Below are 66,454 nucleotides of genomic sequence, written 5' to 3'. Positions count from 1 at the left end.
TTCAAGACAGAGGATTTTTGGTAACACTTTCTATGAACTGTCAGTGTTATTAAGTGTTATTAATGCTTGTACATGGTATAAGCCTCTATGATGTCTTATAGCAAGGTTTTTGGTAACATTTTCTTTTTAGAGCCTGACCGATATACACTGCTCAAAAAAATAAAGGGAACACTTAAACAACACAATGTAACTCCAAGTCAATCACACTTCTGTGAAATCAAACTGTCCACTTAGGAAGCAACAATGATTGACAATAAATTTCACATGCTGTTGTGCAAATGGAATAGACAAAAGGTGGAAATTATAGGCAATTAGCAAGACACCCCCCAAAACAGGAGTGATTCTGCAGGTGGTGACCACAGACCACTTCTCAGTTCCTATGCTTCCTGGCTGATGTTTTGGTCACTTTTGAATGCTGGCGGTGCTCTCACTCTAGTGGTAGCATGAGACGGAGTCTACAACCCACACAAGTGGCTCAGGTAGTGCAGTTCTTCCACGATGGCACATCAATGCGAACTGTGGCAAAAAGGTTTGCTGTGTCTGTCAGCGTAGTGTCCAGAGCATGGAGGCCCTACCAGGAGACAGGCCAGTACATCAGGAGACGTGGAGGAGGCCGTAGGAGGGCAACAACCCAGCAGCAGGACTGGTACCTCCACCTTAGTGCAAGGAGGTGCACTGCCAGCGCCCTGCAAAATGACCTCCAGCAGGCCACAAATGTGCATATGTCAGCATATGGTCTCACAAGGGGTCTGAGGATCTCATCTCGGTACCTAATGGCAGTCAGGCTACCTCTGGCGAGCACAGGGAGGGCTGTGCGGCCCCACAAAGAAATGCCACCCCACACCATGACTGACCCATCGCCAAACCGGTCATGCTGGAGGATGTTGTAGGCAGCAGAACGTTCTCCACGGCGTCTCCAGACTCTGTCACGTCTGTCACATGTGCTCATGTGCTCAGTGTGAACCTGCTTTCATCTGTGAAGAGCACAGGGCGCCAGTGGCGAATTTGCCAATCTTGGTGTTCTCTGGCAAATGCCAAACGTCCTGCACGGTGTTGGGCTGTAAGCACAACCCCCAACTGTGGACGTTGGGCCCTCATACCACCCTCATGGAGTCTGTTTCTGACCGTTTGAGCAGACACATGCACATTTGTGGCCTGCTGGAGGTCATTTTGCAGGGCGCTGGCAGTGCACCTCCTTGCACTAAGGCGGAGGTACCGGTCCTGCTGCTGGGTTGTTGCCCTCCTACGGCCTCCTCCACGTCTCCTGATGTACTGGCCTGTCTCCTGGTAGGGCCTCCATGCTCTGGACACTACGCTGACAGACACAGCAAACCTTTTTGCCACAGTTCGCATTGATGTGCCATCCTGGATGAACTGCACTACCCGAGCCACTTGTGTGGGTTGTAGACTCCGTCTCATGCTACCACTAGAGTGAGAGCACCGCCAGCATTCAAAAGTGACCAAAACATCAGCCAGGAAGCATAGGAACTGAGAAGTGGTCTGTGGTCACCACCTGCAGAATCACTCCTGTTTTGGGGGGTGTCTTGCTAATTGCCTATAATTTCCACCTTTTGTCTATTCCATTTGCACAACAGCATGTGAAATTTATTGTCAATCAGTGTTGCTTCCTAAGTGGACAGTTTGATTTCACAGAAGTGTGATTGACTTGGAGTTACATTGTGTTATTTAAGTGTTCCCTTTATTTTTTTGAGCAGTGTATATAGTTTCATCTATATTAATCGGCCAATATTGGCCTTTTACCGATATATTGATATCGGCCGATAATTCTACCGATAACCGATATTCAATAAATGGGATGGAAAAAAGTGAATCTCATGCTTATCTGAACACTATTCTCGTATCTGAACACCATTCTCGTTGTCATTATTGTCACAATGTAAGAAATCAACATTTGAAGACATTTCTTGAACAATTACTCTTTTGGATGGAAATTTAAGAGAACTTAGTGTGGAAAAAATTTACTTTTTAATTTCCCTGCTGTAAAACACAAAATCTGCAAATATGTCGGTATCGGTAAGTTTTCTTTTTTTACCCATTTTCTAATTGGTAGTTACAATCTTGTCCCATTGCTGCAACTCCCCTACGGACTCTGGAGAAGTGAAGGTAGAGAGCCATGTGTCCTCCGAAACACGACCACGCCACTGCTCACTGCCGCACCAGTGTGTCAGAGGAAGCACCGTCCAACTGACGACCGTGTCAGCGTGCATGCGCCTGGGCCCACCATAGGAGTCACTAGAGCGCGATGGGACAAGGACATCCCGTTCGGGCCAAACCCTCCCCTAACCCGGACGACGCTGGGCCAATTGTGCGCCCCCTCATGGGTCTCCCGGTCGCGGCCAGCTGCCACACAGCCTGGAATCATACCAGGACCTGTAGTGACACAGCTGTGCTGTGCCACTCGGGAGGCGGTATCGGTAAGTTTTGTCCCACAAAAAATATGAATCGTTATCAGACCCCAAAGAAAACATATAGGTTGGTCTCTACTTTCTATGAACCACCGGTGTTATTAAGTGTTAGTAGTACTTGTATAGGATATACGCCTATAGCATGTCTTATAGTAAGTCTTACAATTCCTTATAGAGTGCTAGAATCACTTTAAGAAAATTGATAACACAGATGGTTCACGTTCAATTAAGAACCCTCCATTAAAATCTTTCAGAATCGCAGAAATGTTGGTCAATCAAGTTGGATGTTGTATATACAGGAACTTCCTTAATGCATGGGGAAATGAAGAAGAAGAAGAAACGGTGTTCAATTGGTTGTTAGTGTTAATGGTCATATGTCATATGTCATACAATCACTCAACAAGACCTTCTCCTAGGCTTCATGAATTCCCATGGGATCAGTGCAATTTTTCCTCTAGGGTGAGAGTCAGGATAATTAACTCCTCAACGTAGGTCTTCCTGCGCATGCACGTGGATGGAGCTTGGGCTGTAGGCCACTGATATATTTACGGCGGGAGAGAAAGGCGGAAACACCCTTTGTGGCGCTTATGCGTACATGTGTTGTGTTGGGGTTTACTGCATGTGTGCATATTATGTCCATATATTTCTAAAGCATTTCCCTGCTGGCGTTGGGTAGCATTTAGTTGACTTCACTATAAGTATATACAGTATATTTATGTATGTTTCTTTGTCTTTGTCCTGCATGTCACTGTGTGTCTGTCTGTCTAGCACCACCTGTTCTTAACTTGCCCAGTGAAACGATAGCTAAATTGGCTGCCATCTGGCACAACTTCTATTCCAGGAGTGCTGGGCGCTTCACTGTTGCGTGTGTATGAGGGAGTTGAGGGGGGACCCTAAAGATCTCTGAGCTTCTGTCCCCCGGCGGCTAATTTCTCTAAAAAGCAGACTGTCTGAGATGAGGCTCAGGACAGGGAGGCTCAGCGTGATGCTTGGCTGATCTCGCCCTCTTTCTCTCTCCTCTCACCCTCTCCTGTCCGGGGCGATGCTCCAGTTGCACTTTTTCCAGGAGCAGCAGCGTTGCCGACCTCCTAAGAACTGGGCTTGGGGAAGGAGGGAGGAAGCTGTGGTAGCCCACACAAACAGTTTGAAAACAGGTGAAAGACAACAGTTAGAGAATCATACAGTACCACTTATGTACCATATCAAGCTAGAAGGACGTTTCACTAATTTGCACCTGACTAACAGTTGGCGATAATGAAAATCTAGTATCTTACTGGACTTACAAGGTTGTGTCTCACAGAGACAAAAGATGTACACTGGAGATTAGCCTCTTTATCTGCTTTGGTAAAACATTTATATGGAATTTATCACAACTGAACTTGTTATACGGTAAAGTTTAGGGGACTATGGGCTTGGGGTACACCTGCCCCCAGCCCAGACGTTCCCAAACACCCACTGAAGGCAATTAACGTGTAACTCTTAAATGAATCCCATTCATTATCCATCTAACCCCTAACCTCCTCCAAACTAGCCCCCACCTCACCAACCTAACCCGTGCCCGCGTTCACCCCCCACATCGTCTCAACTCTAACCATACAGGACCTCCAGAAGGGCCACAGCAGGGAGGCCAGTTCATCCACGGGTCACCCCCCTCCCATTTACAAAATGATAAGCACTTATACACACTCAATGAGACACACACTGTTGCGTAAAGCACACTAAACACTCCCAAATACAGAACAGCACACACATACCAAAATACACCCACAGACACAGATAACACTTTAGCTGAACTAGAGGCAGCATGTCAGCGCAGTTGACATGAATGTGGGATGACTTGGAAAACGGGCCATTCTCTCCTCTTTCATCTCTCCCTTTGTGTTTTATCAATTTATCAGATCACTTTACCAGTGTGGTGGCCGCCTGTCAACGCGCCAGCATAACAACATGCACTGAGTGTACAAAACATTAGGAATAACTGCTCTTTCCATGACACAGACTGACCAGGTGAGTCCAGGGGTAAACTATAATCCCTTCATGTCACTTGTTCAGTCCACTTCAAATCAGTGTAGATGAAGTGGAGGAGACGGGTTAAAGAAGGATCTTTAAGTCTTGAGACATGGATTGTGTATGTGTGCCATTCACAGGGTGCCTTTGAAAAGGGCATGGTAGTAGGTGCCAGGCGCATCTGTTTGAGTGCGTCAAGAACTGCGACGCTGCTGGGTTTTTCACACTCAACAGTTTCCTGTGCGTATCAAGAACGGTCCACCACCCAAAGGACACCCAGCCAACTTGACACGACTGTGGGGTGCAACTTAATATTATGAAGGTGTTCCTAATGTTTTGTAAAACTCACTGTAGTCTTAAGATACACTTTTCTAACACGCTTCATGAGTCAATAGCGATGGAATAAACAACCCAAGGAATCTTTTAGTCTGCATGGGGAGTTATGTCATGTTTAAATCACGTCAAAAATCATAAAAACCTTCACAAGAGTTTCAGGTGAATTTATTTGCTTGTTGATACACTTTATAACACTTGACCTAATTCAGCAGATGACATTAGATGAGCAGTACTCGTAACATGGCAAAGGGATTTATTCGTTGCTACAATAAACAATTAGGTAGGTCCTAATAATGTGTCGGTGGTTCTCTGTAAGAATGAAAGTGAAGTGAGCTACTGACGACATTAGAGGTTACGACTGTCAAATTTTGGGGGGGATGGTGATGGGCTTGGTAACATGTCGGTATTGTACTTAAGAAACCAAATGGGCTATCGTCATAAGTCTAAGTAAGCTTGTTCACTGCACAAACCAGTCATGAGTACATTAGTAAACGGATAAATGGGCAAACGAGAACCCTGTCCAAAATATACCCCTCTTCAATGTTTTCTCGTGTTCCCCTACTTCCCTCAATCCCTATCCCTCTACTTCTTTTTTTCCAGAAAAACTTCAAAAAGTATTCAGAACCCTTGACTTTTCCCACATTTTGTTACATTACAGCCTTATTATAAAATGTATTAAATCATTTCCCCCCCTCATCAATCTACACACAATACCCCATAATGACAAGGCAAAAACAGGTTTCTAGAAATATTTGCAAATTGCAAATAAAAACTGAAATATCACATTTACAAAAATATTCAGACCCTTTATTCAGTACTTTGTTGAAGCACCTTTGGCAGGATTTCCAGCCTCGAATATTTTTGGGTATGACTCTTCAAGCTTGGCATACCTGTATTTGGGGAGTTTTTCCCATTATTCTCTGCAGATCCTCTCAAGCTCTGTCAGGTTGGATGGGGAGCGTCGCTGCACAGCTATTTTCAGGTCTCTCCAGAGATGTTTTTGTTTGGGTTCAAATCCGGAATCTGGCTGGGCCACTCAAGGACATTCAGAGACTTGTCCCGAAGCCACTCTTGCGTTGTCTTGGCTGTGTGCTTGGGATCATTGTCCTGTTGGAAGGTGAACCTTCACCCCAGTCTGAGGTCCTGAGTGCTCTGGAACAGGTTTTCATCAAGGATCTCCCTGTACTTTGCTCTGTTCATCTTTCTCCTCCCAGTCCTTGCCACTGAAAAACATCCCCACAGCATGATGCTGCCACCTCCATGCTTCACCATTGGGATGGTGCCAGATTTCATCCAGACGTGACGCTTGGCATTCAGGCCAAAGAGTTCAATCTTGGTTTTATCAGACCAGAGAATCTTGTTTCTCATTGTTTCTCTCTAACTGACTTGCCTACTTAAATTAAAAAAAGAAAAGATCTGTGCCTCGACACAATCCTGTCTCGGAGCTCTGTGGACAATTCCTTCAACCTCATGGCTTGTTTTTTTTTCTGACATGCACTTTCAACTGTGGGACCTTATATAGACATGTCCAATCAATTGAATTTACTACAGGTGGACTCCAATCAATTGTAGAAACATCTCAAGGATGATCAATGGAAACAGGATGCACCTGAGCTCAATTTCGAGTCTCAGGGTCTGAATACTCAGGTATTTCTGTTTTATTTTGCAAACATTTCTAAAAACCTGTTTTCGCTTTGTCATTATGGGGTAATTTTGTCATTTTGTGTAGATTGATGAGGAACTTTTCTTATTTCATCCATTTTAGAATAAGGCTGTAACGTAACAAAATGTGGAAAAAGTGAAGGAATCTGAATACTTTCCGAATGCACTGTACGTGTGTAAAGCGCGCACCTGACACTGGCCATGCAACCTCCGTTGTTCACTGGAAGCAAACGGAGGAGGTGAGACCGGGAACAGATCGAAGGCCGGGGACCTGTAAGACATAGGTAAACATAGGTATACCTTGGATGCAAAAGCTGAATTAGGATGTAACCACCAACGGATCAGAACCTGGGGTAGAGACGTCAATCCCTACATGACACGTCAAGATGGCTGCCATATCAACTTTAATGTTGAAAAGGAAAGCCCTGCTCAAAAAACTCTTGTATGAACATCAAAATGTCCACCAAAGAGCTCTGAAAAGAAGAAACTCCTTTAATCTGACACCAAATCTCGAACGTGCGCCAGTTATCTGAAAACAACCGTCTCGTAGAGGGAGCATACGCCGACTGTATAGTTGTAATCACGTTCGAGGGTAAACCCCTAGCCGTCAAATTCAACCTTTCAGGGGCCAAACCCACAGATCCATATCTGTGGTCGTTGGTGCCAAATTCTCCCGTGCGCCTGCGACAATAGATCCCGACAACACAGAATCCTCCACGGGTCCCTCCCAACAGACGGATGATCTCTGGGAACCAAGGTTGTCTGTGTTAACGGGGAGCCCCCAGAATCGACAAAGGACCCTCCTGACAGACCCTCTCCAGGGTGTCCTGAATCAGGTCCACCGGAGAAAACGCATAATGCAGGGTCCGAGGGCACTGATACGCCAAAGCATACATTCCCAAAGGAGCTCCCAGATCCCTTTTTGAGAAGAACAGTTGGCACTGCGCGTTTTCTTGAGATCTGTTAAGATCGACATCGGCCCTGCCGAACCGGTCCCATATATGGGCAACCACCGAAGGATGCAGTTTCTACTCCACAGAGATAGGACACCCCCCTGGAAAGTAGAGCAGTACCTACGTTGAGCGATCCGGGATGATACGGGGGAGAAGACAGCCAATCCATCCTCAGGTGATTTGCCACCCTATGACATAGCTCCATCAAAGGTGCATCCATCAAAGGTGCAAGGTGCACTGAAAGGGAACCACAGTGGACATAGAGTGTGCAACAGTTCAACACCTCAGGCGTAAATGTCCGTTGGCTATTCATAGCCTAAGCATTTGAGACACACCTCTCAATGATTGAAAGATGCCGCTCTGTGATTGTGAAGTCATACACCAAGTAATTGACCATTTAAGGAAGAAAAAGCGAGAGCTCACTCAGACTTCCTTAGGAGTGTCTCTACCAACCAAGGATGACATAAGACCAGTGTCAGCCAAAAATAACTAGCCGTAAACTTCACACCTGGAGGTAACACACTGTCAAAGAGGAAGGAGAGAGATGTGTAGCTTCACAAATAACTTCTTTATTTATTGTTATTTTATTTAACTAGGCAAGTCAGTTAAGAACAAATTCTTATTTACAATGACGGCCTACCCAAACCAAACCCTAACAAATTGTGCACCGCCCTATGGGACTCCCAATCATAGCCGGTTGTGATACAGCCTGGAATCAAACCAGGGTCTGTAGTGACACCTCTAGCACTGAGATGCAGTGCCTTAGCCCGCTGCGCCACTCGGGAGCCCTCACAAACCTTTCCACTGGTGATTATCTGCTTAGTAGTCAACGCTAATATCTTTGGCTCAGAAATGCTAGATTTGAAGCCATATTACAACTAAATCAAATCAAATGTATTTTTATAGCCCTTCTTACATCAGCTGATATCTCAAAGTGCTGTACAGAAACCCAGCCTAAAACCCCAAACAGCAAGCAATGCAGGTGTAGAAGCACAGTGGCTAGGAAAAACTCCCTAGAAAGGCCAAAACCTAAGAAGAAACCTCGAGAGGAACCAGGCTATGAGGGGTGGCCAGTCCTCTTCTGGCTGTGCAGGGTGGAGATTATAACAGAACATGGCCAAGATGTTAAAATGTTCATAAATGACCAGCATGGTCAAATAATAATAATCACAGTAGTTGTCGAGGGTGCAACAAGTCAGAACCTCAGGAGTAAATGTCAGTTGGCTTTTCATAGCCGATCATTGAGAGTATCTCTACCGCTCCCGCTGTCTCTAGAGAGTTGAAAACAGCAGGTCTGGGACAGGTAGCACGTCCGGTGAACAGGTCAGGGTTCCATAGCCGCAGGCAGAACAGTTGAAACTGGAGCAGCAGCACGGCCAGTGGACTGGGGACAACAAGGAGTCATCATGCCAGGTAGTCCTGAGGCATGGTCCTAGGGCTCAGGTCCTCCGAGAGAGAGAAAGAAAGAGAGAAAGAGAGAATTAGAGAGAGCATACTTAAAATTCACACAGGACACCGGATAAGACAGGAGAAGTACTCCAGATATAACAGACTGACTCTAGCCCCCCGACACATAAACTACTGCAGCATAAATACTGGAGGCTGAGACAGGAGGGGTCAGGAGACACTGTGGCCCCATCCGATGATACCCCCGGACAGGGCCAAACAGGCAGGACAGGACAAGCCCACCCACTTTGCCAAAGCACAGCCCCCACACCACTAGAGGGATATCTTCAACCACCAACTTACCATCCTGAGACAAGGCCGAGTATAGCCCACAAAGATCTCTGCCACGGCACAACCCAAGGGGGGCTGCCAACCCAGACCGGAAGATCACGTCAATGACTCAACCCACTCAAGTGACGCACCCCTCCTAGGGACGGCATGGAAGAGCACCAGTAAGCCAGTGACTCAGCCCCTGTAATAGGGTTAGAGGCAGAGAATCCCAGTGGAGAGACGGGAACCGGCCAGGCAGAGACTCAGAGACAACTAAGAGTGGTACTCTATAAAATCCTCATGTAGAAATTGACAATGTGCAGATGTGTTGCCTTTAGAGATCAGATAAAGTCAGCCATGGGAGTATTGAATGTGTTTACATCTGGTTAGGTCTATTGTTGCTTTTCAGGGAGATTGACAGACACATGACATACATTAGATGTCCATTATTATTACGACAGAAGGTATTATTCCACACCTTACTGGTACGGTATTTCTGTTTTTTTCTTCAATCAGTTTTTCTGCTTAAAATCCATTTTTGTTTTTACTACCAAGAGCATGATTTGAATGGTATGTCTCACCTCCTTTTCACGTCATCTCACTCATTATTACCAGTAAATACACAGCTGAAATCATTCCTAAAATTTTATCACCACACAAAAAATATTCCCATATTATTATCAATTTCTATTCCTTTCAAATAACTAAATCAATCGAAACACCACTAAAATGTGTTTATATGCTACTCATTTGATCTAAAGTACGCCGGTCCAATTTTCATGTATTATGAATCAGTTGTAATTGACGGGATGAGGAGTTGTCATGTTTGTTTTCCATCCCCACGGCACGTGTAAGGCCTAGAGGGGCAGTTAAAGACTAGCAGGATTAAGACAATTAGGGGGATGATTTGCTGTCCGAAAGAGGAGAAGAAGCAGATTAAATATTGAGAATTAGGTCAAAGTGACGATGATGGCTAGAAGAAGGAGGGAGGAGAAGGAGGGGGTGGGGAGGATTGGGGTCAGAGAAACCAATTGCGTTAGCACTGGACTGGAGAATGCCAAGAAATAAGTGGTGAGGGGGAGAGAGAGAGAGGAGGGACTAAGAGAGATGTTGTGTTACTTAGTGATGTGTGAAGTCAGGTAACCTCATCACCTGTACTTCCCCTGTTTTGCTCCCTGGGCGTGTCTGTCTGGGGGTTGTCCGCTGCCCAGACACGACTGAATCAGCATAGGGTGTTCTATTTGTTTGTCCTCCTCTTTTCCTCCTCCTCCTCTCGTTCTTTTTTCAATTTCTCCACCAGCCTAATTAGCAGACACTTTTATTGATCTATGGGATTTGGGCTGAAATCCTCCCTGTCTAACAGACGGATCTGTGGTAAAGTTGTTCTGAGGGTCTTTGGTGGTCACCCCAGTCGACGAGCCCACATGTTAACCCCTAGCCCATGCAAACAGTGGAACACCCCTCGGGGATGTTCTGGAGTTGGGCCACACGTGGGTGGCATGTGGATAAAGCCTGTGTTTTCTAATTAGTGCGGGGTTTGGGTTTGTTCTAATACCACCCATAAGCTACAACTGTCATGGTGGCAAATCTTACCAAAAATCCAACAATGGGGACCTATAGTAAAATAAACAAGACAGCATGTCCCAACTTCTAAAAAATGCTTTTGACACATAAAGACAGTAGCTAGCATGAGCTAGCATGTGCTGTCCCAAGCTAACACAAATCAAATAGTTTTGTCACATAGATTTTTTTTTCTTCCTGCAGTCAATGACCAAAAGCGCCCTCTTTGGCCTCATGGGTGAAACGTTATTAATATTTTTTATGATTTCATACTTAATAACGTTGTTTTTTTGTTTTTTTCCCCCAGCATTTTTCCCCTTGCGCCTGTCTTTTTCTATAGTTCCATTTTTCTAGTTTTCCTGGTTTTGACCATTCTGCCTACCTGCCGTTCTGTACCTTGTCACACCGCCCTGGATTATTGACCTCAGCCTGCTCTGAGACTGCCTGCCGTTCTGTACCTTTTGACTCTGATCTAGATTACTGACCTCTGCCTGCCCTTGACCTGTCATTTTGCCTGCCCCTGTTCTAGTAATAAACTTGTGTTACTTCGACACTGCTTCTGGGTCTTCCCTGAAATGTGATAGCAGTAAAAGGTGAAGGAGCTTGTTTTAGCATGTGCATGCTCCAGCTAACAAAAACAGAATAAACATAGTAAAAATAATGAAAGGTGGCTAGACTGAACATGCTAATTCCAGTAAACTAAAATTGAATGGTGCACATAAAAGTTAGATAGCTAGTTACCGTGTGCTTGCCAAAGCTACCAAAAATCTAGGCCTAATGGTTTTGAATTCTGGAAGTTAGCTAACTTGTGTCAGTAGTGTAAGCTAGCCAGTAAACAAAAACGGTTACATTAGCCAGCATGAGCTAGCCGCAGTCTGAGGGCACAGACACCAAGCAACACCTCCTGCCACTACTTCCTCTGTACTGAGAAATGGTTAGAAAGTTGAGAGAATTTACATCTCTGATACATTCATAGCCTTTAGCTCAGTCTCTTTGAAAATAACCCACTTAAAAGCCAGTTTACACCACTCTTAGAAGTATCCCACAAGGCAGCTGTACAGTGTGCTGGTAGACGTTCCTGAATCTAAACAGTAGATATGAATTATCTACATGTATGAGTTTAGCCTAGAAGCCACGCCATCGCAATGTTAGAGACGGTGTTAGTGTTAGTGGATTAACTTGTGCCATGCTGTCTCCAACTACTGTAACTGAGCTCAGACAAAGCGATTTTAGCTATGCTACCACATGGATAGCATTTAGCTGTAGATTGCCAAGATGAATGATACTTAGATCCCAATACCAATACTATCACAGACCATTGTTGTATTACTTGTATTGCTTGTAATGTCATTAGGCAATGCTAGCACCGGTGCGTGGTCTTACGAATGTAGACTAGACGATGACTCTGCAGATAGGAGTACTGTATAGCTACCTAGTTAAATAAACGTACAATTAAAACATGTAAAATCTCATATTGAATTTATGACCACAATGATAATCAAAATAGTCAATATAATATGTCATCACATATTATCTCTTGTCAGTCCCCCATACGCTACACTGAGAGTAGAGTATGACTGATCACAATGCTTCCTTCACAGTGTGTGTGTTTGTGTCTGTGTGTGTGTGTTTGAGTTTTGCAATTCACTGACGGTGTAACGAGTGGACGCAGCATATATGCTCTGAGCTCTTTCTTTCCCTCTCTCGTTGTCTATTCGTGTCTTTTTCAGTGCCATAACATGGTCTCCACATCATCCCTTAACTTGGCAGTGAACCGAGAGCCAGTACCGTTTCAGGAGCCACTACATCCTCTCCCTCTCAGGCTGTCTCGTGGCTTCTCTATAATCTGACTGGCTAATCCCGGTACAAATTGGCAGGCTACCTGACTGTATGTGTTAGCCCATTAGCCCTTATGCTAATGGTCTAACACAGATGGGCGGGGAGGACCACTGTCTCAACGGCCTGTCTGGCTTTCATAACCACGCAACTGTCTGTGGCCTGGTCCACTTTCCTCCCCACGAAACCCAGCCTCACCACACCTTAGTTACAGCAGGCCAGTTAGGGCTGCATGCATGCTGACTGATCGATCAGTCAGTTTGCTAACAGAGTTACAGTATGGTGGTGAGGTAATGTATAGGGGATGTTGCTGTCCTACGTGCTAAGTCCGAACTTCCTGTCATTGTCGTCATTGTCCCTGTTGTTTTCATTATCATCCTTCTCAATACTCTGATTCACTGTGCTCGTCTTCATCTCCCCTGATGCAATCTACAATTGCCTTCAACAGTTCATACTCATCATCATCATCACGCTCATCGTCCTCTTTTTTGGGGTCAAACTTTGTTTGCTTGTCTGGCAAAGATAAGTGTACTTTAAATGTACTGTATTTTCTGTAAATCCTTGCCATCTACATTTATGAATGGGCATTACTGATACAAAAACATGTATGTTCCACTATTTCGAGCTTCATTTGTCTTGGGCTGTGGATCCCAAATGGCACCCCTTTAGAAAAAAGGTTCCAAAAGGGTTCTTTGGCTGTCCCCATGAGAGAACCCTTTTTGGTCCCAGGTAGAACCCATTTGAGTTGCATGTAGAACCCTCTGTGGAAAGGGAACCCGAAAGTGTTCGACCTGGAACCAAAAAGGGTTCTTTAAAGGGTTCACCTTTTTTTGTAAGAGTGTATTCCCTACATAGTGCACTAGCCTACTTTTGACCGGAGAACTATGGGCCTGGTCAAAAGTAATGCACTGTAGGGTTCCATTTGGGACACCATCTTGCTTTTCACTGCAACACTAATTAGACCAAAATGAACCATCTGTATGACTGCATGCCTCTCATCCCTGACCCCTTCCTCCCTCCTTCTCCAAGTCGTTTTCACAGCTTTATGGATTGGACAGACTGAACGTCCGAAACTCAAAACCTGTTTCAGGTCCCTCCATTCCTTAGGGCCAGTCCATGATGCACAAAGGATGCGCCACATTACAACAAATGTCTGCCTACACAAAACCCTCTTACTCCTCAGCTAATTAATCTATGAAACCACAATAGAGGAATAGCAGTAAATTGTGAAGGCTCATAGCCTCTCACCAAGCGTAAAAAGACTTTGTGTCAAATATACACTCGTAGAGCTAAAATAATGCTACACCAGAAGTTTGACCGTTTACATTATCTTGTCTGCTTTTTTATGCTTCACAAACAATGTTTCTATTTGACACAATCGTATTGCTGGCATGCAACATCGACCTCAAGCCTTATACATATGAAAAACTGTAGTGAGGTGCGTACTGGCGGCAGAGAAGTGAGGCACAGGAGAGCGAAAACTGATTTACAACGGTGTCTTTAATATCCATAAACCACCTTCAACAGAACAATACAATAAATGGGTCAAACAAAACCCGGTAATACCAGCATACCGTGCACAAGACCTACAAGAAACAATTACGGACAAGGACATGGGGGGGAACAGAGGGTTAAATACACAACATGTCATTGATGGAATTGGAACCAGGTGTGAAGGAAGACAAGACCAAACCAATGGAAAATGAAAAGTGGATCAGCGATGGCTGGAAGGTCGGTGACTTCGACCGCCGAACGCCGCCCGAACAAGGAGAGGGACCAGCTTCGGCGGAAGTTGTGACAAAAACAAACAGATCAATAGTAGTCTACTATTGAAAATAAGTATTGGCAGCAGCTGTTTTTGAACAGTGAAGCAATAACAGTCTGCTTGACAGGCTAATTTCTCAACAACAAAAAACGTCTTCATGTTTTCCCAGTGTTGAGAGGACCACCCAGGGTTGTTGTGTGTATTGTGTGTGGTCTCTGGCCTGCCTCTGTAGTTTCTCCACACAACCTGAGGAGAGACTATATGTCTGTCTGCCAGAGTCAAGGGGGTCCAAAACACCTGCTCCGTTAGGTAACAGGTGAATACCTGAAGGCCATAGAGGAGGACAAGAGGGGGGGGGGGGGGGGGGGGGGAGAAAGAGACAGGATAGAAAATATGGAGAGGATGAAGGCAGGACACTGGGATGTGAAAGAACGAGTGGTATAGTAGTTTTGATGGGGCACTGTCAGAAATCCTTCCATCTCCTTGAAGTTAAAAAACAAGAGCGATGCACTCTCTCTCAAGGCCATAAACAGTAATCATTAACCTCATAAATGGAATTACTGTAGGTGTTATCACACTACTTCAATAGAAAGCACAGTAAATGGCAGATATGAGTCACCTCAGAAAAGTAATCTGCGTCGGAAATGTAATCATGTAAAAGAAAAAAATCGTGAGCTTATCACCTGTGTGTTTGTGTCATTTGGCAGTGAAACTGTGGAGGATTGTTGACATTAGTTATTTTTATAAGCAGGTTGTGTTTAGTCGTAAGGACAGTCTAGGAAAATGGGGAGTTTCCTATTGGAGTGTCAATCAGGAATAAGGTTGATTGGTGACATCATTTCCTTTTGGGTATGACTTGCTGAATTTCTAATAGTCAGATGAATTTGTATCAGAACCTGTTCTCTTTAATCACGACACAGCTACTGTATCAATAACAACACTATGGTCTATGAAAGGATGTCCTGTATCACACTGTATTACTGTTTTATTATGTATATTTTTGTTATAGAAATGTGCAAAAATGTTTTCGCTTTGTCTTTATCAGGTATTGTGTGTAGATTGATGAGGGGGGAAAAAATCCTTGAATCAATTTTAGAATAAGGAAAAAGTCAAGTGGTCTGAAAACTTTTCGAATGCACTGTATATATACCAATAATTTAACATGACAACGTAGCCATTCAGCAGACACTCCCATCCAGAGCGACCCACAGCTAGTGCGTTCATCTTAAGATGGCCAGGCGTGAAAACCACATATCACTTTCGTATCCCAACCATGTATCACTTGCCTCGTTAAATAAATGTTCGATTAAATAAAAAAAATGGAAATCACATATACATAATACAATATGCTGTAGTTCCTGAAAGGTAGGAGACAGACAGGGTGGAGAGACCTCAGAGAATGATGGGCCTGTGTGTTTAGGCTTGAGGTGAGGACGGATAGCCAACCCCTGAGGACACAGACAGGTGAGTGAAGCTGTCAGGACACTGGGGGAGACACAACACCACAGGAAGCAGGTAGTGTTGCTAACGCAGATCTGTCCACACCACCTCTACTGTGTTGCGCAACAGGATCCTGGAAACAGAACAGCTTTCACATGTGTGTGTGTGTAAGTGAGTGAGTGAGTGAGTGAGTGAGTGAGTGAGTGAGTGAGTGATTGAGTGAGTGAGTGAGTGAGTGACAGAGAGAGAGACAGAGAGAGACAGAGAGAGACAGAGAGAGACAGAGAGAGAGCACGAGAGAGAGAGAGAACGTGAGAGAGAGAGAGAGAGAGAAAACGTGAGAGAGAGACCGAGAGACAGAGAGGGAATCGTGTTTGTTCATGAATGCTTGTTACCCAGGAATAGGCTACATAACTTTGTGAAGAAAACTTCTGTGAGGACGGTTTGCCTTACCTTAATGTCTTTGTTGTTTCTTGACATTTCTTTTTGCCCAATACAAACCTCTGCTGAAATTCTGGAAATGTACAGGTCAACTCCACCAGCTGGCATTCAATTGAACTACCTCAATGGTGTGTGCAGGTGTTTTTGTTGTTGTTGGGTTATGTTTGTGAGCGTACGCAAGTGTGTGTGTGTCGGGTAGGACATCTGCTTTGTGCATGACACAAGTCATTTTTCCAACAATTGTTTACAGAGAGATTATTTCACTCATAATTCACTGTATCACAATTTCAGTGGGTCAGAAGATTACATACACTAAGTTGACTGTGCCTTGAAACAGCTTGGAAAATTTCAGAAAATTATGTCATGGCTTTAGAAGCTTCTGATAGGCTAATTGACATCATTTGAGTCAATTGGAGGTGTACCTGTGGATGTATTTCAAGGCCTACCTTCAAACTCATTGCCTCTTTGCTTGACATCATGGAAAAATCAAAAGAAATCAGCCAAGACCTCAGAAAAAAAATTGTAGACCTCCACAAGTCAGGTTCATCCTTGAGAGCAACTTCCAAACGCCTGAAGGTACCACGTTCATCTGTACAAACAATAGTACACAAGTATAAACACCATGGGACCACGTAGCCGTCATACCGCTCAGGAAGGAGACGCGTTCTGTCTCCTATTGATGAACGTACTTTGGTGCGAAAAGTGCAAATCAATCCCAGAACAACAGCAAAGGACCTTGTGAAGATGCTGGAGGAAACAGGTACAAAAGTATCTATTTCCACAGTAAAACGAGTCCTATATCAACCTGAAAGGCCACTCAGCAAGGAAGAAGCCACTGCTCCAGAACTACGGTTTACAACTGCACATGGGGACAAAGATCGTACTTTTTGGAGAAATATCCTCTGGTCTGATAAAACAAAATATATCTATTTGGCTATAATGACCATAATTTTGTTTGGAGGAAAAAGGAGGAGGCTTGCAAGCCGAAGAACACCATCCCAACCGTGAAACATGGGGGTGGCAGCATCATGTTGTGGGGGTGCTTTGCTGCAGGTGGGACTGGTGCACTTCACAAAATAGATGGCATCATGAGGGAGGACAATTATGTGGATATATTGAAGCAACATCTCAAGACATCAGTCAGGAAGTTAAAGCTTGGTCGCAAATGGGTCTTCCAAATGGACAATGACCTCAAGCATACTTCCAAAGTTGTGGCAAAATGGCTTAAGGACAACAAAGTCAAGGTATTGGAGTGGCCATCACAAAGCCCTGACCTCAATACTATAGAAAATTTGTGGGCAGAACTGAAAAGCGTGTGCGAGCAAGGAAACCTACAAACCTAACTCAGTTACACCAGCTCTGTCAAGAGGAATGGGCCAAAATTCACCCAACTTATTGTGGGAAGCTTGTGGAAGGCTACCTGAAACGTTTGACCCAAGTTAAACAATTTAAAGGCAATGCTGCCAAATACTAAGTGAGTGTATGTAAACTTCTAACCCACTGGGAATGTGATGAAAGAAATAAATGCTGAAATAAATAATTCTCTCTACTATTATTCTGACATCTCACATTCTTAAAATAAAGTGGTGATCCTAACTGACCTAAGACAGGGATTAAATGTCAGGAATTGTGAAAAACAGAGTCTAAATGTATTTGGCTGAGGTGTATGTAAACTTCCGACTTCAACTGTGCTGTATATTACAGTCATCCACTAACACCAAACAAAACCTCCTTTGTTCAGCGTTTTTCGTCATGAATCTTGTTCTTGAGGCAGCTCTGTAGTGGTCACTTGCTGGCACAGCCAAAAGGCATAACATTTGATTTTAAACCTAAACCTAACTCTAACCTTAACCCCAACCTTAACCACACTGCTAAACCTCATGCCTAACCTTAAATTACAATATAGACAATTTTGACTTTAGAGCTGGCCTAAGGGGAAATTGTTCAGCTCTGCCTCCAGGACAAGACTCATGACAATAAACGTCAACCTGCTGTTCACTACCTTAAACACACAAGTGTAAAGGGATAAAGAACATGTACATAAAGATATATGAATGAGTGATGGTACAGAACGGCATAGGCAAGATGCAAGAGATGGTATCGAGTACAGTATATACATATGAGATGAGTAATGTGGGGTATGTAAACATTATATTAAGTGGCATTGTTTAAAGTGGCTAGTGATACATTTTTTACATAAATTTCCATTATTAAATTGGCTGGAGTTGAGTCAGTATGTTGGCAGCAGCCACTCAATGTTAGTGGTGGCTGTTTAACAGTCTGATGGCCTTGAGATATAAGTTATTTTTCAGTCTCTCAGTCCCTGCTTTGATGCACCTGTACTGACCTTGGCCTTGTGGATGGTAGCGGGGTGAACAGGCAGTGGATCGGGTGGTTGTTGTCCTTGATGATTTTTATGGCCTTCCTGTGACATCGGGTGGTGTAGGTGTCCTGGAGGGCAGGTAGTTTATCTACCTTTCAACGTTAATACTCAAAACAGGGCGTAGTTTTTTCTGCACTTAAAATACCCCCACACCTCAGACAAATAAACAAATACACAGAGAGAAAATGAGACTATGACGTAGATTTCCAGTAGAGGTGATGTGCCAGGGTTGCGCAACTAAAAGTCTGTTATGAAATGGTGTGAAGAAGTAATGTATTCCAACAAAAAAAAAAAGTGTGGGCATCGCCGCAAAACGTAGCAAACTTTTAAATAAATAATAGCACCGTATTCATTGACAGTGCCTTGCTCTGACCTGTCTGAATGGTGATTACATCACATCCTGTTGGGGAGCAGGACAGACCTCAGTGAGACAGACCCATGTCACAGATAAAACAATGACTTATGTTGCGTTTTGAACCAGGGAACTCTGAAATTTGCTAAATGTTGTAGTTATACACGTGCCGCGCTCAACCGGTTTACGAGTAGGATATTTCTGAGTTTCCTAGTTCCGACTGGTACTTGAACGCGGCATTAGTTATAACAAACCTTTGCCCATGTCAGTTTGTGAAGCCCGGTAGTCACTAGTTAACACAGCCACAACGTCCTAAACCCCGCCTATTTCTACAATTTATCTTCCTAAAATCCCATTTTAAACCTAACCCTGATCCAAACCACAGTGCTAACCTTATGCCTATACTTAAATTAAGACCAAAAAACAAATGTTTGTTTTCATTATTTTTTTTTTTTTTACGATAAGAGACCATTTTGACTTTGTGGCTGTCCTAACTAGTGAAACCGTCAAACACGAGAGGGGAACATGATTTCACTTTCACTTCGGGCATCCTGTCACTGAGTCATGCAGCGTGTGGAGTAGTGGTACGGACAGACAGGCGGACAAACAAAGAACGTAAAACAGACGGACGGCTTTGAAGAGACATAAGAACACATTTAAACACTCTGCCATGGCATTTAAGTACCCGGCAGCTCGGAGAGATGAGAGTAAGGTCGGTGTCAAATTCCAACAGCACTTTCAACTTCCAACCTCTCTCGCCCATTCTTAAAGTGGTAGGCGCCGCGCACAAGAAGGAAGAGATTGCAGGATGAGAGAGCAAAAAAGAGCAGGCCTTCACTGTGTGCAAAACCAGTGTGGCTGAGCTGAGTAACCCTGAAAAAATGTGCAATTATGGCGTTTATCTTTATACAGCCTTTATACAGCAGAAATGTCATAAGATTAAAGCTAGAATCCTTAATTAAAACAATAACAAAGAGGACGCCCCGCCTTTGTTTTGGTAAAAAGCGGAGTGATGGGCCTGGAGAAATGTAACCACTACAATTCATAGACCGGTATGGATGCAGACTGACCATCCATGACAAAACAAGTATTGTTTCAACTATGTTTTGAGGCTATACAGTGTTTGTTTATATGTACATTGTTTACTAACATTGGAGTAAAATAATCTTGTATTTGGGGTTTTGATGGGGTACAGTTGAACTAAGCGTCATGACTTATATTCTTCAAGAACCAATGGGTATACACATATATATATATATATATTTTAATGTAGTAACTAAAGATTCTAGCTTCAAGGTAATAAAATAACCTGTGAGATACTGTTCCCGCTGCAGATTCTAACAAAGGCGTGTAGTTCTGAGGAACTGTTGCGGTAATTTTGTCTTTAGCCAGAGAGATGAACAATATGCTATAGGCCATAAATCAGTCAGTTGTGTTATTGTTACAATATCGTTTTGAATTGGAATCAATTGGAAATTGCCACATCATACCCCATTAAGTGTAATATAAGATGATTTACTGACATTCTATGGGACTCTGCTGTCAAATGGACAGGGGCGGTAGTGACTCATCCTTTTCAAACATTGTGTGCAATGTAAGTCTGTTTTTTTGTGTGTATTGTAATACTTAAGTGTCGTTTTTAATCCTGTAGGTGGATGACTACCATGGGGTTAAGATATATGACCCTTATGCCTGGTTGGAAGATCCTAACAGTGATGAAACAAAGGTGATTGTGATGGAAAATACACAATAACAAGTGATGAATTGCAACATTATAGTTCTAACCTGTTCCTGAACTCTGACGTGTGTGTGCGTGTGCATGTGTTTGCCCAGGCCTTTGTGGAGGAGCAGAATAAGCTGACCATGCCATTCCTGGAGCAGTGTGCGGTCAGGCCTCAGTTTCACCAGCGGCTAACTGAGCTCTATGACTACCCCAAATACAGCTGCCCCTACAAGAGAGGAAACAGGTAGGAACTAAAATAAGGCTGCCCCTATAAGCGAGGAAACAGGTAGGAACTAAAATACAGCTGCCCCTACAAGCGAGGAAATAGGTTAGGAACTAAACTACAGCTGCCCCTGTAAGAGCGGAAACATGCTAACTAAAATACAGCTGCCCTTACAAGAACAGGTTAGGAATCAGTTGATGAGCTGAATCAACAGATTGTGCTGGGCTGGAGCAAAAGCCTGCGTACTGTTGTTTCTGTTTCCCAAGAAAATTCACAAAATTGAGGGCAAAAGAGGTAACTACTTAATAACTGCAGGTACGTACTGCCATTATTATAATAGGACATATGTCACATACAGGTTATTACACTGGTTGGGTTGGTATACACTGTATAAAGAGTACATATGTGTGTCTGATGCTGTCCATGATGTAACCGGTGTTACTGTGTGCTGGTTTCCTCTGTAGGTATTTCTACTTCCATAACCAGGGCCTGCAGAACCAGGATGCTCTCTATGTGCAGGACTCTCTGGATGGACCAGCCACAGTCTTCTTTGACCCTAACACACTGTCTGAGGATGGGACTGTAGCCTTGAAGAGTGAGCTCCTGGTTACTGTAATACACACATGTCAAGCCATGTACATTCTTCCTTTGTTATTAGATTTGATTGCTGTGACAAATGGGGAGTACATTGCTAAAACACAAAAACATCACTGATAGGACTACATTATACACTTGAATATCACACATAATGTCATGTCTATTTTTCCTCTCTTCCTCTATCCTTGCCTCTCGTCTTCCCCTTCCTCTCTCCTTCCAGTGGGGCGCCTATCGGAGGAGTGTGAGTACTTTGCGTACGGCCTGAGCTCCAGCGGCTCCGACTGGGTGACGGTGCACTTCCTGAAGGCTGATGACCTCATGAAGCTGCCTGATGTCCTGGACAGGGTGAAGTTCAGCTGCCTGGCCTGGACTCACGATGCACGCGGGGTGTTTTATAACTGCTACCCCCGGCAGGACGGCAAGGCTGATGGTGAGACACACACAGGCACACAAACATACACAAACATGTGTATTTTATCTACTTTATACAGCACAAAATAGTGTTCAAGTGCACAGACACATTGAAAAACACACACACACCTATTGTACAAGCACGTACGCACACAAGCGAAGATACATGCACAGTGCACATGGGTGGAGGGCAGAAATACTCGGTATTCAGTTGGTATTCATGTCATAAGAAGGATATCCCCTCAACCACTCTCACAAATTTGGAAAAACAAACATTCTTTCCCATTGACCGTCATTGTAAAAAAAAAACGAATTTGTAGTTGATTTTGTGATATATAGAAATATCAAAACATGCCAAAAAGCTGCCGTGTTGTTCAATGTACATGTAACCAGGTCAAAAATCCCAACCTACGGTTCGCAATACTCCCACATAGGGAAATAGAGCCTGCGAGAAGAGCCCTGTGGCTTCAGACTATTCGGTATGGGAGAGTGGGAAATTGTAGTGACCCGGTGTCCAAGTAGGCTACATGTAGCTAATGTACAGTGCCTTTGGAAAGTATTCAGACCGCTTTACCTTTTTCCACATTTTGTTACGTTACAGCCTTATTCTAAAATGGATTAAATCGTTTTTTTCTCTCATCAATCATAATGACAAAGCAAAAACAGGTTTTTGGAAATTTTTGCAAATTAATTAAAAACAAAAAACAGAAATAACTTATTTACATAAGTATTCAGAATCTTTGCTATGAGACTCGAAATTGAGCTCAGGTGCAAACTGTTTCCATTGATCAACCTTTTTAAAAATTATTTTTTTATTTAACCTTTATTTAAATAGGCAAGTCAGTTAAGAACAAATTCTTATTTACAATGACGGGCTAGGAACAGTGGGTTAACTGCTTTGTTCAGGGGCAGAACGACAGATTTTTACCTTGTCAGCTCGGGGATTCGATCTCGCACCCTTTTGGTTACTGGCCCAACGCTCTAACCACTAGGCTACCTGCCGCCCCTTGAGATGTTTATACAATTTTATTTGGAGTCCACCTGTGGTAAATTCAATTGATTGGACATTATTTGGAAAGGCACACACTTGTCTATATAAGGTCCCACAGTTGACAGTGCATGTCAGAGCAAAAACCAAGCCATGAGCTCGAAGGAATTGTCCGTAGAGCTCCGAGACAGGATTGTGTCTAGGCACAGATCTGGGGAAGGGTACCAAAACATTTCTGCAGCATTGAAGGTCCCCAAGAACACAGTGGCCTCCATCATTCTTAAAATGGAATAAGTTTGAAACCACTAAAACGCTTCCTTGAGCTGGCCGCCCCGGCCAAACTGAGCAATCGGGCAAGAAGGGCCATGGTCAGGGAGGTGACCAAGAACCCGATGGTCACTCTGACAGAGCTCTGGAGTTTCTCTGTGGAGATGGGATTAGGCCGTTATGGTAGAGTGACCAGACGGAAGCCACTCCTCAGTAAAATGCACATGACAGCCCGCTATGAGTTTGCCAAAAGGCACCATCTGGAGGAAACCTGGCACCATCCCTACGGTGAAGCATGGTGGTGGTAGCATCATGCTGTGGGATGTTTTTCAGCAACTGGGAGACTAGTCAGGATCGAGGCAAAGATCAACAGAGCAATGTACAGTGAGATCCTTGATGAAAACCTGCTCCAGAGGCGCTCAGGACCTCAGACTAGGGCAAAGGTTCACCTTCCATCAGGACAACAACCCTAAGCACACAGCCAAGACAACGCAGGAGTGGCTTCGGGACAAGTCTCTGAATGTCCTTGAGTGGTCCAGCCAGTGTTCGGACTTGAAACAGATCAAACATCTCTGGAGAGACCTGGAAATAGCTGTGCAGTGACGCTCCCCATCCAACCTGACAGAGCTTGAGAGGATCTACAGAGAACAATGGGAGAAACTCCCCAAATACAGGTGTGCCAAGCTTGTAGCGTCATACCCAAGAAGACTCAAGGCAGTAATCGCTGTCAAAGGTGCTTCAACAAAGTACTGAGTAAAGGGTCTGAATACTTATGCAAATGTAATATTTTAGTTTTTTGTTCAAATGGATAAAAACAGTTATCTTTTTCATTATGAGGTATTGTGTGTAGACTGAGAGAAAAAAAACTATTTAATCAATTTTAGAATAGGGCTGTAACGTAACAAAATGTGGGAAAAGTCAAGGGGTCTGAATACTTTCTGAAGGCACCGCATGTGTGGAAAACCTTTAATCACACATACGACATTTACAGTTATTCGTTTAGTATAGTCTGTTTTTTAACTCCACTCACTACTTGTAGCTTTATAGTCTGTTTATTTGTGTTGTTGGTCTTCGCTAGCTTAATGTTCTGGTTGGTAGCTAGATAGCACTCACTGACGTGGCTAACGTTAGTTAGCGCCATCATGAAAAGGGGCATGAGGGAAGCCGTACAATAGTATGTTTTTCTGAGGTGAGAACGCTTGGGAGCAGGCAATGTTGAAAAACTGGCAGTTTTGTAATTGACTGTCAAGTTTTTGCTGTGAGCCATTGGGGTTTCCCCACAGACGGGCGTGGCCAAAACATTGTATTTAATACCGACTGGGAGAATAGAAAACGAGAAAGAGGAAGTGTAGACAATCTTCTAAATGATGATGTCTCGTAACACATTTTCTCCCCCATGCCTAGAACGTAAAATAACGCTGTTACCAAATATCTCTCTCAGTGTGTTTCCACCAATCATCAATCACCCCTGATCAGTGTTACCTTAACCCAACGTAGCAGGCGTAAAATAAATGCCTGAGCAGAGTTCCCACTAGGGCTGTTAAAGTGAGCGTATTCCCGCCACACCGGCGGTCACGAGTCATGACGGCAGTTAAATGCCACGTGGCCGTTTAGCCACGGTAATTAGGCTTCTCCAAGCTCTGATGCTGTTGATGGTCATTAGTAGCCTACCAAACTTGCTAACTGCCTGGTACTCAGCACTCTATTGTCCCTCTAATCCAGGCCTGGGCAACTCCAGTCCTCGGGGGCTTGATTGGTGTCACACAGCTGATTTAAACTAATTGCATTTCAACTGAAATTCATGGTTAGTTGATTATTGGAGTCGGGTGTGTTAGCTGGGGCAAAAGCATGACACCAATCTGGCCCCAAGGACTGGAGTTGCCCAGGCCTGTTCTTATTTCTCTGACATCAATGCAAATGTAATTGAACATGTTCATGAGCTCATGTTACGCAACATGGCTGGCATGAAAATTAACCATGTATTTTTTTTCCCATGCCCCTGTTTTTCCCATGCCCCTGACAGGGGCATGATAATGTTCCATTCTAAATCAAAGTTTATATCACACATATATTATTTAGTATATGTAAAGATAACATTAAATGAAGAATAGTCTGATGGGTGACAATATTAGCCTAACACTTGTGAATGATGTATTATCACTTGTGAATGATGCACAGCTTGTGCATTAAGGCATTGTGCAGCTTTTTCAAATCATAGTCGCACACCGTATGTATCCTAGCCCATAGGCCTAAAGGTTTTGATAAGGTTTGTATCACAACTAAAGTGACCAAATAACTTCTTAAAGTTAAGCACATTAATCCACTTTATAACCAGTGTAGAGCCTAACTGGCATACATAGGCTGTGCAAGAGTTTCAAGTTTGGGGAAGATAATTTTCACCATAGAAATGCACCATTACATGCATAATCGCATTTTGCCGTCACTTTCGAGAATAGTGTTTTCCCGCTAATTGATTGCATTTTGGAACATTTGCGCTTATAGCTTACTGCCGTGTGCGCATTGCTGCTCTTATAATGTGAAAAAAATGACCTAATAGTTTATCAACATTTTAAGCTAAACGATCAACCTCATTGCTTTAAAAAAAATATATGTATGCGAGTGGTTGTGTTCATTTGGGATCTACATCTGACAGAGCCATGTGAGTGAGAGGTGCGGCAGCCAGAGCACGGCAGCCAGGAGAAGGGAATTATAATTAGCCTATTATATTCAGCCCAAGGGCACAACGGCTACTTTGTCCACAAAAGGTATGGATTTTTTATGGGGCATTATGGTCAGACAAGAGGGATGCCGCTGGGAAATTAGAGGCCTGGTGAGAATATTATCAAGTGCTTGTCAAAGTGTGAATGAGAGACTGATGAAGTGTGAATGAGAGACTGATGAAGTGTGAATGAGAGACTGATGAAGTGTGAATGAGAGACTGAAGAAGTGTGCATGAGAGACTGATGAAGTGTGCATGAGAGACTGATGAAGTGTGAATGAGAGACTGATGAAGTGTGCATGAGAGACTGATGAAGTGTGCATGAGAGACTGATGAAGTGTGAATGAGAGACTGATGATGTGTGAATGAGAGACTGATTATGTGTGAATGAGAGACTGATGATGTGTGAATGAGAGACTGATGAGGTGTGAATGAGAGCCTGAAGAAGTGTGCATGAGAGACTGAAGAAGTGTGCATGAGAGACTGAAGAAGTGTGCATGAGAGACTGAAGAAGTGTGCATGAGAGACTGATGAAGTGTGAATGAGAGACTGATGAAGTGTGCATGAGAGACTGAAGAAGTGTGAATGAGAGACTGATTATGTGTGAATGAGAGACTGATGAAGTGTGAATGAGAGACTGATGAGGTGTGAATGAGAGACTGAAGAAGTGTGCATGAGAGACTGAAGAAGTGTGAATGAGAGACTGATGAAGTGTGCATGAGAGACTGATGAAGTGTGAATGAGAGACTGATGAAGTGTGCATGAGAGACTGAAGAAGTGTGAATGAGAGACTGATTATGTGTGAATGAGAGACTGATGAGGTGTGCATGAGAGACTGAAGAAGTGTGCATGAGAGACTGAAGAAGTGTGAATGAGAGACTGATGAAGTGTGAATGAGAGACTGATGAAGTGTGCATGAGAGACTGAAGAAGTGTGCATGAGAGACTGAAGAAGTGTGCATGAGAGACTGAAGAAGTGTGCATGAGAGACTGATGAAGTGTGAATGAGAGACTGATGATGTGTGAATGAGAGACTGATGAAGTGTGAATGAGAGACTGATGAAGTGTGCGCAGCTTGCGACTTTTTTCAAATCATCAGAGTCCCATCATGCAGCCTTAGAATGTATTAAACATCAAAACACATATCCCAACGTTTGTACCACAACGAAAGTTACATAAATAACTCTAAATCAAGCATATAGGAGGACCAGTTTCATTCTTAACCGCTCAACACGGAATAGCTGCATGTGCGCACTTCCTTTGAAATTATTTTGGGAAAATGTCCTGTCTATTTTATGAAGCTATATTCAATTGTATTCTTCATACTATAAAACAATAAATAAAAAAATGCCACGGAATTCGAAGCAAATCTTGTCTGCTAAATGAACTAGTGTAGCCCACAGCCATATGGCATAAGCCATATCAGGGCCTAACATAAGAACAACTTAGAGTATGCTATTCTGTTCTTCTGAAATAGACTACATTTTTCTTCATATGATATAATTAACATCCAATCACATTAACCGTTACTCTCTCGCGGGAATTCCACTAACGGTCCGTATGTAGCCAAACGTAGCTGCTGCTCATTCCGTTTGCTCAAAAATTGATAAATGGTTAAAAAAAAGTAAGGCCCTTGTCCATAAAGACACATACCAGCTCTACTGGTAGTACTGCTACTACCAGCAGTACTACACCTGCACCTGTCGACGACAGAAGTTGTTCTGCTTCCACAAGTACATCCAATGCTAGCATCAGTAATTCTACATCTGTTGTTAGCACAGCTAGCATGGACACTGACAGTTGTGTCTGAAGAAGTGTTGTGTCTGATGCAGCCGAAGAGCTACTGCCCCTTTACCCAGAAAAGCACCGAACAACAGATAGGGACGTTGGACCATCGAAGAGGCGCAAATATGATGAGAACTACATTTATTTGGGGTTCACTTATATTGGGAGTAGTGCCTTTCCTCAGCCACAGTGTGTTTTATGTGCAGAAGTACTATCTCACAACTCGATGAAACCTTCACTCTTGTGCAGACATTTAGAAACAAAACATGACCATTTGAAAAATAAGCCACAGGAGTTTTTTGAGCGAGAATTAAGACGACTTTCGAGTAGTAAGAAAAAAAGTTAATAAGAAGGGTCTAGAAGCGTCTTATATGGTGAGCTACTGAGTGGCTAGGACAGGCAAGCCCCATACTATTGTGGAGGACTTCATTCTTCCTGCTGCCGTGGATATGGCTGGGACAATGCTGGGGGAAAAGGCCCCAAAAAACTATACAGACAATGACTTCATCAAACAACACTGTTTCACGACACATCAGTGACATGGCATACAAGCCTGTGAATTGTATGCGTTACAGCTGGATGAGTCAACAGACAGGGCGGGCCTGGCACAGCTCCTGGTACATGTCCATTATGTTTATGGGGGGTCAATTAAGGAAGACGTCCTCTTCTGCAAACCACTGGAAACCAGGACAACAGGAGAGGATATTTTTAAAGTATTGGATAGCTTTGTGACATCGAATGAACTTTGGTGGTCAAGATCTGTTGGTATCTGTACTGATGGCGCAAAAGCCATGACAGGGAGACATAGTGGAGTGGTAACGCACGTGCAAGCAGTTGCTCCCAACGCCACTTGGGTACACTGCAGCATCCACCGAGAGGCTCTTGCTGCCAAGGGAATGCCTGACAGCTTGAAAGACGTTTTGGACACTACAGTGAAAATGGTTAACTTTGTTAATGTAAGGCCCCTGAACTATTGTGTATTTTCTGCACTATGCAACAATATGGGCAGCGACCATGTAACGCTTTTACAACATTCAGAATTGCGCTGGTTATCAAGGGGCAAAGTATTGACACGTTTTTTTTTTAAATTGAGAGACGAGCTTAAAGTTTTTTTACCATAATTTTCACTTGTCTGACCTCTTGCATGATGACGAGTTTCTCACATGACTGACCTATCTGTGTGATGTTTTTTCTCGCCTGAATGATCTGAATCTAGGATTACAGGGACTCTCCGCAACTATATTCAATGTGCGGGACAGAATTGAGGCAATGATTATGAAGTTGGAGCTCCTCTGTCTGTATTAACAAGGACAACACACAGGTCTTTCCATCATTGTATGATTTCTTTTGTGCAAATAAACTCAAGCTTACGGACAATGTCAAATGTGATATAGCGAAGCACCTCAGTGAGATGGAAGCACAATTACGCAGGTACTTTCTCGAAACGGGTGACACAACTGGATTCGTTATCCCTTTCATGCCCTGCCTTCAGTTCACTTAACGATATCTGAGCAAGAGAGCCTCATCCAAATTGCAACAAGCGGTTCTGTGAAAATGTTATTTAATCAGAAGCCACTGCCAGATTTCTGGATTGGGCTGCGCTCAGAGTATCCTGCCTTGGCAAATCGCGCTGTTAAGACACTGATGCCCTTTGCAACCACGTACCTATTTGAGAGTGGATTCTCGGACCTCACAAGCATGAAAACTAAATACAGGCACAGACTGTGTGTGGAAAATGATTTAAGACTAAGACTCTCTCCAATACAAACCAACATTGCAGAGTTATGTGCATCCTTTCAGACACACCCGTCTCTTTAACCTGTGGTTAGTTATTCACCATTTTTGATGAACAAATAAGGTCTTATATGTAAGATGGTTAAATAAAGAGCAAAATGATTGATTATTATTATATTATTATTTGTGCCCTGGTCCTGTAAGAGCTCTTTGTCACTTCCCACGAGCCGGGTTGTGACAAAAACTCACTGTCATTCTTATGTTTATTAAATGTATTGTATAGTGTGTTTGGCAGGCTTACAATGATGGCAAAAAACAACATTTGAGAGTGCGCTGACCCTGGTGCTAGAGGGGGTACGGCACTGGAAGTTTGAAGGGGTACGGGACTATAAACATTTTGGGAACCACTGGTGTAGGCTGTATTAAATTGATTTATTATACTTAAAAAAAAATAATAATAATAATTTCATGGTATCCAATTGGTAGTAGTTACAGTCTTGTCTCATCGCTGAAACTCCCGTACGGACTTGGGAGAGGCAAAGGTCGAGAGCCACGCGTCCTTCGAAACACAACCCAACCAAGCCGCACTGCTTCTTGACACAATGCACATCCAACCCGGAAGCCAGCTGCACCAATGTGTCGGAGGAAACACCGTACACCTGGCAACCTGATCAGTGCGCACTGCGCCTGGCCTGCCACAGGTGTCGCTAGTGCGCGATGAGACAAGGATATCCCTGCCGGCCTAACCCGGACGACACTGGGCCAATTGTGCACCGCCCCATGGGCCTCCCGATCGCGGCCGGCTGCGACAGAGCCTGGGCTCGAACCCAGAATCTCTGGTGGCAGAGCTAGCACTGCGATGCAGTGCCTTAGACCACTGCGCCACCTGGGAGGCCCTGTGTTTATGCTAATTAACGGTCAATCACCGGCTGACAAAATTACATGACCACCACAGCCCTAGTTCCCACATCCAGTTTTCAGCGGAAAAGGAAGCTAGGTTGAATTATCCCTGAAAACCGCATGCATCCAGTTGATGCAACTCCGCTAAAGGTGCTGTTACCCAATCAGCTTTCTGCATTTCTCCACACAGGCACAGAGACCACATCCAACCTCAACCAGAAACTCTACTACCATGTGATTGGCACCAACCAATCAGAGGACATCCTGGTGGCTGAGTTCCCTGACAATCCAAAATGGCACAGTGGAGTAACGGTGGGCTTAGAAGAGCAAATGCTTTTTTCATTCCATTTCCTACCTGTTGTACACCACATTCTCCATGTAACTCTACTGCTATCACTCTCTCTTTATGTCTCATCTCCCTCACTTTTGTCTCTCTCCTCCACCTTGTTTGCCTCTCTTTCTCAATCCCGGATCCGTCTTTTCTTTCTATCATTTGATCTCAGTTTGTAAGTAAAGACTCGCATTGCTCTCTCTCTAGGTGTCAGATGACGGCAGGTATGCAGTGCTGGACATCACAGAGGGCTGTGAGCCAGTCAACCAGCTGTGGTACTGTGACCTTCAGAAGCTGCCCAAAGGCATCACAGGTCTGTCCCTACCGTCTTAATCAGACCCTGTTCTTATTGTCCTGTACAGATGCGGTCAAATATTTTCGCTCCCTTGCATAATTCACTTTTTCTTCTAAAATATGTTGGAATTAAAACAACTTTTGGTATTTGGTTTACAACTGCACAGGACCAAGAAAAACTGACATTTTGGTTTTTCAAATGGCCTGGATGAAATGATTCAAAATGTAAATGAATGTGGTTGGAGGCAAGTGATTCTAGTTTACTGGTAATTTATCTCTAACCACATTCTGCTCCATTGCACTCCATTGTATATTGCAAGTGTGCCAATATATACTGAACAAATATATAAACGCAACAATTTCAAAGATTTTGCTGAGTTACAGGAAATCAGTCAATTGAAATAAATTCATTAGGCCCTAATCTATGGATTTCACATGGCTGTGCAGGGCGCAGCCATGAGTGGGCTTGGGAGGGCAAAGGCCCACCCACTTGGGAGTCAGGCCCACCCACAGGGGAGCCAGGCCCAGCCAATCAGAATTAGTTTTTCCCCACAAAAGGGCTTTATTGCAGACAGAAATACTCCTCAGCACTACTCCACCCCCAATAAAATGCTCATTAACAGGGATGTAAACTAATTTGTGCCCAAAATTTGAGAGAAATAAGCTTTTTGTGGGTATGGAGCATTTCTGGGCTCTTTTATTTCAGCTCATGAAACATGGGACCAACAATTAACCTGTTGCGTTTATATTTTTGTTCAGTATTTGACTCCATCTGTACCTATAGGCCTGCTGCCCTGGGTGAAGCTGGTGGCTAACTTTGAGGCGCAGTACTCCTACATCACCAACGAGGGCAGTGTGTTCACCTTCCGCACCAACCTGGACGCCCCTCGTTACTGCCTGATCAACATTGACCTGGAGAAACCAGACAAGGACCACTGGAGGACCCTCCTACCCCAGCATGACAAGGACGTCCTGGGTAAGAGAACTTGAGCAGTGGTCTCAAACCCTCCCTCCGTTCTGAAGAGCTACAGGGTGTGCAGGATTTTGTTCCGGCCCACTACTAAAACAACTGATATGACCTAATACCTAATCCTGATGATGGTGATTAGCGGAATCAGATGTTTTTAGTGCTGGGCTGAAACGAAAACCCGAGTTTCGACGTGAATATCCAGAATCAGGGATGGAGACCACTGGATTAAATATATACCGTGTGGTTAGGTTTAACTTTTTTAATTGACATATTCATGCTTCAGTCTATCAACCACAGTGAGTGGTAACTTCTCGTCTTGGTTAACCGACCTTCGTCATATCATGAATTTAAAATAAAAAGTAAAACTTTTGCAAGTAAGGGAACTTTGTCTCATGTAACACATTTTAGAACAAAACACACCTGCAAGAGGTTTGTGACGTAGCAAGGTACTAGGTCGGCCCTCGGTCAAGTTCCTGGCTAACTAGATGTGCAGGTGTTGCATTGTATCAACCAATGGTTCACCATTGTTCAGTGCCTTCAGAAAGTATTCACACCCCTTGATTTTCCCCCACATTTTGTTGTGTTACAGCCTGAATTTAAAATGGATGAAATTTAGATTTTTTTTTGTCACTGGCTAACACACAATATCCCATAATGTCAAAGTGGAAATATATTTTTTGAATTAAACATGAAAAGCTGAAATGTCTTGAGTCAATAAGTATTCAACCCCTTTGTTATGTTAAGCCTAAATAAGTTCAGGAGTAAAAATTGGCTTAACACGTTACGTAATAAGTTCCATGGACTCAGTCTGTGTGCAATAATAGTGTTTAATATGATTTTTGAATGACTACCTCATCTCTGTACCCCACACATACAATTATCTATAAGGTCCCTCAGTCGAGTAGTGGATTTCAAACACAGATTCAACCGCAAAGGTTTTCCAATGCCTCCCAAATAATGGCACCTATTGGTTGATGGGTAAAAATAAAAAAAGCAGACATTGAATATCCTTTTGAGCATGGTGAAGTTCTTAATTACACTTTGGATGGTGTATCAATACACCCAGTCACTACCACTCTCCTTCCAAACTCAGTTGCTGGAGAGGAAGGAAACCGTTCAGGGATTTCACCATGAGGCCAATGGTGACAGTTACAGAGTTTAATGGCTGTGATAGGAGAAAACTGAGGGTGGATGAACAACATTGTAGCTACTCCACAATACTAACCTTATTGACTGAGGGAAAAGAAGGAAGCCTGTACAGAATAAAATATTCCAAAACATGCATCCTGTTTGCAAAAAGACAAAGTAATACTGCAAAAAATGTTGCAAAGCAATTCACATTTTGTCCTGAATACAAAGTGTAATGTTTGGGGCAAATCCAATGTAACACATTACTGAGTAACACTCTTCATATTTTCAAGCATAGTGGTGGCTGCTTTATGTTATGGGTCTGCTTGTCATCGTTATGGACTGGGGAGTTTTTCAGGATAAAAAATAAACTTAATGGAGCACAGACAAAATCCTAGAGGTAAACTTGTTTCAGTCTGCTTTTCACCAGACACTGCGAGATGAATTCACCTTCCAGCAGGACAATAACCTAAATCACAAGGCCAAATCTACACAGGAGTTGCTTACCAAGAAGACATTGAATGTTCCTGAGTGGCCAAGTTACAGTTTTGGCTTATATAGTTTTGGTGAAGTCGGAAGTTTACATACACTTAGGTTGGAGTCATTAAAACTTGTTTTTCAACCACTCTACAAATTTCTTGTTAACAAACTATAGTTTTGGCAAGTCGGATAGAACATCTACTTTGTGCATGACACAAATCATTTTTCCAGCAATTGTTTACAGACCGATTATTTCACTTAAAATTCACTATCACAATTCCAGTGGGTCAGAAGTTTACATACACTAAGTTGACTGTGAAAATTCAGCCGTCATAACGCTCAGGAAAGAGACGCGTTCTGTCTCCTAGAGATGAACGTACTTTGGTGCGAAAAGTGCAAATCAATCCCAGAACAATATCCAGCAGCATACCACCCTGCATACCACTGCTGGCTTGCTTCTGAAGCTAAGCATGGTTGGTCCTGGTCAGTCCCTGGATGGGAGACCAGATGCTGCTGGAAGTGGTGTTGGAGGGCCAGTAGGAGGCACTCTTTCCTCTGGTCTAATAAAATATCCCAATGCCCCAGGGCAGTGATTGGGGACACTGCTCTGTGTAGTGTGCCGTCTTTCGGATGGGACGTTAAACGGGTGTCCTGACTCTCTGAGGTCATTAAAGATCCCATGGCACTTATCGTAAGAGTAGGGGTGTTAACCCTGGTGTCCTGGCTAAATTCCCAATCTGGCCCTCAAACCATCATGGTCACCTAATAATCCCCAGTTTACAATTGGCTCATTCATCCCCCTCCTCTCCCCTGTAACTATTCCCCAGGTCGTTGCTGCAAATGAGAACGCGTTCTCAGTCAACTTACCTGGTAAAATAACGGTAAAATAAAAATAAAATAAAAAAACAACCGCAAAGGACCTTGTGAAGATGCTGGAGGAAACAGGTACAAAGTATCTATATCCACAGTAAAACGAGTCCTATATCGACATAACCTGAAAGACCGCTCAGCAAGGAAGAAGCCACTGCTCCAAAACAGCCATAAAAAAGCCAGACTACAGTTTGCAACTGCACATGTGGACAAAGATCGTACTTTTTGAAGAAATGTCCACTGGTCTGATGAATAAAAAACAGAACTGTTTGGCCATAATTAACATAGTTATGTTTGGAGGAAAAAGGGGGAGGCTTGCAAGCCGAAGAACACCATCCCAACCGTGAAGCACGGGGGTGGCAGCATCATGTTGTGAGGGTGCTTTGCTGCAGAAGGGACTGGTGAACTTCACAAAATAGATGGCATCATGAGGAACGAAAATGTTGTGCATATATTGAAGCAACATCTCAAGACATCAGTCAGGAAGTTAAAGCTAGGTCGCAAATGGGTCTTCCAACTGGACAATGACCCCAAGCATACTTCCAAAGTTGTGGCAAAATGGCTTAAGGACAACAAAGTCAAGGTATTAGAGTGGCCATCACAAAGCCCTGACCTCAATCCTATAGAACATTTGTGGGCAGAACTGAAAAAGCGTGTGCGAGCAAGGAGGCCTACAAACCTGACTCAGTTACCCCAGCTCTGTCAAGAGGAATGGGCCAAAATTCACCCAACTTATTGTGGGAAGCTTGTGGAAGGCTACCCGAAATGTTTGACCCAAGTGAAACAATTTAAAGGCAATGCTACCAAATACTAATTGAGTGTATGTAAACTTCTGACCCACTGGGAATGTGATGAAAGAAATAAAAGCTGAAATAAATAATTCTCTAAACTATTATTCTGACATTTCACATTCTTAAAATAAAGTGGTGATCCTAACTGACCTAAGACAGGGAATTTGTACTGGTATAAAATGTCAGGAATTGTGAAAAACTGAGTTTTGGCTAAGGTGTATGTAATTTGGCTAAGGTGTATGTAAACTTCCGACTTCAACTGTATCTACTTGAAATTCTATGGCAATACCTGAAAATGGTTGTCTAGCAATCATCAGCAACCAATTTGACAGAAATGGAAGAATTCTCAAAAGATTAACGGGCAAATGTTGCACAATCCAGGTGTAGAAAGCTCTTAGAGACTGACTCAGAAAGACTCACAGCTGTAATCGCTGCCAAAGGTGCTTCTACAAAGTATTGACTCAGGGGTGGGAATACTTATGTAATTGAGATGTTTCTTTATTTCAGTTTCAATAAATGTGCAAAAATGTATAAAAACATGTTTTCACTTTGTCATTATGGAGTATTGTGTGTAGATGGGTGAGAAAAAGTTATATTAAATCAAGTTTCAATTCAGGCTAAAACACAACAAAATGTGGAATAAGTCAAGGGGTATGAATACTTTCTGAAGGCACTGTAAGCATTGTCCGGGAACTTTGTCTCATGAATTACGTTTTGACATCCAACACACCTGCAAGAGGTTTGTGACGTAGCAAGCTGATAGGTCATAAGATACCTATCCAGGCTTGGTAAGATCTGGCACACTTTTTCAATGTAGTGGGGCAAAAACCTTCAAAAAAATTCAGTATACCATTTAAAACCCCTTTATTCATAGGCTACTTTTGACTAATGATCAGGATAAAAGGACGCACATATGCGATGCTGTTAAACCAGCCTTAATTAAGGTGAGGGTAGGCTATGCTTGGTTTTTAATCAAATTAAACGAAATAGGGGGAAACCAATTGTTTTTTAAATGTTTCTGCATACGAGATTCACTGGCACAAAAGGCTCTCCTTCCATGGGCACTGTGTGTCGTGGCTGGATAGTCTGCTCTTCCGCTCTCAAAATCCATGACATTATCAATAGCGTTGCCGTTAAGATCTGCTTTTTGTGGGTCTCATTAGCGCTACATGAAATTGTCACTTTTGCGCTTGTTTTTAAGGACACACCTCATATTGCCACCCCTACCACCTCAGCGCACGTGAGCTGATGTTAGACATATAAATTGCAGAGTCTGGCGTTAGGGCTGGAAAGACCCGTTTGCATGACGGAATTGCAAACTAACGCGCATTTGACACTTGTGCCTCCTTCGCGCAAGCCGAGAATAAAGCCCTCATTCTGTTAGCTGAGAGATTTTAAATGGGTACTGAATGTGATGCCATAGATGTCTAGTCTGGTTTGTGATGTATGCTCAGTGTATTGATAGGGTCAAGGTTGTGTGTCTCTCACTCTCTCTCTATCCATCCGTCTGTGCACTCACACTTAGAAATGTACACACTCATACACACGAGTATAACCTTAACTGCAGGTGTACACATACACACAAAAACTCAGCAAAAAAAGAAATGTCCCTTTTTCAGGACCCTGTCTTTCAAAGATAATTCATAAAAATCCAAATAACTTCACAGATCTTCACTGTAAAGGGTTTAAACACTGGTGGTCTGTTCAATGAACCATAAACAATTAATGAACATGCACCTGTGGAACGGTCGTTAAGACACTAACAGCTTACAGACGGTATGCAATTAAGGTCACAGTTATGAACTTAGAACACTAAGAGGCCTTTCTACTGACTCTGAAAAACACCAAAAGAAAGATGCTCATCTGTGTGTACATGCCTTAGGCATGCTGCAAGGAGGCATGAGGACTGCAGATGTGGCCAGGTCTGTACTGTGAGACACCTAAGACAGCACTGCAGGGAGACAGGACGGACAGCTGATTGTCCTCGGCAGTGGCAGACCACGTGTAACAACACCTGCACAGGATCGGTACATCCGAACATCGCACCTGCGGGACAGGTACAGGATGGCAACAACAACTGCCCGAGTTACACCAGGAACGCACAATCCCTCCATCAGGGCTCAGACTGTCTGCAATAGCCTGAGAGAGGCTGGACTGAGGGCTTGTAGGCCTGTTGTAAGGCAGGTCCTCACCAGACATCACCGGTAACAATGTTGCCTATGGGCACAAACCCACCGTCGCTGGACCAGACAGGACTGGCAAAAAGTGCTCTTCACTGACGAGTCGCGTTTTTGTCTCACCAGGGGTGATGGTCGGATTTGCGTTTATGGTCGAAGGAATGAGCGTTACACAGAGGCCTGTGCTCTGGAGCGGGATCGATTTGGAGGTGGAGGGTCCGTCATGGTCTGGGGCGGTGTGTCACAGCATCATCGGACTGAGCTTGTTGTCATTGCACGCAATCTCACCGCTGCGCGTTACAGGGAAGACATCCTCCTCCCTCATGTGGTACCCTTCCTGCAGGCTCATCCTGACATGACCCTTCAGCATGACAATGCCACCAGCCATACTGCTCGTTCTGTGCGTGATTTCCTGCAAGACAGGAATGTCAGTGTTCTGCCATGGCCAGCGAAGAGCACAGATCTCAATCCCATTGAGCACGTCTGGGACCTGTTGGATCGGAGGGTGATGGCTCGGGCCATTCCCCCCAGAAATGTCCGGGAACTTGCAGGTGCCTTGGTGGAAGAGTGGGGTAACATCTCACAGCAAGAACTGGCAAATCTGGTGCAGTCCATGAGGAGGAGATGCACTGCAGTACTTAATGCAGCTGATGGCCACACCAGATACTGACTGTTACTTTTGATTTTGACCCCCCCTTTGTTCAGGGACACATTATTCCATTTCTGTTAGTCACATGTCTGTGGAACTTGTTCAGTTTATGTCTCAGTTGTTGAATCTTATGTTCATACAAATATTTACACTTGTTAAGTTTGCTGAAAATAAACGCAGTTGACAGTGAGAGGACGTTTCTTTTTTTGCTGAGTTTACATACTGTTGGAAATCAAGAAACTCAAGCTGCAGTATTGACATTTAGTTCTATTCATATTCTACTTCACTTACTAGCATTGCACTTCTTGGCTGAACTCCCTATACTAGAATGTAGAGGTCAACCGATTATGATTTTTCAACACGATACCGGTTATTGAAGGACCAAAAAAAGTGCAATATGTGCCATGAAAAATAGATAACGTTTAAGTTCCTTGCTCAGAACATGAGAACATATGAAAGCTGGTTGTTCAGTATTCACAGTTCTTCAATATTCCCATGTAAGAAATTTTAGGTTGTAGTTATTATAGGAATTATGACGCGTCGACTATTTCTCTATACCATTTGTATTTCATATTCCTTTGACTATTAGATGTTCTTATAGGCACTTTAGTGTTGCCAGCCTAATCTCGGGGGTTGATAGGCTTGAATTCATAAACAGCGCTGTGCTTCCAACATTGCTAAGAGCTGCTCGCAAACGCAGTAAAGTGCTGTTTGAATTCCTGCTGCTATCTACCACCGCTCAGACAGACTGCTATATCAAATCATAGACTTAATTATAATAAACACACAGAAATATGAGCCTTTGGTCATTAATATGGTCAAATCCGGAAACTATCATTTCGAAAACAAAACGTTTATTCTTTCAGTGAAATACGGAACCATTCCGTATTTTGTCAAACGGGTGGGAACCCTAAGACTAAATATTGCTGTTACATTGCACAACCTTCAATGTTATGTCATAATTATGTAAAATTATGGCAAATTTAATTACGGTCTTTGTTAGGAAGAAACACAGTTCGCAACGAGCCAGGCGGCCCAGACTGTTGCATATACTCTGACTCTGCTTGCACTGGAACGCAAGAGAAGTGACACAATTTCCCTAGTTAATATTGCCTGCTAACATGCATTTATTTTAACTAAATATGTAGGTTTAAAGAAATATACTTCTGTGTATTGATTTTAAGAAAGGCATTGATGTTTATGGTTAGGTACATTTGTGCAACGAATATGCTTTTTTCACGAATGCGCTTTTGTTAAATCATCACCCTTTTGGCGAAGTTGAAACAGGCACAGCATTGATTACAACGCTGGACAAGCTAGTTAACCTATTTATATCATCAACCATGTGTAGTTAACTAGGGATTATGTGAAAATTGATTGTTTTTTATAAGATCAATTTAATGCTAGCTAGCAACTTACCTTGGCTCCTTGCATCAGCAAGGTCCTTTTGACGCTGCACTCGTGTAACAGGTGGTCAGCCTGCCACGCAGTTTCCTCATGGATTGCAATGTAATCGGTGTCCAAAAGGCCGATTAACGATTGTTATGAAAATGGCGATTAATCGGTCGACCTCTACTAGAATGTCCAGTGTAGTTACTGTATCTTAGACAAAGTCCATTTGAGGTGAAAGGAGTAAACAGAGTTTGTGTTCCATGCTGTACAGAAGCAGACTGCCATCTGTTGGACAATAGAAAAACAGCAGTGTACTTTAACGTTGAAAAATGAGCATCCATGATAAACTAATTGAGCAGCGTAACAGATGGGCTACAGTTAGTCAAGTGACAGTCCAGTACAGCATTGGTGTCCCGTAAAAGAATGCACAGCTCGTCGTACATTAACACGAATGGGGTATGGCAGCCGATGACCTTACAGAGTTCCACTTCTTTCAGCAAAAAACAAGAAACTGCGGCTGCTGTGGGCTAAGGAACAAAAACACTGGACACTGGAAAATTGGAAAAACATTGCTTGGTCTGATGAATCCCGGTTCATGTTGTTTCATGCTGATAGGAGGACCAGGGTATGGAGAAAACCACGAGTACATGCATCCATCATGCTGTGTGTCAACATTGCAGGCTGGTGGTGTGATAATGTGGGGTGTGTTTTCATGGCACACATTGGTTTCCTTGATAAAAGTGGAGCAACGTTTGAATGCCACAGGATATTTGAAGATCATTGCCAATCAGGTGCATCCCTTCATGGCAGCAGTGAATAAAACAAATTCAGGAGGATAATGCCCCATGCCACAAGGGTAGGATTATCCAGGAATGGTTCCACGAACATGACAGTGAATTCAGCTTACTGCAGTGGCTTGCCCAGTCACCAGATCTCAATCCAATTGAGCATCTGTGGGATGAGACGGAACAGGCTATTTAGAGTAGAGATCCACTACCAGCCAACTTGACACAACTGTGGGAAGCATTGGAGACAACATGGGCCAGCGTCCCTGTGGAACACTTTCGACACCTTGTAGAGTCCATGCCTCGACGAAACGAGGCTGTTCTGAGGACAAAGGGGGGTGCAACTCAATATTAGGAAGGTGTTCCTAATGTTTTGTACACTCAGTGTATATGTCAGGTTGTTGGTGCATTATTCTTTTGTTATAATGTTTCAAGTTTTAAACAGAAATAAATGACCTGCTGATATGCTCATAAAGAAACCAATTAGCCTACATTGTGAGCATTTTCTCTGTGTTCCTATAGGCTCTGTGGCTTGTGTGAACCAGCACCACCTGCTGGTCAACTATGTCCATGACGTGAAGGACATCCTGCAGTTGTATGAGCTGTCCACTGGTGGTCTGGTCAGAGATCTGCCTCTGGACGTGGGCACTGTGGTGGGCCTCAGCTGTAAGAAGAAACACACTGACTTCTTCTACAAGTTCACCTCCTTCACCACGCCAGGTACTGTACTGTCTCGCAGGGGATACTCAACTCATTTTGCGGTTTGAGATATATGAAAAGGATATGTCATTTTTTGGGACTAACCTATGGACGAGGCTGATGTTCATTGGCATAACCTGAAGTGTTTGTGCCTCCTTTTTTGTGTTTTCACCTAATTAGGATTCATTAGGGTTAACATCCTCACTATGGAGTGATGGCTAACGTTCAACACAAAGAAGACTAACTTTGAATACTAATGTTGGGTACCCTCTCTGCCAACTTTCTCTTCATCTCTAACCTTTAACCTCCTCATGACCTCAACCCCCTATGTGTCGTGTCCCTCCCAGGTGTGATCTACCACTGTGACCTGAGCCAGGCGTCTCCAGAACCCACGGTGTTCCGACAGGTGGAGGTGAAGGGTATTCAACAGGAGGACTATGAGACCAACCAGGTATGACAACAGCAGATTGCAACTAAGCACAGTAACAACTTATAGTATCTGGACAATCTCAGTATGAGGACATTGTTGTGTGTTTCAGGTGTTTTACCCCAGTAAGGATGGAACTAAAATCCCCATGTTTCTGGTGCACGCCCGTGGTCTAAAGAAGGACGGATCACATCCTGTCTTCCTGTACGGATATGGAGGTTTTGAGAACTCCATCCAACCATACTACAAGTTAGTATCACAATGCATGAGTCTCCAGTGGAATGTTATGTATCTTTCCCCTCCAGGAATTGAGTATAATTATAATTCAAGTATAATTCATCCAAATGACCTGTATTCTGTGTCGGTGGGATTTGAGTGACACCTGTCCTCTCTCTGTCTCTCTCTCTCTGTCTCTCTCTCTTTGTCTTTGTCTCTGTCTCTGTCTCTCTCTCTCTGTCTCTCTCTGTCTCTCTCTGTGTCTCTGTGTCTGTCAGTGTTCCGTACCTGCTGTTTGTCAGACACCTGGGGGGAATCCTGGCTGTAGCCAACATCAGAGGAGGGGGGGAGTACGGACAGACCTGGCACAAAGGTACTGTATCTTCACCGCATAAAGACACATAGAAATAGATTTAACTAGTCTATTTTAAGAGCACAGCTTTTCACTATTCTGCCTTCACCTTTCATCCTCGGGTGGAGCAAATAAGATGAGCAGGAAACTACTGTAGTTATGACTATTGAGATCCAGGCTCAGTCTATCTCTGTAGCCCTGTTGGTAGAGCATGGTGCTGCTTTGGCGGTTGCAACGCCAGGATAGTGGGTTCGATTCCCGGGTCCACCTGCACGTAAAATGTATGGATGGTTTGCATGCTTTGGTTAAAAATGTCTGCTAAATGGCAAATATGATTAATATAACAGTAATAATATCTATAGACTATGGCTGTATCCTGTTGAGTTGAATTCCTGTCTCTGTCTAGGTGGTGCCCTGGGGAACAAGATGAATTGCTTTAATGACTTCCAGTGTGCAGCAGAGTATCTGATCCAAGAGAACTACACCACAGCCAGCCGCATAGCCATCAACGGAGCCTCCAACGGGGGACTGCTCGTGGGTATGGAGAGGGGATGGGGAAGAGTGTGTGTGTGTGTGTGTGTGTGTGTGTGTGTGTGTGTGTGTGTGTGTGTGTGTGTGTGTGTGTGTGTGTGTGTGTGTGTGTGTGTGTGTGTGTGTGTGTGTGTGTGTTTTAAGACCATCTTTCTAAATTGTCTCCTAGTTCGATCAGTCATTACTGTATTATCTCATTTCATTTTTTTATATCTTCAGTATGATTGTTAATTTAAAATACATCCAATAGTAGTTAGCTACTTAGCTTCAATCAATTCAGTGATTACACAGCACATTAAACAGTAGTAAGCTACAGTATTTAGAAAGACTGCCAACCATATGGCATTGTACAAACCCAACTCAAAGTGTTGTTCCCTATTTTAATTGGCCATTTAGGAACGATTGGATGTTGTTGTAGTGTGTGTGACGGTCAAAGAGTGAGTTGGGTATGTTTTAAGAAGTGTAACAAGTGTAAGACAGGTCTCTCTCTCTCAACACACCGAGAATCTCACTGCCGATAGGTACTTATCACAGTGGGAGCCCGTTCCTTTGCTTGCTAGAACAAAAGCAGAGCCTGCTGTGTGCCAACCCACCCTTATTAAAAAACGATTGCAGTATGTTGCAAATACTGCATCCAAAATAACAGTTGATCGCAGTTACTGCACTTTCACTGCACATTCAAAACGGCAATTGTTCGTGGACAACAACTTGACTTTGAGCCAATCAGAGGGCACGAACCCCCATGTGGGGAAGCCAACAAAAAAGGGTAGAAAAGAGGGCATTGTCTCCACGGATGAGCCAGTCACACTTCATATGCAACGTAGGCTATGGGATGGTAGCTAGCTACGTGCACAGACGCAATGCACACAACACTAAATACTCCTCCAAGCTAGCTAACCACTGTAGCTAGTATTGACGTTATAATTTAATCACAATGGGTTTGTTAGTTTTCATGAAACAGCTTCCTGTGTTAGCTGCCGAGTTAGTGCAGTGTCCTTAGCTAGCTGTCTAGTAATGTTGTGCTAGCTAGCAAATATGCTAAACATTTTTTCTATGGGCTGGCAGTATGAGATTATGGAGAGTGAATTAAATGTGTTCTTTGTCATCTTGCTAGGTAGTTATCTGGCTAGTATTAACAAGTGCTTTCTACAAAATAACAACATTAGCGCAGCCAGCTTGGAATCTAGACCATAAGCAATACACATGGATATGCATTGCCAAACAACACTGCTGCCTCTTCCTGGTTTGGAGTATTTTAACCAGGCTGAGTGGCTGACAACTTCCAAGGTCTTTGCGGACACCGGTGTGTCTGAGATTGAACTCTTTCTCTCACGCACACCCAGCGGCATGTGTGAACCAACGTCCGGACCTGTTCGGCTGTGCTGTGGCTGAAGTTGGGGTGATGGACATGCTCAAGTTCCACAAGTTCACCATCGGCCACGCCTGGACCACTGACTACGGCTGCGCAGACGACCCTGAGCAGTTCAAATGGCTCATTGAGTAAGTCTGGCATACTCATTCACACACACACACACACACACACACACACACACACACACACACACACACACACACACACACACACACACACACACACACACACACACACACACACACACTAAACATACATCACATACTGAACATAAACACAACTGCATTGGACCGCGCGTTCTACCTTTGCACATGCACTTTGTAATTTGTACAATAAATACATTCTCCCTCCCTCCTCTCCCCTCTCACCCTCAGGTACTCCCCTCTTCACAACCTCCCCCCTAGCTCTCACGCTGGCTCTGCCTACCCTGCCATGCTCCTACTGACTGCCGACCATGACGACCGGGTGGTGCCCCTCCACACCCTGAAGTACTGTGCCACACTGCAGCACGGTGTGGGCAGCAGCCCCGGGCAACGCCAGCCTCTCATGGTCAGGGTGGACACCCGCAGCGGTCACGGAGCGGGCAAGCCTACTGCTAAGGCCATCCTGGAGGATACTCACATCTTCTCCTTCATCGCCCAGACACTGGGGCTGAGCTGGAGAGAGTGAGGGAGGGAGGAGAGGTCGAGGGGGAGGAGAAAAGGGGAGGGAAAAGGTAAAAAGAGAGGAGTTGCGGGAGAGATTAGCAGAGACAGCGGAGGTTAGGAGAGAGGAATGGGGGAGGGACATTTAAGGAGTGGAGGGAGGATGAGACAAGAGTAACTTGCACTGGGAAAACAGGTGGTGTTTGACAAACTGATACTGTACACTATAACTGATACTGTGCACTATAAAACCCCACAGTGGATGTGTCATAATACCCATAAAACCTAGCAGTCAAACAGGGAAATGGTTCCAATCGTTTTTTCCACCAGTCATTTTTCCCATAGGGGATGTTAGAAACACTTCAAATAAGGGCTGTGTTTCGTGTAGGCTTACCCTGCTGTGATGTTTTGATAACTTATCAATATATTCACTTAATTTTGTATGAATAAAATGTTATTTCTATGATTCTTTTGCCAATTGTACATCATTTATTACTTTTTCCTGTAATGGAATTTTTTTGTTCTCTAGGATGCACTTGTCCTCTATACCCAGTAGGTGGCAGTATGTTACAGTGGAATAGCTCTACGGAGCTTCACTTCCTGACTGTGCAACCTTAGCTGTCAGCCAGACTACCCTGATTTCCAATACAATGATAAACAGTCCTCACCGATGACAGTCTTATCCAATAGCTACCCTATTCAGAGAAAAATAAGCACAAAATGTATACCTTGGCTTTCTCCATTGTGCCATCCACCATAGCCTGAACACATTTAGCTTTTTGAAAATGGACCCATTTCAAGGTCTTTCAGCTTATTAGCTGTAAATGTGTTTATACAAGTGCACTCTCTGTATTGAAAGACGAGGCAAAATGAAAAACAGTGCTGTCATTCGTTGCATTATATGGGGGTTAATTCAGTCGTGCTCTGTTCATCAATTCAGTCTTGAAATAGAGGCATCTTTCAACTTGTTTTATAATCGCAACCACAAATTGCAACTCCAGTCCTACCTTACCGTAATAGCAAGCTTAAGGGCGGCAGGTAGCCTAGCGGTTAAGACCGTTGGGCCAGTAACCGGAAGGTTGCTGGTTTGAATCCCCAAGCCAACTAGGTGAAAAATCTGCCGATGTGCCCGTGAGCAAAGCACTTCATGCTAATTGCTCCTGTAAGTCGATCTGGATAAGAGCGTCTGTTAAAATGCAAGGTGTCTGTCTTTTCTTGAATTTGTTTATACCGAGAACAGAGGTGAGCCATGTGACCCTAGCTGGCAGGAAGTGATAAGCTGTCTCACTGCTGGCTCTAACCCGCCCTCCGACCTTAAGGGACACGCAACGCCTCCAATTAGGCCTGGTTAAGGTTGACGAGCTCATTAGCATCTCTTAGGGGAGGGTGTAGGGGTCAGAGGGGGTACCGCCCTGGGCTCAGACAGGTATGGGTCTGTACCTCTCCAATATGCCACTCTATAATTTGTCACAAGCCCTCTACACTCTGGGGACCAGGAGGGAGACCAGGGGTTCTGTGCCCCCCCCATCTAATTTGTATCCAATCTAAGCTCCCCATCATCGCCTCTCACTCTGCAAACTTCCAGGGGTAGAATCTAATTCAGCAGCGTGACAGATGTTGTGGCCAATGGTGCGTGCAGTTCAGCTCCCTCGTTAGCACATTGAGTGGCACACCTGTTTTACTTATCACATTCCTACTTTCCCACTGAAAGGATTTTTTAGGGAGGATGGAAAATTGCCATTTTTCCACGCATGGCCGGGTTTTCAGTAAGCGCACATAGGCGGTTTGGTGACAGGTGCTGAATGGATGGGACGGGTTTGGAGGTCATACAGTGACCCTGCTACATAAATCATCTGGAGAGACACTGAATCAGAGGGTGAGGACTAGGACGGGGTGGAACTCATCACAGGGGATTCAGAAATACAGGACGCAACTCAGCTATTGGAGAGAAAGGGATTGACTATGGCCAAACGAGGTTGTTTCATTTAACCTGGGGGTATAGCAAATAACTTTACCTCTGTGGAATCTACCTGGTGTGATCAGAGCTTATACACATTCAGCTATTCCTCTCTATCTTTTGCTCATTCCTTATTCCTTCGATCTTTCATCATTAACGCACACATCTGAAACATCAGCGCTACGTATTCCTCAATGCGCCTTATCCCCCCCCCCCCCAGAAAAACTGTTGGAAACACTGCCTAATTGAGCCCCTAGACCCGGGAAATTGCCAAATTTGTGCCGAGATGAATGGTCCTGGCATGGCTTTTTCGCCTAGCCAAATTAATTCTCTGGTGTGTCGTGCGCCCCTACAAACCCCATCCGTCAAAGGCTCCCTAATCGATTTATTCACAGACTCCCCATCTGCCACCACTGCACCTCTCACTCAGTTCAGCTGGGGCCAGGGTCACGGCCCAGGTGGTGTTTTGTTATTATGTCTACCAAGGTGTATTGTACGACAAGGATTGACACATTTCCTTTTCATGTTATGTAGTTTTGCATCTAAGGGTTGATAGGGCAAAAGACTCATGGAGCTGGTAGAGGGTGGTAGGGCGACTGTGGCTTGGCCCCAATTTGACAGTCTGGGCACACGCTCGTCTGGCGACTGGTGGGGCCTAATGGCGTTTTCATGGGCGGCCCTTCTGCCACTAAGGAATCCTAGCGACAGGCTGAGGGGAACATCTGCTGCCAAAACGTCCTCTGAATTCAGCCCTGCAAATAACCAGATACTCCACCCAGAGACGGGAGGTTAAGGCTTTGGTGATTTCACAGTGATTTGTAAAGTGATATAGTGCAGAGTGTATCTACCAAGCTCAGGTATCCATGAAATGTTTTCGCAACTTTTAAAGGAAAAAGTAGACAATGAAAACAAAAGTGTAACAGACAAAAGTGTAACAGACACATCATTTGCCAACTTTTAAAACGTTTAAAGCTTTTGAATGTGGCCCAAGATGCTTCGATATCAGGGTAGGGTTTGTCTTGACGCACAAAGCAGAACAAGTGTAATGTTCTGCTTTGACTGTTTACAGTGTGTGAACAGTTAACAATCAAGGGCACAAAGTTCCACTTCCCCCAAACAGAAAGAAAAGCCACCTTCCTTCAAGGTGCTCTGATGTTTAAAAATACTAATACCTTTACATTCCTATGCAGGCCCAGGTCTCTGCAGGTGAAAACAAGCTTTTCCTATTTGGTTAAAGAATATGAGTTGCAAACACTAGCAGAGCAACACAGCACTCTCTTTTTCATTACAACCCATTGGGAGAAAAGAGTGTCCATATAATGGTAGTGGAGTAGCAACCAGGATTGCCCTCCGAGAAATAATTACAGCCTCTTATACAAAACCCCACAATATACCAGAGAGTCTCCTTCAAGGGCCACAATTGATGTTTGGTTTACGAGGGCCTCTTTATTAAGCTGCACTTCAATAAAGTATATTATCCTATTTGTGGGACTAATATGGCCCAATGCTATCCTCAATTACATATAAATGACACAGCAAATTGGAAAATTAGGAGGGGAGGGAAGGGTACATTTTCCCCAAACAGGGTAAAACCAATTCATTAGGAGAGTGGAGACAAGGGTCAGGGTTATTGTCGTCTGTTGAAAAGCAGACTTTGAGCTTGGACGCCTTCATATAGTCTCATTGAAGACCGACTGCTTTCTTTTCACTAGTTATAGTTCACAATATATTACCTATAAGATAGTAACCCGAGAAGTTATAGTTCTGTAAATATATGCAGTGTAATTAGCTATTGAAACAGTGCAGGACAACGGATTATGAGGAAAGCCCATTGGGAGGTTTGAGTCTGAGTCTGGACGACAGGTCCTTGGGATTGACAGTAGACTATTCAGTAAAACATGACTATTCAGTAAAACACGCCTATGTATGTGTTAACGTTCTCTAGTATCTCTGGATATATAAACTAAGGACAGGAGGATGAACGTGGGGCGATTAAGGGGCACATTGGCACCCTTTATCTGTCCACACTTCACTTCATACACTTCATGCACTTCAAGCTATTCCTGCAGTGTCAAATATTATCACCTTGGCTGTGACAATATCTTCTTAATGTCCTTCTATAGGGAGATGATTATAGACCTTATCTGTGCTTTGGATCGTCTGACACACACCTGTCTCTCCTGGCTTCACTGCAGTGGATGGGTCTCAGCAGATCACTGATATAGAACTACAATGCTTTAGCAATGCTTTTAGCTGTGTGTGTTTTTAAATGAAAGTGGGTATTATGCAGAGAAAAAGATACTGTGTTTATGTTGGGAAAATATAGCATCTGACAATTGACTGTGTTTAGTCAAGAAACCTTACCCCTTGCACTGAAAAAATACATTAGCTAGGGGGTTTCAACTGAATATAGTAGTTGATTGTGTGCTGCATGGGAGAGAGAGGGTCAGAACAGAATGTGGTAAACAACAGAGCTCGACTCACACACACATACACACACAGGTGGCTGCAGACAGTCCATCAGCGGGGCTGTCTCTGTGTTCTCGGTGGGTGCAGAACACCAGAACAGAACTGTGTGTACAGAAGTGCCGACCTTGCTGTAAGGAACGCCAACGGAAACCCTGTTTCACTGTCATGCATCAGAGAGTTGTCAACCTTGAGACCCCTGTGCCCGATTGGTCAGCCAGAAGACGTGAAAAGTGTCTTTAAGTGCATCCGTCTTCACCCCTACGCTGCCTGACCAATCCTCCAGAAAACAACTGCGCATCACGTGTTGCATACTTCCACCACCACATCCTTTTCACATGATTGATAGCGTGAGTTTCGTTCTCTTCCTTCCAACTGCATAACTCTCCTCTGCTGCTGTCATTTCTGTCATATCTCACGGAGACAGCAGTCGGACCAGTGGAACCAGAACTTTTAGGGTTCATGTGAGGACATATTTGAGATCCATATGAGTCTTGCAATTAAACCGGAAATCCCACAGCATCTATCGATATGTCCTTAACAAAATATGCACGCTATGTGGTACAGTAAAGTCACATCTTAAGTGGTTTAGCTGGCATGATCATTATAAATCAGTGCGCATCAATATCCTTCACCGTCCATTGTTACGCGTATAACCTCCCAATGTCATTGACAATGTCGTCTCACTCATCGTTTCTGTGTTCAGAGAGGGTTTATCACTGTCATGAATTCGGGACACTAACTCACATTTGGAAAATGCACTGGAACAGTCAGGGGCGGACTGGGACAAAAATTCTGCATTTTAGCCACACCAGTCCACATCCCCGCAAACGCAAACCGTAAAAGCCGCTGCCGCAGAGTACAGTGATGCAGTTGAGGTAGTAAGAAAACAGAGACAGAAACTCACGCACACTGACATAGATCATGTAGCCTACTGCTGCCAGTTAGGGGGATTCAGGGGAACATTTAGACACTAGGTTACTTGAAATATAGCCTAACAAGTCATTATATTGCTTATATGGCTTTTATAAACTGGGTGGTTCGAGCCCTGATTGCTGATTGGTTGACAGCCATGGTATATCAGTATGCCACGGGTATGACAAAACATGTATTTTTACTGCTCTAATTACGTTGGAAACCAGTATATAACAGCAATAAGGCACCTCTGGGGTTTGTGATATATGGCCAATATACCACGGCTAGGGGCTGTGTCCAGGCACTCCGTGTTACGTTGTGCATAAGAACAACCCTTAGCTGTGGTACATTGGCCATATATCCGGACGCTTATAAGAAGTCCCGCTATGCCCTCAGACAAACTATCAAACAAGCAAAGCGTCAATACAGGATTAAGATTGAATCCTACTACACCGGCTCTAACGCTCGTCGGATGTGGCAGGGCTCGAAAACTATTACTGACTACAAATGGAAACCCAGACACGAGCTGCCCAGTGACGCAAGCCTACCAGACGAGTTACATGCCTTTTATGCTCGCTTTGAGGCAAGCAACACTGAAGCATGTATGAGAGCACCAGCTGTTCTGGATGACTGTGTGATAACGCTCTCGGTAGCCGATGTGAGCAAGACCTTTAAACAGGTTAACATTCAGAAATCCGCAGGGCCAGACATATTACCAGGACGTGTACTCAAAGCATGCGCTGACCAACTGGCAAGTGTCTTTACTGACATTTTCAACCTCTCCCTGACCGAGTCTCTAATACCTACATGTTTCAAGCAGACCACAATAGTCCCTGTGCCCAAGGAAGTGAAGGTAACCTGCCTAAATGATTACCGCCCTTAGCACTCACGTAGGTAGCCATGAAGTGCTTTGAAAGGCTGGTCATGGCTCACATCAACAGCATTCTCCCGGATACCCTAGACCCACTCTAACTTGCATACCGCCCCAACAGATCCACAGACGATGCAATCTCAATCGCACTCCACTCTGCCTTTTCCCACCTGGACAAAGGGAACACCTATGTGAGAATGCTGTTCATTGACTACAGCTCAGCGTTCAACACCATAGTGCCCACGAAGCTCATCACTAAGCTAAGGACCCTGGGACATAACACCTCCCTTTGCAAAAGGGTAGGCAACAACACATTTGCCATACTGATCCTCAACACTGGGGACCCTCAGGGGTGTGTACTTAGTCCCCTCCTGACACAACAGTGGTAGGCCTGATCACCGACAACGATGTGACAGTCTATAGGGAGGAGGTCAGAGAACTGACAGTGTGGTGCTAGGACAACAACCTCTCAATGTGAGCAAGACAAAGAAGCTGATCGTGGACTGCAGGAAAAGGTGGGCCGAACAGGCCCTCATTAACATCGACGTGGCTGTAGTGGAGCAGGTCGAGAGTTTCAAGTTCCTTGGTGTCCACATCACCAACGAACTATCATGGTCCAAGAGGACACGACAAAACCTTTTCCCCCCTCGGGAGACTGAAAAGATTTGGCATGGGTCCCCAGATCCTCAAAATGTTCTACAGCTGCACGATCGAGAGCATCCTGACCGGTTGCATCACCGTCTGGTATGGCAACTGCTCGGCATCTGATCGTAAGGCGCTACAGAAGATAGTGCGTACGGCCCAGTACATCACTGGGGCCACGCTTCCTGCCATCCAGGACCTATATAATAGGCAGTGTCAGAAGAAAGCCCATAAAATTGTCAGAGACTCCAGTCACCCACGTCACAGAATGTTTTCTCTGCTTTTTCGTCACTGGAGGCTGGGAAAGTCCTGCCTATTTAATTCGCTGAAAGGCCCATCACTTCTTGGCACAAAGATATGTATACGCTCAACCACACTGTCAACCAAAGGACAACGCTGGAAATCTATCAGCATCGACATAAACTACTCCTGGCATCGTTCTATGACACTGAAGGTTTTTATATGGAATGCTATAGAATAAAACAGAAAGAGAGAGACTTCCAGTTCCTTAATGTAGCCATTGGCTGTATTATACAGCCAAAACATTAAGGAACTGTCACTCTCGCTCTCCTTCTCTCTCTCTGTTTTCTTCTATTGAATTATTTGTAGGCTAATATTTAAACACTTAGCTAAGTGGGCAGGGGGACATGACATGCGCTAATTTGAAATCTGTAGTTAGGCTATTATAAGGTATTACAGTGCCGATAGAAAGTCTACAGTCCCTTGAACTTTTATCACATTTTGCTACATTAAAATTAAATCTAAAAAGGGATTAAATTAGCTGTTTTTCCCCTACACGACCTACTCCACATTTTTAAAGGAAAAGTAAGTTATAGAAAATTTACCAAATGAAGAAACATAAATAAAAACTTCAATATCATCATTTGATAAGTCTCCACCCCCCCTGAGTTAACCCTCGAAGGTCGATGTCCGCACCCCCGCTTAAATCTAATTGGCATTATAATAAAATCCTCATAAAAATCTGTCACTTTTAGCTAGAGATAGATTTTTTTTGTTGCTTTGGATGCGTCTCAATCCACGGCATCCGCCTATGTCGCACTTCCGCATCTGTGGTGAAATGTGACAGAGCTAGAGCGGTGTTTGTCAGACCATGAGACATCCCGAAAATCGTCCTTCTCACAAAATCGTCTGTTTGGCCTACAAACTATTATGAAAAGATTCTGGAAAGACGAGACTCTCCCAAACACGATGGGGTTTTCCCGCTTTGATCTACGACCCCCACAAGCGTCTTGGGACTCATCTGAAGTAGGTACAGCCGATTTGACAACTTCTGTCTGTAGCATCCGAACAGTTTACATTCACATTTGCATTTTTTGTCATTTAGCAGAAGCTCTTATCCACAGCGACTTACAGGAGCAAGTTTGGGCTACACACTAATGCGACCTCTCTGTGGAAAGGTGACTCTCACAAACACATACAGAACATGTCAGTTTTGCTCTAGGACGCCCAATGGCCTCACAAGACTCGTCTGAAGGTCCCTCAGTACCAGCTGAAAAAATGTATGGAAGTATGTATAGAGACTGTTTAGTGCCAAATAATATCTCTCAGATATAGGGCAGACACTTCAGAACAAACTTCCTTTTGATTTTTTGAGGGGGACTATCTTTTGTTCCAATTAGTGAATCTGTTCTCCGATGTGTTTGTATGGGCTAATAGCGGTAAAGCCAAATAAAATGTTTCGAATATTTTTGGTATATTTTCCTTTGATAATTGAAGGGGTCTTAAAATTCAAAATCATATACAGTAATCCCTCGTTTATCGCGGGGGTTACGTTCCGAAAATGACCCGCGATAAGTGAAATCCGCGAAATAGAAAACTTTTTTTTTTTTTTACAATTAGCAACTATTACATGTATACAAATACAGTGACTCACGTGTAGGCCGTTTCACTGCTCTTCAGACTGGGCCGCTGCATCCTGACTGCGCTCTGCAGTGTTCTCTTCTTCTGAAGCCCGTGGTGCAGGTGTGTTTGTTCGGGAGAAGAACATAGTGATAGGCAGCTGTTGTCGCTCTTTTTTCTTCTTTGCAAAAAGATCCTTGTACACCGACATGCCACCATCGATTACGTTGGAGAACTGTAATGAACGGCTCATCAAAGGGTCCCATTCCTCAGCTACTCGCTTAAGTTCAGTGGCCATTCGCACCATGGTTGCTAAGCGACCAAGCGTTAGTCCTTCCTCCTCATCTCTCGTGTCCTCTTCTCCCTCTTCTCTTTCATCGTCGCTTTGTGGCTTTGTCATTTCTGCCAGCTCTGCATCGGTCAGCGGCTGTGCGTCTCCGTAGCATGTTTTGATACAAGAAGCGGGAGTGAGTTTTTAGCGAATCAGAATGCAGAGCACAATGCACCAAAAAAAAAAAAAAAATGCATTATGAAAATCCGCGAAATAGCGAATCCGCGATAAGTGAACCGCGAAGTGGCGAGGGATCACTGTAGCTAAATTATCCTTGGTCTGACCTTCCTAAAACAATTCCACAGAGCTTATTAGAACCCAGGGTTAGGTTTTCAGAAGACTGAGGTGGGTTTTCCTATAACTTTTTACCTGGGCTTTGCTCCTTTCATATTTATTTTGATCCTAACAAACTCCCCAGCCACTGTTATAGTAAAAGCTGAGGAACGCTGTACAGCGGTTCCCGAGGTTCCCGAGGTGTGATTCCCGCGGTTCCCGAGGTGTGGCTAAAATGCCAGGGCTGAATTTTTGTCCCAGTCCGCCCCTGATTGTTCAAGTGCATTTCCCAATGTGAGTTAGTGTCCCTAATACATGACAGTGATAAACCCTCTCTGAACACAGACACGATGAGTGAGACGACATTGTCAATGACATTGGGAGGTTATATGCGTTACAATGGAAGGTGAAGGATATTGATAGAGACCTGTGTGCACTGCTTTATAATGATCATGCCAGCTAAACCACTTAAGATGTGAATTTACTGCACCACATTGTGTGCATATATTATTAAGGTCATATAGAAAAATGCTGTGTGATTTCCGGTTTAGTTGCTTGACTCACATGGATCTCAAATATGTCGTCAGATGAACCCACTGACCCCCCCCCCCCCCGTTCATCAGTCTCTAACTAACATACAACATACAGAGAGACCAGCTGATGTCTCACATGTCAACCCTTACAATGTACATACCAGGCGGTGTTAAGCACACCCCTTACTGTAGTGGCAGAGGGTCACGTGAGCTGCAGAGGAGGGGCCCTGTAAGGGCCACAGACGGCTAACCAGCTTGAGTCGGGGGTTCTGGACCGAGGCTCATGTCGACCAAACAACCCTGCTGGGCTCCCAGGAGCACCCAATCTCTCACACCATCTGCTGGGTTGTTTTTCCTCCTGCACTAGGGAAACTGGAGGAGGGAGTGGTCCAATTGACAGATGAAGGGCAACCATTTTGATTGTAGGCCAGAACAACTCCACTACTCCTCCTCCTCCGTCCTGGTGCTGAGGGACTGTGTCTCAATCACTCAGACAGTGTTCATACACATGTCACGGGGCAATGAGTTTGTCCTGTCATGTTTGAGGGAGTTTGGTATTGGCATTCAAGGATTTGAATGGCAGGTGTGGGAAGAGTTGAGGCCCATCCTTCACAAGTGTAGGAATAAAAAAAAAGAAGTAAGATGGCACTGTGAAGCTAACGACATTTTCGTGACCTTGCCAATGACAGGTGGTTACACTTGATGCTTAACATTAGACAACTACAAAACACAATTTAACTCCATGAAATAAATCACTGTCATAATGCCAACTCTCATAAGGCACAAATAAATTTAAAAAAAAGTAATTTTGAGGCGCATTCAACTGTGCTTCCACAAATTACTGAAAGGGCCTAAAGGCTTGACTCTATAAAACTTGTTTCATCTTTCTTTTAGGTAAATATTTGTGCATTCAACTTCATCATATAGTTGTATAGAGTCAATATCCTGGCCTATGTAAAACATACGCGGTCTGTAAAATGTATATAGATTCAGAAATGTTGTGAAATAGTACAGTTACACATAGAAATCAAACTGAATGGACTAAAAACAAGCAAAATATAACTATTTTAAAATAGATTGTGTCTGTAAAATGTGTATAAGATGCATAAACTGAAGGTAGAAGCCTAAGTGTTATTGTTTATTAGTTTACTCCAATTGTGAGAGGGGTGGTAGGGTTTGTGGGGAATAATAAAGGTATATTCAAAAAATAAGTATGTATATCTATATAGGTATGGGTATGTATATATGTTTATATGTATGCATATGTATGTGTATGGGTATGTACGTGTATGTATATGGATATATATATTTACCTGTCACGTCCTGGCCATAGAGAGGCTTTTATTCTCTATTTTGGTTAGGCCAGGGTGTGACTAGGGTGGGCATTCTAGTTTCTTTATTTCTATGTTTTCTATTTCTTTGTGGTTGGCCGGGTGTGGTTCTCTGATTGAGAATCACACCCGGTTCTGTCTCTGATTGAGAATCATACTTAGGTAGCTCTTTTTTCCACCTGTGTTTGTGGGAAGTTAACTTTGTTTGATGGCACATTGCCTTCAGCTTCAAGTTTGTTTTGGTATTGTTTATTGTTTTGTCGGTGACATCTACTATTAAAAGTATGTACGCTCACCACGCTGCACCTTGGTCCTCTTCTTACGACAGCCGTGACATTACCAAAAAAAGATATGGGGGATTGGAAATGATGCAGACAATTACATTGATGGCAGCAACAATCTTTCTGCAATATTAAGCTGATCCTCCCCTAAAATTGAATAAATAAATATCCTGGCCTGGGATATGAACAACGTCAAACAGTGGCACAACTCATGTACCCTATACTCCTTATTGGGGTTGTTAATATGGTTCTCCTCACCTTGCTCCAGTCCCCCCGAGACTCTATATAACGCAGCTTACCCTATCTTCTGAGTAATCAAAGCAATAAAAGCTTTTACTCTTATCTGAACAAGACAAAAACTGCTTTATATATACTGTACCTTCAACAGAAAGACTTCAAAAGTTCCAGTCATTCGCACGGCAGGATTTTCCTTTCTTCTATTTTTATTAAAATGCTCTACTCTTGGCAGTGCAAATGCATATTACAGAGGAAGATGTAACACTGAATAATCCACTCTGAGATAAAATGTATTAAATAGTCTGACATAGAAGAAAGAAATATACGCTTTATGGCTTATTGGGCTCCATGTCTGGAGAAAAAAGGGCCCACATTTCACCAGTCAGTTTAGTCATTGCTCTTGTAACCTAGTCTTTATAGAACACTCATTTTTACAGGTTCGGAAACAAGTCAAGTCACAGTTTACAGCAGCATTACTTAATAATGTAGCTATAAATGGCATGCTGGTTACCAAAGTAGTAAACAGCACCTTGGTCTCTTGGTAGCTGTCATTGTATTAAAAAATAAACACGTTGGTTTCTCCTTGTGGACCACCACAGAGTTTTCCTGTTAAAAAGAATACCCAGCAGCTCCTTTATGAGAAAAGACTGCCACAAACGATGTCAGTGTGCACAGAGGGCGGTTTGCGGAAGAATGAACATGTTATTCACAAGATCGCATTGAAATAGATCGCCCTGATCCAACACAACAGCACATGATGCTTCAAATGATTTCCCGCCCTATATACAGTAGACATACTACACAGAGCCAAAAAACCCACGAATATCAACTCAGTCAGGTGTGGCATCATATACCTCACTGTGTGCAACCTGCTGATATGAATGCGACCCCAGTTAGGTTGCATAAATGTTTTTATTTGTTCGAGAATGATGCCTGGGGCTACACGTTCCGATAGGTAAAATATGCCAAAGTGGGTTTTGGCAAATTGGGGTGATGCGAGATGACCTTGTTGGTTTTGGCAGAGATGGCTTTCTTTCATAATGATAAATACATTATAACAAAATGAGCATCGAATGGACAGAAACCTACCTCCGTGTGGCCTTGGGGTGTGATGGATGGAGAGCCTCCTGCGGTGGATATTTTCGCGCGCTCGCCATGGTGCTGGCGCGTGGAGTAGGCGACATGTCGTGATGAAGGTCATCTGAAATTGAAGTGTCCAATTCACGTTGTGAAATGGAACAACTTTTGTCACCATGAACAATAATGAGGGAAAAAAATACAAACGCTGTTTTAGCTATTTTTCTAAAACCACGCTGAATGAAAAGGATCTAAATTTTTTGGCAGACCCGGCGCAAGAACGAATCAGTTGGACGGGCCTTTGATTTCCATATGCACGGTTCCTGGGACTGAAAGACCTCTCGGCGGAGGAGTTGCATGGAGTATTTTCACAAGCCGTACCACCGTCACAAGTCATAGAGCCTGAGAAGGGAGATATGGAGATTTGAAGGAAGTAGTGGGAGTTTTGGGGTTTTGGTTTGGGCAATGTGTTTTTTTAATTGTTTTATTTGGGGTGGATTCATTTTCCCTATCACGTATGGGTTTTATTTTTGCGTTGGTTTTTTCAACCCCGTCCAGGTGGTGTCGGTAATGCACATTTTGTGTTGTAGTCTGCCATAAAACCCACAAAAGAAGAACAGCCAGTACAGCTCGAGAGAGCTCTCTATCCGACAAACTGTGATCAGGTAAAGTATATATATATATATATATATATATATATATATATATATATATATATATATATATATATATATATATATATATATATATATATATATATATATATATATATATATATATATATATATTGTTATATATATATATAGTTATATATTTGAATAAGCCTACTGCTAAAGCAGCACTCGAGTGGTTTAAGGGGAACATTTAAATGTCTTGGAATGGCCTAGTCAAAGCCCAGACCTCAATCCAATTGAGATTCTGTGGTATGACTTAAAGATTGCTGTACACCAGCAGAAACCCATCTAACTTGAAGGAGCTGGAGCAGTTTTGCCTTGAAGAGTGGGCAAAAATCTCAGTTGCTAGATGTGCCAAGCTTATAGACATATCCCAAGAGACTTGCAGCTGTAATTTCTGCAAAAGGTGGCTCTACAAAGTATTGACTTTGGGGGGGGGTGAATGGTTATGCACGCTCAATTTCTATTTTCTTGATTGTTTCATTTTTCTTGCACATTTGTGGCCTGCTGGAGGTCATTTTGCAAGGCTCTGGCAGTGCTCCTCCTTGCACAAAGGCGGAGGTAGCGGTCCTGCTGCTGGGTTGTTGCTCTCCTACGGCCTCCTCCACGTCTCCTGATGTACTGGCCTGTCTCCTGGTAGCACCTCCATGCTCTGGACACTGCGCTGACAGACACAGCAAACCTTCTTGCCACAGCTCGCATTGATGTGCCATCCTGGATGAGCTGCACTACCTGAGCCACTTGTGTGGGTTGTAGACTCCGTCTCATGCTACAACTAGAGTGAAAGCACCGCCAGCATTCAAAAGTGACCAAAACATCAGCCAGGAAGCATAGGAACTGAGAAGTGGTCTGTGGTCACCACCTGCAGAACCATTCCTTTTTTGGGGGTGTCTTACTAATTGCCTATAATTTCCACCTTTTGTCTATTCCATTTGCACAACAGCATGTGAAATTTACTGTCAATCAGTGTTGCTTCCTAAGTGGACAGTTTGATTTCACAGAAGTGTGATTGACTTGGAGTTACATTGTGTTGTTTAAGTGTTCCCTTTATTTTTTTGAGCAGTGTATATTCGATAATATATCAACCGGGAGTGTTGGTTTTTCATTAGGACCGGGAGAAACAATGGCCGCCTTTCTCTGTTGCGCACAACTCACTCTGAGAGCCCCCACCTATCCACTGGTGGATTTAAAGGGAATCTGGTTGATATCCCTTTAAATGCACGTTAGGCATGCATAAGAACAGAGAGGTTTTAAAAAAAAGGCACTTCCTGATTGGATTTTCCTTCGGTTTTCGCCTGCAATATCAGTTCTGTTAAACTCACAGACAATATTAAGACAGTTTTGGAAACTTTAGAGTGTTTTCCATCCTAATCTGACAATTATATGCATATTCTAGTTTCGGGGGCTGAGAAATAGGCAGTTTCAAATGGGTACGTTTTTTAGCCAAAAACAAAAATACTGCCCCCTAGCCTTAAGATTAACGAACATAGCACAACCCACACCCGACCCCTCCACTCTATCACACCATACCGAACTGAATCCTGAATTCACAAACTCCAGTTGAGGTTTGAGCCATGTCTCTTGGACACACAGTACATCTGGCACTACATGTCATATACAAACTTCTTAAACTCCTGCCCGTTAGCTATTAAACCTCTAGCGTTCCACTGAAGGACTGAAAAAAAACATACTAAACGGGATGTTGCAACCACTTAGCTGATTCAACATATCATGCCTCATTACTCCAGTTTCTTCCCTAATTCCCATGAAATCTTTGGCCGTGCGTACCACCACATCTATACTCGCAAACTTTTTCTTAACCTGATCACTCATATTCATCACACTACACATGAACCCTGTTCACCACCAACGATTACTTTGTGACCGCACACTGATGGTCACATTTCGTGGAAACCCCAGTTTGTGCTACTCCCTCACTCCCCCTTCCATCAGAGGCCTCTGCACCTATTTCCTCACAGGTTCTGTACTTTGAACTCTCCTGTGCTGCTTCAGCATACGTTACCTCGTTTGTGAACTTATATCTCTACCTCCGTTGCACTATGTTCCCCACCACAGTTACAGCACCTTGCCTTGTCCTCCACCCCACACTTGTCATATTCATGAGGTCCCCCAAAATGTGCACAACGTCTCTGCCTCTTACAGATGCTAGCCACATGTCCCATGTACTGGCACTTATAGCACCAAAGCGGTGCTGGAACAAACTCCCTAACATAAAAGCTGATGAATCCTAGATGTACAGTACTCGTGTCGGAAGATTCCCTTCAAACTCTAGCAGCACTGTAGTGCTTTCTACTCCACTCTCCCTTTTCTTGCTTAAACAAATGTGGTTTCTACTGACAATTGAGATATATATATATATACTATGGCATAAGGGGAGGACGAGCGGATAAGAGGCCATACGTAATTTCTATTAGAGACATTAATGAGCGAGCTTGGATGGTAGTCAATATAACTATTTCTTCAGCACTTTTGAAATGTAGAGCAACAGAATTCAGAACATGGGCCGTTCCTACAGTATTCTCCCTGTACACCAAGTCAAGACCGTAGGATAAATAAAGGGGGTATATAAGCAGACAATGAAAGCTCTTAAAATATTAAATGATGACCTTTCTCTAAAACAGGCTATAGGCTACATGTGCACCACCAAGTCAGAACAGTAGGCTAAGTTATGAGGGGGAAAGGGACCAAATTGTTAGTGTGAGCAAATCAAATCAAATCAAATTTTATTTATCACATACACATGGTTAGCAGATGTTAATGCGAGTGTAGCGAAATGCTTGTGCTTCTAGTTCCGACAATGCAGTAATAACCAACAAGTAATCTAACCTAACAATTCCACAACTACTACCTTAAGTGTAAAGGGATAAAGAATATGTACATAAAGATGTATGAATGAGTGATGGTACAGAACGGCATAGGCAAGATGCAGTAGATGGCATAGTGTACAGTCTATACACATACATATGAGATGAGTATTGTAGGGTATGTAAACATAAAGTGGCATAGTTTAAAGTGGCTAGTGATACATGTATTACATAAAGATGTCAAGATGCAGTAGATGATATAGAGTACAGTATATGCATATACATATGAGATGAGTAATGTAGGATATGTAAACATTATATTAAGTGGCATTGTTTAAAGTGGCCAGTGATAAATTTTTACATAATTTCCACCAATTCCCATTATTAAAGTGGCTGGAGTTGAGTCAGTATGTTGGCAGCGGCCACTAAATGTTAGTGGTGGCCGTTTAACAGTCTGATGGCCTTGAGATAGAAGCTGTTTTTCAGTCTCTCGGTCCCCGCTTTGATGCACCTGTACTGACCTCGCCTTCTGGAAGATAGCGGGGTGAACAGGCAGTGGCTCGGGTGGTTGTTGTCCTTGATGATCTTTATGGCCTTCCTGTGACATCGGGTGGTGTAGGTGTCCTGGAGGGCAGGTAGTTTGCCCCCGGTGATGCGTTGTGCAGACCTCACTACCCTCTGGAGAGCCTTACGGTTGTGGGTGGAGCAGTTGCCGTACCAGGCGGTGATACAACCCGACAATGCTCTCGATTGCGCATCTGTAGAAGTTTGTGAGTGCTTTTGGTGACAAGCCGAATTTCTTCAGCCTCCTGAGGTTGAAGAGGCGCTGCTGCGCCTTCTTCACAACGCTGTCTGTGTGGGTGGACCAATTCAGTTTGTCCGTGATGTGTACACCGAGGAACTTAAAACTTTCCACCTTCTCCACTACTGTCCCGTCGATGTGGATAGGGGGGTGCTCCCTCTGCTGTTTCCTGAAGTCCACGATCATCTCCTTTGTTTTGTTGACGTTGAGTGTGAGATTATTTTCCTGACACCACACTCCGTGGGCCCTCACCTCCTCCCTGTAGACAGTCTCGTCGTTGTTGGTAATCAAGCCTACCACTGTAGTGTCGTCCGCAAACTTGATGATTGAGTTGGAGGCGTGCATGGCCACGCAGTCGTGGGTGAACAGGGAGTACAGGAGAGGGCTCAGAACGCACCCTTGTGGGGCCCCAGTGTTGAGGATCAGCAGGGTGGAGATGTTGTTACCTACCCTCACCACCTGGGGGCGGCCCGTCCGGAAGTCCAGGACCCAGTTGCACAGGGTGGGGTCGAGACCCAGGGTTCTTTTTGTAATTGGTGATTGACTGTAGACCCTGCCACATACCTCTTGTGTCTGAGCTGTTGAATTGCGACTCTACTTTGTCTCTATACTGGGACTTAGCTCGTTTGATTGCCTTGCGGAGGGAATAGCTACACTGTTTGTATTCAGTCATGTTTCCGGTCACCTTGCCCTGGTTAAAAGCAGTGGTTCGCGCTTTCAGTTTCACGCGACTGCTGCCATCAATCCACGGTTTCTGGTTTGGGAATGTTTTAATCGTTGCTGTGGGTACGACATCGTCAATGCACTTTCTAATGAACTCGCTCACCGAATCAGCGTATTCGTCAATGTTGTTGTTGGACGCAATGCGGAACATATCCCAATCCACGTGATCGAAGCAGTCTTGAAGCGTGGAATCAGATTGGTCGGACCAGCGTTGAACAGACCTGAGCGCGGGAGCTTGCTGTTTTAGTTTCTGTTTGTAGGCTGGAAGCAACAAAATGGAGTCGTGGTCAGCTTTTCCGAAAGGAGGGCGGGGGAGGGCCTTATATGCGTCGCGGAAGTTAGCATAACAATGATCCAAGGTTTTACCAGATCTGGTAGCACAATCGATATGCTGATAGAATTTAGGGAGTTTTGTTTTCACATTAACCTTGTTAAAATCCCCAGCTACGATGAATGCAGCCTCAGGGTGTGTGGTTTCCAGTTTACAAAGAGTCAGATAAAGTTCGTTCAGGGCCATCGATGTGTCTGCTTGGGGGGGATATATACGGCTGTGATTATAATCGAAGAGAATTCCCTTGGTAGATAATGCGGTCGACATTTAATTGTGAGGAATTCTAGATCAGGTGAACAGAATGACTTGAGTTCCTGTATGTTGTTATGATCACACCACGTCTCATTAATCATAAGGCATACACCCCTGCCCCTCTTCTTACCAGAAAGATGTTTGTTTCTGTCGGCGCGATGCGTGAAGAAACCAGCTGGTTGCACCGACTCTGTTAGCGTCTCTCGAGTAAGCCATGTTTCCGTGAAGCAAAGAACGTTGCAGTCTCTGATATCTCTCTGGGAAGCTACCCTTGCTCGGATTTCATCAACCTTGTTGTCAAGAGACTGGACATTGGAGAGTAGTATGCTAGGGAGTGGAGCGCGATGTGCCCGTCTCCGAAGCCTGACCAGGAGACCGCTTCGTTTGCCCCGTTTACGGCGTCGTTGTTTAGTGAGGCCGGCTGGGATCAGATCCATTGTATTGGGTGGAAGGGAAAACACAGGATCCGCTTCGGGAGAGTCCTATTCCTGGTTGTAACGATGGTGAGTTGACGTTGCTCTTATATTCAGTAGTTCCTCCCGACTGTATGTAATGAAACCTAAGATTACCTGGGGTACCAATGTAAGGAATAACACATAAAAAACCAAAATACTGCATATTTTCCTAGGAACGCGAAGCGAGGCGGCCATCTCGGTCGGCGCCGGAAGTTGAGGATGGGCTACTAACGGCTTACTAAACAACATACACTTACTATTACTTTCTTGACTAGAGTATACATACCCCCTGGGATATTACATTATTTACGGAGCAGAATACAATTCATTTTTGGACTCACCTTGTTGTGCTCATTTGAACAGGAAGGTGGCGCGGCTGTCCTTGTTGTGGGCTCTAGAAAGAGGCTCGACTTGGAATTACGAGTTGGATTATTTTTGGTGTTTTCCAGTCGGAGCTAGTTTTATTTGAGTTCCCAGTCTTGAACTCACTAAAGTCTGAGATTTCCCAGTTCTGAGTTTCCAGTTGTTTTGAATGCGGCAGAAGTCATGCTGGATTGACAGCGAGGCCAATGTATTCAAACTTTTCTGGCCCATGATATACAATTGGTAGTTATGGTCTTGTCTCATCGCTGCAACTCCCCTATGGACTCGGCGAAGTTCGAGAGCCACGCCGCACCGCTTCTTGACACATTGCTCTCTTAACCCGGAAGCCAGCCGCACCAACTTGTCAGAGGAAACACTGTCGAAATGACGACCGAAGTCGACCGACCGGCCCACCACAAGGATTCCCTAGAGCACGATAAGACAAGGACATCCCGGCCGGCCAAGCCCTCACCCTAACCCTAACGCGGACAACGCTGGGCAAATTGTGCACCTTACCATGGGTCTCCCGGTCACGGCCGGCTGTGACACAGCCTGGGATTGAACATTGGTGCGGCTGGCATGGGAACGAACCCAGGGCTAGACTCATTGTTGAATTTGCGATTTCCAACTTGTGTAATTTTTATGGCCTATAAGCACCGATACGTCTATAATTTATCTTCATATGACAAGGATTGAAAATGATTTGCCAGTAGATCGCCGACGTGATGCGTGATGGTGACTGCTTGTCTAGCTTGCTAGCTAAGATTTTGAAAGTATGATGTTGACATGATCAGTCCTATCTTAGCTACGGTAGATCTAAAATTATTTGACATCATTTTATCTGTGGCCAATGACCTTGAGCCTTCTTGGATGGGCCCTTCTAATGTAACTTTATGGTGGCACCCAAGGGGCTTGAATTTTCGAGCTCTACCTGCAGATTTTGCAGTGACGTTGTGTCCCCATGAGTGACAGAACACTGAGCCAATCACGTCGCAACTAGAGAACATTACCAACCCCTACGCTCCGTATTTTCCACTGGCTGCCCCACCACCACAGAAAGTACTGAGTTAGGATTAAGGGGGAAAAACAGGCGGGGCTCTGCACCACCTACACTGAGTGACACGTCGCCACTGCTCCGCCGGGAACTCCCGCAATCACCCCTCTCACTTTAGCATTACTGCCAGGGATTTGGCATTTCAACCTACTTCCATTTAGAGCCTCCATTTTCAATAACTTGTCCCTCTGAGCTATATTAACCGCAAATATCAATACCTTTCCTTTCCCCTGCGCACCTTCCATCTTTTACATGTCCCATATCTGATTTGATGGCCTTTGACAACAATATTGAATGTACTATTTTGCTGGTTGGCTTGTAAAAAAGCACCATTACTTTGTTCTCTTGTACCTCATCTCCCTGCTTGTTTTCTGTTCCAGATTTTTTCTGTGGTAAATCGACCCTCATCCAACCCACCTTTTCCTATTTTTCTTCTGTACAGTTAGACTCATCAGTAATCCTACTACTTTCATCCATCTCAGACGTACTCCCGTCTGAGCTACCTGCCATGCCTACCTCAGTCTCAGTACAGATGTGCAGATCCGCCAACCAAACACAACACTGCGTTCACTTTTGAAACAGAGCGTTATGGTCCGTAGGTGTTCCCTAATGGAAATATGCAAATAAATGCTAGAAAGCGCCAATAGGATCTCACTAGCTCCTTCTTGGCTCTGCCAACACACTTAATGGTTCTGCACCCAATATGATTCATTTGTTCCCATTGGAAATAACAGGCTCTGGTCTATCTTGAGTTAGTTGTAAATATGTTGGCCTGCGAGGTCCATCATTTCAATAGTTTAGGCATGCGACTCCCTAAAAGCACGTTTGTTTGTATTTCACCCTTTTTTTCCCGATCTTGTATCATCACTGCAACTCCCCAACGGGCTCGGAAGACGAAGGTCGAGTCATACGTCCTTCGAAAACCCGCCAGACTGTGCTTCTTCACACCCGCCCGCTTAACCCGGAAGCCAGCCGCACCAATGTGTCAGAGGGATTCTGATCTGTAATGGTGTGATTTCTAGGGTTTACAAGGTGTTTGTGAGCTTTTGAGTAAAAGATGAGTGGAATCCTTTTTCCCATGGCGGACCCGCTGCGCATACACTTCATTGTTATCGCTCTGTTTACAAAGACGATTGTTATGATGGATTAGGAGATTAGATATGTAAAACGTGTTTTCATGAAGATGTTCAGAAGCTGGAAGGTTTTGAATAGTGGTCAATCAGATGCACAGTGGGTTTTCAAGCTGTTTATGCTTCCACATCTGTATGCGTTCATTCTTATGTGGTTGATTGGCATGGCAGAATTGAGTAGGAGTGGACATGACAGACAGCTATATCAAAACCAAGACGTTACAGTATGTTGTGATGACAAGATATTGTATTCCCCTCTATGTTTGTTTGCCTACAAGTCTTGCATTTCTCTCTTTCCTTAGGACCACCTAATTGGGGTGAAGAGGAGAGCCTCTCTACTATGAACAACATGGAGGATAACACTGAGGCTATCAGTCCCTGTCAGGCTACATCATGTACTGTTCCACAAACCAGACTCACTGACCCCTGTGTCATAGACCATTTCACCTGTCTCCATCCAGTAGGCCTATACTGGTATATTAGTCTCTAAAGTCGAGCAAACATAAGCAGTGAATCAACAGTGAAAGAATGAGATCGGGGTTAGAGACCTCTCGCCTCTGACAGAGCTCTTTGGGAGTCCCCATGGGAACCCTCAGAGCAAGATGTACCCACAATACACTATATATACAAAAGTATGTGACACCCATTCAAATGTGTGGCTAGTTCAGCCACACCAGTTGCTAACAGGTAGAGGTCGACCGATTATGATTTTTCAACGCCGATACCGATACCGATTATTG

The 66,454-nt window shown here is 43.9% G+C and overlaps 1 protein-coding gene across 1 annotated transcript; it reads left to right on the top strand.

The window, feature by feature from the left end:
* Window positions 1–19,253: 19,253 nt before the first annotated feature.
* LOC129831336 (prolyl endopeptidase-like) lies at window positions 19,254–44,797 on the top strand. Its single transcript, XM_055894659.1, has 15 exons — window positions 19,254–19,589; window positions 20,529–20,603; window positions 20,711–20,844; window positions 21,288–21,418; window positions 21,641–21,850; window positions 30,414–30,535; window positions 30,762–30,867; window positions 31,633–31,824; window positions 40,613–40,810; window positions 41,137–41,240; window positions 41,329–41,465; window positions 41,711–41,805; window positions 42,191–42,322; window positions 43,659–43,815; window positions 44,062–44,797. The coding sequence occupies exons 1-15, from the start codon at window positions 19,548–19,550 to the stop codon at window positions 44,354–44,356; spliced, it is 2,130 nt and encodes a 709-aa protein (XP_055750634.1). The 5' UTR covers window positions 19,254–19,547; the 3' UTR covers window positions 44,357–44,797.
* The last annotated feature ends 21,657 nt before the right edge of the window (window positions 44,798–66,454 follow it).

Source organism: Salvelinus fontinalis, chromosome 32 (assembly GCF_029448725.1).
Source record: "Salvelinus fontinalis isolate EN_2023a chromosome 32, ASM2944872v1, whole genome shotgun sequence".
Lineage (NCBI taxonomy): Eukaryota > Metazoa > Chordata > Actinopteri > Salmoniformes > Salmonidae > Salvelinus > Salvelinus fontinalis.
This window is presented reverse-complemented; position numbering and strand designations above follow the sequence as displayed.

Coding starts and splice junctions, on each gene's coding strand:
- LOC129831336 (XM_055894659.1), top strand. CDS start 19,548: ATGGCATTTAAGTACCCGGCAGCTCGGAGAGATGAGAGTAAG. Junction 41,466..41,710: donor TCCATCCAACCATACTACAA/GTTAGTATCACA, acceptor TGTGTCTGTCAG/TGTTCCGTACCTGCTGTTTG. Junction 43,816..44,061: donor CAGTTCAAATGGCTCATTGA/GTAAGTCTGGCA, acceptor TCTCACCCTCAG/GTACTCCCCTCTTCACAACC.